Here is a 57,496-nt window from a genome sequence, read left to right as displayed (position 1 = left end):
GACCGAGGCGGAGTGATTGAGCCATGCCTTTTTCAAATGTTGGCGCCCCATCAAAAATACCACAAACTAACCGCTGCTGGCAGATGCTTATTATTAAGGCTTGCATTCATTTCTTTTCAAATTAAAATACAAAAGACAAGCTCGAGCGAGCCATTTAATATCTGCATGTGGTTTGCATCGTGACATTCCCGCACATGACTTTTTAACTGGCCGTGCAGTCTGATGCAACACAAAACATAATAGAATAATAACAATTGCAAAATGGAATCAAAGTCAAATTATTGTTGTCTACTTAAACGTTGTTGGACTGTGCTGGAGTTTTAATGCCAAACTGGATATGCATTAAGAAGCGAATATTAATGTTCTAATTCTAATCGTGTTGGTTTAGACAGAAGATTTAAAATGCATTACAAAAAAAAAATGTTAATGGTTCGATTAGGCATTATTTCTGCAACATAAATACAATATGTTATTACTGTTACTAACTAGACAGTATTGGTAATAAACAGTATGAATATAATACTTGGTAAAGTATTATTATTATTATTATTATTATTATTATTATTATTATTATTATTATTATATGTTTGTTTTTGACTTTTAGGTGTAGCATTACCCGAGCCAGTCTGTCTGTGGTTTAACAGGGGGACTTTATTTGAATTCAGGCATCCTTTGCAGAAACAAACGGCTGTGGTTTTAAATGCGTGCCAACAGCAGCTGTGCAGAAAATAAAGTTTGCAGACAAAATTCACGGTGTCCACAGAGACAGGAAGCGAGGCATAGAGTCTGCTGTTCTATCACCGTTAACACCGCGGGCAAGCAACGCTGCTTCTTTCATAATTCTCTATAGGGTGCGAACCACTAGGGCGTTTATAATATTCAACCAAATACATTGTTCTTTGAAAAAAAAAAACACACAAGCTGTATTTATGTAATTTGATTACATTACATTTAGACTTTAGAGGTTAAAAATATATATTTTCTTACTCATAGACGTCGCATTCTACAAACAGTACACCTTTATCATTCAGTTCATCGAACATGAAAGCGTTTTTAGACTGTGATTTATATAATAAAAATGTAATTATTCCAAATGCATTCTTCTATACATTAACGTGTGACGGTATTTACGGCCGCTAGGTGGCGCCTTCAGTTTTTTCGCACACCTCTTTCGTCGCCAGATGACGTGTTGATTTCCCGGCATTCTGTCGTTGTCAGGTCCTTCCTGTGTGTCCGCCATTAGAGAGAGCAGGTAAGACCACAGTGTCCTGAGAAAGATGGTCATGAAATCGGACCAAAATCCTGAACATCTTTCCCTTTCAGCTCAAGTAAATGACACGGGTTGAAAGTACGAACCCCGGGTTTCTATGAGAGAGTTATATTGTTCAGATACGACGCTGGATAAAGAAAATAGATAGACATTAACAGGAGGTGGAAACTATCGCGGGTTGCAAAGAAAACAAACACATTTCGTGAAATAATTTAGTTAGCAGCGCAATGAATAGCTTATTGCATGCTGCACACTCGGAGTCAACTAGATACGCTATTGTTTTAGGGTTAAATACTGGTTTGAACCGCAGACGTGTTAAAATGTTTCAGTGTTGCGTGTTACATGTCGCATGTGTTTGTGTTAAATATGTCTATACCGGTGTGTTATGTGAGGTGAGAGAGCCCTCGTGTTTCTACTTCATGGCTGGACGTGCATGCATTCATTTAAATCCTCTAACGTCTCCTGTCCCACAATGTTTAGGTCGTTTCTATTCAGACATCCCGCAAGATGATTTCGAATCGCTTCCTTAGACTGGAGTGTTTCTGTTAAAATCTTATCCATAGCCAGTAATCTTTTTGCAGCTCATGCAAAACTCACTTGACTGGTCCAGCGTCATTAATCAGCATAGATGCTTTTTAACATGCGCGAAACTAAAATTGTATTTTGCCTTTAGTTCCAAAGGATTGCACGTTGAAGACTATTTGGGGACGTGAGCTTGTTTTTAATAGAGCAGAAGTTCAGACAAATACAAAAAAACCAAAACGTCAATGTGGTGTCAGATGTGTGTCCAGTTAGTCGTATAGCTTGCCAGATCAGCGCTGTGTTTGAAAAACCTTCATTATCATGTGCAGAAGTTGCCTTGCAAAGCTAGTGTTATATATTCAATGCTGTACTGCCACAGCCAGATGTGTTGGTATTGCAGTGAGGTGGAATAGGGAGCCCCCAATTGAATATCCATGCTGTTCTCTAGATCCACTTGTATCTGAAATGTTTGGTACCCACATGCTTACAACATGAGACAGCAGTGTGGAGTAGTGGTTAGGGCTCTGGACTCTTGACCGGAGTGTCGTGGGTTCAATCCCAGGTGGGGGACACTGCTGCTGTACCCTTGAGCAAGGTACTTTTACCTAGATTGCTCCAGTAAAAACCCAACTGTATAAATGGGTAATTGTATGTAGAAAATAATGTGATATCTTGTAACAATTGTAAGTCGCCCTGGATAAGGGCGTCTGCTAAGAAATAAATAATAATAACATGAGTGATGGTGCAGGTTGCCCTGCTTTGTATGCTGAAGTGTTTCTGCGTCTTGTTTTGTTTCAGACATGGCGATCAGGTATCCTATGGCCGTTGGCCTTAACAAAGGCCACCCTACCACCAAGAATGTGATGAAGCCCAGACAGAGCCGTAGAAGAGGGGTGAGAGCTGAGCACACTGCTGTGAAGCTGGATGAGGCTTCGAGTCCTCTCCTCTCTCATTGAAATAGGACAGAAGTTTAAATACGTGGCAGGGCATTCGTTTGCCGTTCTGAATGGGCAGATTCTGAATACCAGTATTGGAATGCCAAGCAGTTCAGAGTACGCTTGCGCAACTGGAATTGCTATTCAGGAATGTTCCCTTAAGTCATGATTTTTTTTAATTACATGTTTTTTTGAAATTTTAAAGCAGTTTGTGTCCACTCTTCATGAAGTTAAAGCAGTTGTCCTGCCAAAACTTTGAAAACAAAACATAGACGCATTATAAAATACACATAGATAGGAAACTTAACCTGGTACAATATAAGATGAACAAAACCCAGCTTACAAATAAGTAAACTATTTTCCAATATTGCTTGGTGTAGAGGGCTGGGGCTCTGGTTTGATGGTTGAATGTAGGAAAAGGGGGGATACAAGATCACCAACTCGTTTTGCATTTTGGCTCACAACTTGCTCTAGGATTGTGATGCTGCACGCTCCAGTGTGTTTGTATTTTCCTAGCCTGGATATCTGGGAGTGCAGTTTGTTTGGTGTGTTAATGACTGTCCTGTTCTATCTGCAGCGCCTGACCAAGCACACCAAGTTCGTTCGGGACATGATCCGCGAGGTGTGTGGCTTCGCCCCCTACGAGAGACGCGCCATGGAGCTGCTGAAGGTCTCCAAGGATAAGCGAGCCCTCAAGTTCATCAAGAAAAGGGTATGTATATCCTCTTGTATTAAAAAAAAAAAAACCCTTTGTGTAGAACATGCCTTCCTCTCGAAGTGCACTGGCCTGCTGTATCTAGTTTCTTTCAGGGTATTTAATTTACAAAAGCTTTGTTCACTGTAGCTCAATCTATGCAATACTGATTTCCGAGAAGCGCTGCGTTACACAGTGTTAAGAAAACATCAAAGAACTGCTTTGAAACAGTCACCCATTTATTGCAACTCTTTCTGGGCTGCAGTGTTCTCGTGCCTTAATTTAAACTGGTCCTGACCCGGTCTCTTAACCTCTTTTTAGGTCGGAACTCACATCCGTGCCAAGAGAAAGAGGGAGGAGCTCAGCAACGTCCTGGCTGCCATGAGAAAGGCTGCCGCCAAGAAGGATTAGCCTCTGTAACGTTGATATCAGAAATAAAAATATTTGTAAAAACCATACGTTGTAGGCTGCCTCTTAATTTTATTGAAATCATTTTATGCTACATTAGGGTGAGTTTGGTAATAGCCGTCTGTCCTGGAGGATATTAGAAGATGCATTTGAGCCAGAAAAGGTTTGTCTTTGAAAATCTACATTGTCCGCTTTCGCAGACACCAATAGCATCGGTCTTGGCCTAGTTAATGTTACCTCAGGTAAGGTAGCAGTCCCAAGACGAGTGCTTATCTGGGTCTGTGAAACCAGCCTTGTATGTTACTGTACATATTCAATGCTGTTTACTCTTGAAGCGTCAAATAAATAAGGAACACGTCTGCTAAATAGAAGTTCTTTATCATGTAACCTGATTTTTGTGTAAAGTGGTTGCAGATTGAACTGGCGGTAACCCCAGTTTGATATTGGATCAAGTTTAGCTTGAGCTTGTGTGGTATGCAAGGTTATTCAGGTGGAGGAGTGCAGTACTGCATTCATGTATTGTGATCTGTATTTTGATATAAATGACTTGATTTATTTATACTTCAGATTTATATCTTATATGTTCTACCACAAGTAAAGCTAGGGAGATCACATTGGGTTTACAAATGTTCCTGGGGATGCGATACTCAAATCTGTATCAAGCTTTGTAACCTGTGTTAAAGAAACACATTCACCTTGTGGCTGGATATGGTCTGAAGATCAATCAAGTCTTAAAAGAAAAGCCAACACATTCATATGTTAAATATTTTAATAGATGGATAATAAGCATTATTAAAAGGAAACAATGTGAGACAACGGTTTTGTACAAAAGTGAATAACTTTAAACACAGAAGTGAATCATAAGGTCGGGGCTGCTTAGCAGCAATAGTCAACGACCCTTGTATTCTCCAGCAACTCCGTCCTTTTCCTCAGAATCCGGAGATCTGTTATCTTCTCCAGTCAGCTGCTGCTTTTTTTTTTTATTTCCCAGTTGCAGCCGTTAGCTTTGGGGCATCGCTCCAGTTCATTTAGTGTTTGTTTTTCCATTTACTTAGAATGCGGGTCTAGAAGTGACCTGAGGCAGTCTGCTTGTCATTTCAACCCTGGGGAGTATAAGGGGGACCCTTTTGGTGGGAGCGCATGATAACACAGAACAAGTGCCATTTATTTTGTAAGATCCATTTACTGCAGGGTCTCCAACCCTGGTCCTGGAGAGCCCCAATCCTGCAGGTTTTACAGATGTCATCAATGGCTAAACATCTGGACTAATTAAACCAATAATTGGCGCTCAGTTGAAACAAAAAGCCAGAAGACCCTGTAGCTCTCCAGGATGAGGGTTGGAGACCCCTGACCTAGACCACAGGCACTTCCTTGACTAATTTGGATTTGTGATCGCGGTCTATATGGAAAACCATTACTAACTGAACGCCAATGATCCCCCAACGCAAAACCGCTCAACCTGTCACTGGTCACTGTTTGGGGAAGACGATGTTGAAGGTCTCACTGTAGTGCTCCACGAAGTGTACCTCCAGGCCCTCCGTGATGAAGGCAGGCAGGTCCGAGAAATCCTTCTGGTTCTCTGCTGGCAGGAGGATGCAGGTCACTCCTGCTCGCCTGGCCTGCGGAGACAGAAAAAGGAAAAGAGAAATTTGAACGGAAGGGCAGACGGGTACTAAGACCATCGCTTTCATTCAGTAATCCAGCAGTAAGAGCAAGTTAAACTTAGTCGTAAGACTTGTATCCTGCGTTTTAATAGAAGCGTAATGACTCCCAGCTTCCAAAGATCTGAACAGTTGGACGCCTTAATTCATTGTTATATATACAAATTGAACCGACCACCATGTCTGTATTCTATGAGAATTATGAATTTTTGATCTCTGTCCAGTCCAGCTGTCTTGAATTTTGGCATGTGTGCATCCAGGAGTTGGCTGTTGGTTTGGTAAGCGGCTCACTCACCGCGATGGTTTTCTCCTTGATGCCCCCGACAGGGAGGATCTTCCCTGTCAAGGACACCTCTCCTGTCATGGCCACGTTTTGCCGGGCCGGCGTGTTCATAGCCAGGGAGAGCAGAGCGGTGACGATGGTGCAGCCTGCGCTGGGGCCGTCCTTCGGGGTAGCGCCCTGGAGAAACGAGAACAGCAGCAGACACTTTAAGAGCAGGACAGCTTACGAACCTTCTCTGTACAACACCTTTCATTATCCCTTGAAAGACGCAGTGACGAATCAGAAAAAAAATCACGAAACACAGCATCCGCTACCCACAGTGACAACCAGGCTCTATACTGCCGTACCTGACCAGAAGCACTATGCATTCTACCATAAATATGATTTTGGGAAGTCTGCCTTATGATCTGCATGCTGTGGTGCAAATCATTCCAGTCTAGGGGTCTCGTAATGGACCCCCCAAGCCCTCCGATCCCCCACGCATCGCTCCCCTTGCCTCTGGCACGTGCAGGTGTATGTGGGAGGACACCAGGACGTCGTTGTCGGGCTGCTCCTGCATGAGGAACGCCCTGGCGAAGGTGAAGGCGATCTTGGCGCTCTCTTTCATCACGTCCCCCAGCTGGCCCGTCAGCTCCAGGGAGCCCTCTTTCGCCCCTTCCGGGTCCTTCCTGTTCCTTGGCCTGCGCAGCGAGGTCTCGATGAACAGCGTTGAGCCGCCTGTTCAAAACAAAGAGGGAGGGGAGGGGTATCAGCTGTACTGCTCTGCTGCCTCTTAACAGTCAGATCCTCACAATAAGGTAAAGCCAGTCCTGCCCGACTGTCCTGTGCCTCATATAAAGTGATCTCCTATTACTGGTGATCTTTTACTGCATGTCCTCCCGTCTCAAAGCATGTAAACCTGCCCTGAGTGAACAGTTACAGCATCTAAATCAGGAGGCCCACTCGCTAATCCTGCTGTAAAGATCAAGGAATACTTCTCACTTCCAGTTCAGGCATGTGCTTCATTGAATCTACTGCACGTCCGGTCTCACAGTACTTCATCTACATTGTACCGATTCAATCTGTAGCGAAAGGCACTGCAGGATCGGAGTTGCCTACCCCAGCTATAAAATCAGGGACGGAAATAAGACTCCTATTGCATAGCATTTTCACCTTCCCAGCTTTTACTAGGAGCTTGATTAGCCACAGCATATTGATAACAAGCTCAGGTGTGTCTTCTCATAGTAAAACCAGGAATGGATCAAACTGCTATACAATGGGAGTCTTATTTCCATCCCTTTTAAACAGTACGGCAGTGATCACGAGCCCCAGTGGTGAAGCCCTAACACAGAAGCACGCTGCTCTCTTACCCATGGCAGTCCAGGCTAAGCCCATGACCACCCCCGGGGGAGTGATGTCATACATCCTGTCCACAGTGAAGATGGGCTTCCCCACGAAGTCCGCCAGGTTGTCGGCCGTCACCTGCACAGAGGAGGCTTCCCCTTTCACAATGCGGTAGGCAGACTTCCGGAACACCTGCGATCAACGAGACATCGTATCTCTGTCAGCAACCCGAACGAGAAACTCAATACTGGGGGAACTAGGAAGCCCTCCTTTATGAATTACATATGAGCGGTCATTGAGCCCAGGTCAGGGCTGCTGCCTCACCTTCTCCACTTGTTTCTGCAGGTTCCTGACCCCGCTCTCCCGGCAGTACTGCTTGATCAGGACAGCGAGAGCCTCCGGGGTGATGCTCGTCTTCTCCTCGTCCAGGCCGCACAGCGTCCTCAACTGAGGGACCAGGTACCGCTGGACAGACACACAAAAGCACAGGGGCGGAGCTCAGAGGACATCATTGAAATGCACAGAGCTTCAGAGCGGTCAAACCACACCATTGAAATGCACAGAGCTTCAGAACGCTCAAACCACACCATTGAAATGCACAGAGCTTCAGAACGCTCAAACCACACCATTGAAATGCACAGAGCTTCAGAATGCTCAAACCACACCATTGAAATGCACAGAGCTTCAGAACGCTCAAACCGCACAATTGAAATGCACAGAGCTTCAGAGCGCTCAAACCACATCATTGAAATGCACAGAGCTTCAGAACATTCAACCACACCATTGAAATGCAAAGAGCTTCAGAACATTCAACCACACCATTGAAATGCACAGAGCTTCAGAACATTCAACCACACCATTGAAATGCACAGAGCTTCAGAACATTCAACCACACCATTGAAATGCAAAGAGCTTCAGAACATTCAACCACACCATTGAAATGCACAGAGCTTCAGAACATTCAACCACACCATTGAAATGCACAGAGCTTCAGAGCGCTCAAACCGCACAATTGAAATGCACAGAGCTTCAGAACGCTCAAACCACACCATTGAAATGCACAGAGCTTCAGAACCTAAAAGAAAGGGCGTTTCCACTGCGGAAGTCTGAATACTTCGGGTTCATTTACAGAGGTTTGTGCGCTACAGTTTCTAATCATTGAAAGCGTGTCTCGCAGGACAGTTACCTCTGCGATGGCCAGTTTCTCCTGAGCCACGTATCCCGAAACGTTGATCATCTCCATCCGGTCCCTCAGGGGCTCGGGAATGGTGTCAGTCACATTGGCAGTGCAGATAAACAGCACCTGAGAACCAACGGTTCTTATTATTAAAAAGGAAATGATAGAGGGAAAGCTTTGGCTAAATCTTTTTAATCATGGAAAATTACAAAGCGGTATGTAATTCAATATGTTGACAGTATTTCAGCAGGTTTAATTCGACTTTATGAAGCAAAATTAGTTAATTCTATAGGGTGATGCACAACTTTTGGCCAGCGTACAGATTGTGTTGGAACATGTTTGAAATCCGCCACTTGGACGGACACACTGACCTTGGATAAATCCACAGGCACATCCAGGTAATGATCCAGGAAGTTGGAGTTCTGTTCGGGATCCAGCAGCTCCAGAAGGGCCGAGGAGGGGTCGCCTTGGTAACCCCGGCCCATTTTATCAACCTGCCGATGGAAACAGGGTGAAGGAAAGGAACGCTTTCAAGTCTCTGTTAAAGAGCCCCTTTAATAAACACAGCGTCTCTCCTCTGGCTGAATACAGTACCTCGTCGATCAGGACTAAGGGGTTCTCAGTCTTGGTCTTCTTGAGGCACTGAATTATTTTCCCTGGCATGGCTCCCACATAGGTTCGCCTGTAATTACAAAAACGCATTTATCAGCCACATTGGGGGATATATTGCAGGAGTGGGGACAGGAAAGGCTGGTTTCACACAGCATACAATCTAGTGTAAGGTAGACCAAGATTAAGTGGTCTGTGAAACCAGCCAGACGTGTTGTGTTAATCTGCAATGCGAGAACAGAACTTGGATATGTCGGGATCGCTGCAACACAAACCCCAGGCCCACACGCAAGTCTTTAATGGTGTATAATTAGACAGGCACGTAGCCACGCCCTACCGGTGTCCTTTAATCTCGGCCACGTCCGTCATGCCGCCCACGCTGAAGCGGAAATACTCCCGGTTCAGGGCCCTGGCGATGGACCTGGCGATGCTGGTTTTGCCGACTCCAGGAGGGCCGTAGAAACACAAGATCTTCCCCTGGGTGGACCCCCGCAGCTGGCTCACCGCTATGAATTCCTGAGGAGCAGGGAGACGAACATTCAGAGTAACAGGACAGCGTTGGGAGGGTTCACTGTCAGCGGACCCCCTTAAAAAGGGTTGAAGACTTGTCCTAAATTATCACCACAAAAAAAAAAAAAAAAACGGCTGCTCGAGTTCAGAAATAGTTTTTGTATAAACTGGAAACCAGATGCTGCTTTAAATCAGAAACAATTCTTTCCCTTTAAAAAGTATCTGTGCATGAATGTGCAAAGACATCGCAGATTTGGATTTCTCACTTAAGGTCTATTATTACATATCGATGGTCGCCTACCAGGATGCGTTTTTTGACTTCCTCCATCCCATAATGATCCTCCTCCAGGACTTCGTGCGCCCGCGTCAGCTCCAGGTTCTCCTCGCTGTACTTCCCCCAGGGCATCGAGGTCAGCCAGTCCAAGTAGTTCCGGGTCACGCTGTGAAAGGAGGACGTGTCAATTGAAAGCCTCTTCAAACCACTACGTTTTTTTTTTTATCAATGTCTTGATCTTAAAATTCTAGGTGATGCTAAACTTTTGACCATAGCTGGTTTATATTTGCATGGATCTGAAGGAACCAGGCCTGGCAATGGGGCCGCGCTGACGGGTGCGCAGCGCTGGCTGGCAGGGGGCTCACCTGAACTCGGAGGAGTGGTTGTCCAGCAGGCTCAGCTTGTTGAGCTCCTCTTCGATCACCTCCATGATGTGCCGGGGCACCACGCGCTCCTTCAGCCTCTCGCGGAACTTCTCCTCGATGGCGTCCTTGTCCTCCTTCTCCAGACCCAGCTCCTTCTTGATGATCTTCAGCTGCTCCTGCAGGAGGTACTTCCTGTGCGTCAGCTTGATCTTCTCCTCCACCTGAGGGCACCGCAAGCACTCGGAGGGTCAGCTCATTTTACACGATTAAAATGTTTTATTAAAGCAGAAAATAAATAGCGTGTGCCCCCCCCCCCCCCCCCCAGAGTTATCATGCAGCTAAATGTTCCTCAATATCGAAATGCTTACCAGCAAATGCTAAATTGTATTTAGTTTTGTTATGTCCGCCTTTTAAAGAGACAGTGAATTATCAGGACAAATAAAAACAGAAACGGATGTAAAAATAATCCGATCTTTGATGCAGCGTGTTCAAATCATGTACTTTTTTTTGATGGAAAGCATAACTGGATGTGAAACGAAAAGAACAAGTCAAAATTGATTTATGACCAATCGATGAGTTCATAAAAAATATCCAAACAACCCCGATTACGTTGAAAAAGATACTGCAGGAACACGTACATTTCAATCCCTACTGCCTGCTCAGTAACACTGTGAACGGAGTGTGTACCAGTGGTTAAAGAAGGCTGTGTGGTCCAGTGGTTAAAGAAAAGGGCTTGTAACCAGAAGGTCTCCGGTTCAAATCCCACCTCAGCCACTGACTCATTGTGTGACCCTGAGCAAGTCACTTAACCTCCTTGTGCTCCGTCTTTCGGGTGAGACGTAATTGTAAGTGACTCTGCAGCTGATGCATAGTTCACACACCCGAGTCTCTGTAAGTCGCCTTGGATAAAGGCGTCTGCTAAATAAACAAATAATAATACCTACCTCCCTGCCCAGGCGCTGCTGAAGCTTGCTCAGCTCAAACTCCTTCTTCAGCAGAGACAAAGCCTTGTACAGCCTCTTAGGAATCTGGAGGGGGTGGAGAGAAAAGTGAGGATCACGTACACCAAGTGGACCAGCAACTGGAGTGAGAGTTTTATAGCGCTAGTTTGAATTATAAGCTCATGATTTCGACAGATGTATTATATCAAGCTTTGGTAAGAGAATATATATGGACTGATCTATCCACCCCCTGAAGGAGTCACATACCATCGCCTCCCAGTAGAGAAAGTGTAGTTTAATACATGTTAGTTTGTGCTTTGGAATCAAATACATGTAATCTGGTTCAGTTTCAATTGTCTATACTTTACTGATAATGATAATTGTAAGAGACTGAACCACAACCCTACAGGAGAAACGGAATCGAGTCAAGAGCAGACTTCATCAATCTGGCTCCCCCCCCCCAGCCTCTACTCACATTGGTTTCTTCCAGCACATCCTGTAACTCGTGGGACTCTGCTCCTGTCAAGGCGGCCCCCATGTCGCTCAGATAGATGGGGTTGTCCACAACTCTGTGGCCAGCCTGCATCATCTGAAGCACTGATTCTCTGAGGACAGAAAACACAGGTTTAGATCTCTCCAGGCCAGCACTGTGCAGGACTTCAAGGGTACAGAGCTTGGAAATGACAGCTGAAATGCAATTCAGAAAGGAGGGATTCCTAGTTCAGTTACTCCCATGTTGAGTAGTAAAAGCACAATTACCTGTAGAGCGGATTTAAAGCAATGATGTCACGGATAGTCTTGACTATTTCTGCAGTCAGCGCCTTTTGGATGGGGAAATAAAAAAATACACACATTAATATTGCTCTTTTTTTTTTATTTTACAGTCATGAAAGGCCCTCCATTAAAGTTGCTGTTCTGTTACCTTGACCTCTTCGGTGACCTGGAAGTCCTCATGTACCACGTTCTCCACCTCCACCATCAGCACCTCCGAAGCGTTGGGGGGGACAGCGAGGGGCTCGATGAGCAGCTCCACCTGCTGGACACGCTCCTCCATGCCCTCCCCAGCCAGGGCTTCCTTCTTGGGGCGTTTGGGCTTCCTGCGCGCCTTCTGCTTGCCCTCCTCTGCTTCCTGCTCCGGCTCCTCAGACTCCACCTCCAGCTGCTTATTGATCTGAATCCTGGAGAGAGAGAGGGAGCTCGCATCAGCTTTCCGTGATCATTTCCGTTGTCATGAAGCCCCGTCTGCAACCTTTTATTTATTACTCGCTTACCTTCATCCAAAACTTACACACACACCCTAGGCAGAAGACATACTGTGTATAACCAAAATCTGCCGTACCTGCGATGTCCCATCACGATCATGCGCAGCTTGTCCCCCAGGTCCTGCATTTCGTGGATCTGCACGAACGTTCCTGTGCGATAAACGTCCTCCAGGCTTTCCACCACGTCCGATTCGTTACTGACCCAGGCAGAAAGAAAACAAGCAAGCGAGTCATTCTGGAGCCCTCGTTCTGAACATGTGGTGCTCAGGGTAACCCCGTGCGCTCCCAAACCGTGTGCAGCACAACAACACGACATGTGATGATCTATGTGGAGCCTGTGCCCTTACCTGTCATCTTTCCTCAGGAACACTCCAGCGTAGGGCTGAGCGAGGCGCACCTTCCTTCTCAGAAGCTCCATCAGCTGCTTGTTCTTCACCTGACATCAGAAGAGTAAGAAAAAACAAAATCAGAACAGAACATCAGCTGATTTTACAGCGCAGGTTCCGTTGCCTTGTACTGCAGGGAAAGCAGCTTCACCCATTCCAGGTTTTAACACCAGCTTCATTAGCCACAGTGTGTATAGGTAACAAGCGCAGGTGTGTCTCAAACTCTGAGTAACACCAGGACTGAAACAAAGCAACCAGCCTCAGATCAAACTGCCAGACCACACCGCTGCCAGCCAGGCCTGGAAAATCAACACATTTTGAATTAGGAACAAACGAGTTGAACTGAATGCTCAGTGCAGTGAGACGACCCTTTTAAAACGAGCAGGATTTGTCTGGTTTTCCTCCAAAGCCTGCTGGGAGCCCACAGTCTGTGTGTGTGTGTGTGTGTGTGTGTGTGTGTGTGTGTGTGTGTGTGTGTGTGTGTGTGTGTGTGTGTGTGTGTGTGTGTGTGCAATTGTTCAGACAAGGGGTTTAGAGATCTAATCCCATTCAGCTGATGTAGGCGCTGTAGGATTTGGTATTAAGACCAGCTTGTACTCCCTGTGAAATGGTTCATATCTCGCACAGTATCGTTTTCAACGCTGACAGTTCAGGCAATGTCCTCGTTTCCTTCCACCAGCCTTGAATGATGAAATCCACAGTAACACCAACAGTGCTGTTCAATGCAATGGGACTGACAGGCGAGGCTAACCTATCAGATAAGCATCAGCAGCTTCAACCAGATCCCACTGGCATGACGTCTGTACCATGCAGTACAGTACAATTATATTTGAACCAATCACAAGTGCTCTTCCTCAGTATGGCTTTTTTCTCTTCTAAACCGTACTCAGTTATCACTGGCAATGCACATTTTGCTTAATCTTCCTACATGACTTTGCAAAAACTGCGAGTGCGTTGTCAAAACTACTGCAATAAATAAATTTATCTTCTACATTAACATTTTAAGGAGGTATTTTTTTAAACATATGTCCCCTTATAAAAGCTTCCCATAGTAAAAGCACAGCAACGTGTAATAAAGCACAGAGAAAGCACGGTAAAGCATAGGAACGCATTGTAAAACTGAAAGGTATGGTAAAGCACTAAATCATGGCAAATGCAAAGTATAAATCTGAGAAAACGCATTCAAGTGTAAAAATACCCTGTAAGCTTCCAGGGTCGGAAGCGTGACGCATGACGGTTAAAGGTTATCGCTCACCCAGCACAGCCATGTCAAGTACAGACCTAGATCACGCGTCAGCTTTCAAACCCGATTGAAGTAAAGACGCAACTACCAGCTTTTTTTGTTTAAAGACATTTTGAGATACATTTTGTTGAATTTAAATGTACTGTTTCAAGATTAACATTATTACACAAGAGCAGAATGCGCCGAGCTTGTTCAAAATGCAACAGAACGCAATCTTTAGTTGGGTCCAGTATTGTTCAATGTAACATGTTTGTATAAAACGTATGAATGGTTTGCATGAGTAACTTATATAAAAAAAAGTAATGAACTAACTTGCCTCAATTATTTTGATGAACCTCGGGAAAACGGGATTCCTGGTGACAGCGATGAGCGGTACGTTCGGGAACACCTCCGGCACCAACATAGTGGTGAGGGCTGTCATTGACTGAGCCGCCCCTTCGCCTCCGTCTCCCCCCTCCTCCCCTCCGCTCGATCCGCCGCTCTCCGCACCATCGTCCCCGGAGAAAGCACCGCCTCCGCTGTTTCTGTTCCCAAAATCCCGCAGGCACCTCCTCTGATTGCAGTGAACGAGATCCGCAGGAGAAACCATGAAATCCCCTTTACACACGCTGGCTACTCGCCCCCATTGGCGCAGATGCGACGTGCGCCCCACAGCTGTCATTGCAATACCCGAGGTGCTATTGCATAAGGATGCGGCACAGAGGGTCCCGCTTACAGAATACACGCGTTTCGAGACCGCCGCCTTGGCGCTGTTCAGCTCTCCCGCTGGCAGCGGCGTGGCGGCCCAATGCTTGTTTTTCAGCAGGTGGGCTCCGTTTCGGCAGCTGCTCCCGCAGGAGCGCCACATTCTCATGCAAGCTGCCATGTTGACTCTCTTCTCGCTTGCTGGAATCTTCCGGTAGTGTTTGAGTGCGTCACTGCGCAGGCCCCGCCCCCGCGCGTTCTGGCCCCGCCTTTTAAAGAGGAGGCGTTTTAAACGTTTTATTAAATTGAGACGGAATAGTCGCGCCACGCAGTCACACAATCACGAGAAACAGTCTCGCCAAATAAACTGCAACACATATTTACAGTTATTATGATTAATGTCAACTCTGATGGGTGTTACAAGATAAGACATGGACCTGGGAAGATTAGTTGACATTGGAGTAACCTTGAAGTGAATAAAAACACAAATTCCTTGTATTTAATAATAATAATAATAATAATAATAATAATCCCAATACTATTAATCCAGGTCATTGATATACTCCCATTACTAAATTAAATTAAATTTAATTTAATTTAATTTAATTTAATTTAATTTAATTTAATTTAATTTAATTACATGAAATGTATGCATTGCGATTCGCCTTCAACGGTAGCAAACGCCCGAGCTCGTAACGCGGTATAATTTTGTCCAGAAGAGGGAACCGTCGACTGCGGCACATAGAAAGAAAACACTGATGTTGTCGTCAGTTACCTCGCTGTGAACTCTGTTAAGGATTCTTTTAAAAATATATTTATTTATTTTATTTTTAAAACAGAGATAATATATAAATAATACAGTTTGTCGTGATAGTAGTTAAAATGGCGAATATGGGTTTCGTACTAGGCCTTATTTTTATTTTGTGTCTCTGTGGACCAGTAACTGTTTCTGCGTGCAGGTAACGATTTTTGTAGGATATTTTTTAAAAACGGCACATTAATCCATACCCTTCAACCGTACCGATTTGTCCGGTACCGTACCGGCTGTCTGTCTTTGGTACCGGATCCTCGCAGCTTGATCGTGTGAACCGGATTCTGAAATCCACTCTGTCCCGAGTACGCTGACAGCGACTCTGCTTTGCTGTGATATTATAACATTTCACAAACATACGTGTTTTAAAACAATGCTCTTCTATGAAATATAACCTGCAATAATAATAATAATAATAATAATAATAATAATAATAATAATAATAATAATAATAATAATAATAATATGTACACTCTTTTTACAGCAGACATTGGCTTGCCTACACACTGCAGGATCACTTTGACGGACCATCAATGAACATGGTGATTCGTTTTTTTAAAATAATTTGTCATGAAACAATACTGCCTCACATGTTAATGAAATGCATATGAATGGGGGTGCAATGTTTGCAGTGGACCGCCTATAATAACTTATCCTTGTAAATGATGTACAGCATCTCCCAAAACGTAGAACATTTAAAAAAAAAAAATCAGAGCTCAAATATCATACAATCTGATGTGTGAGGCAGATCCTGTATTAAGACCACATGGTAAATGTCTGTGCGATAGCTCAGGCTACACGCACTGACTTGTGCATCTTTCTGTGTTAACACAGGTGCCCCTGAAGTTTTCGGAGAGCAGAACAGTCATTGTTGAAAATGATTGCATCAGCAGTGTGGCGTTGTACATGGGGTAGGCTGTAGCATACTGTGGGGTCTAGCAGAGTGATCCAGCCAGTACCTGTAAGCATCTGATTGGAAAATGACCAAAGCGTTGCCTGTTGAAAACAGCTTTGCACTCAGACCCTAGTTTCTCCGTTGCCAGTAGTTAAAAGCTGCATGTGTTTGCAACCCAGTCCCTGCATAACTCCAATGCCCAAGCCTTCTTCACTCAATCATGCACAAGGGAGACAACAGTGTCTAGCTGTTGCAAAGTCTTTGATTTTGCTCAAAGAGCTGATTACAATGCTGTGGCACTTTTCTGTTCCAATCCGTAGTGCTGCGCAATGCAGGTTTAACGTTCTCTTCATGTGCCAGTCGCATGTTCCAAACTCTGAATCGAAATGTTCTTTTACAGAAGCAAGCTTTTCCTAACAGCACATGGGTTTGAGGGATCTCACTGTCCCATGTATTTTCCTGTCGACTATGAGGTAAGTGCTGTGAGTCAAAGTCTGATCGTTTCACGCTCTAAATACTGAGAGCGTTTCATTTGGACTCAAGATTAGGAAAGCCTAACCTGATCTTCGGTACAGACCCTTAGATCATCACTGTCTGTCTTACAGGGTCTGCTTGCTCATGTGACATCTGCACAGTTTGTGCTGCAGCACGTTGTGATGGCCATCAATGGCCGGGTTTATCTGTACAATACAGAAGACTTCACCTGGAGAGCAGCTAAAGGTACAGCAAATGGGAGGGGGAAACCAAACTGCCTCTAAAGCTGGGTTCAATTCAATGCAACGTGAATGCATATGTCTTGCTGTTTTAGGTGTGGAGTCCATGGTGACAGAGATCGCTTCATATCAGTGCTGTTTCAGTGAGGACCCTTCTTGTATGGTAGGGATCAGTGACTGCAGATAAGCCTTTATTTTTCAAAATAGCAAGGATCCAAATTATGCAAGATATGGATCTGGAACCGAAATAGACACAATTGAGCACATATCATAGAGTTCTGGAAATTCTACTGGAGACGATGGGCTGGGACTGGTCATTGTCAGATTGTTCTTGAATGTGTCAGTGCGTTCCCAGTTTCCCCTTGGAATAAGGAATTGGTACATATCCAACAAGTTTACTAGTGCTAATTAAGTGTGCATTTAAACAATACTCAGAGACATCAGCTTTAGTTAGGAAGATAGTATACATTAGAAGCTCTGATCCTTCAGGTGTACTGTGAGTTGAAAATGTTTCATTTTGTAATGCTGTGTTGGTAGGCAGTGAGTTCCACGGTTCTTGCATACAACCGAGGAGATCCTGTCTCCAGCACGAGAATATTCTTCTCTTCTGATGGGGGCTACACCTTTACAAAGTTCACATTGCCTTCACATTTAAAGGTAAGCTGCATTCTGCACACTGTCCTTGTTTGTGTTTAGTTTGTAAGGTGTACAGCTGTGGCCAGATGTTTTGCATCACCAAGAATTTTAAGATTGAGATAAAAAAAAAAATCTATTAAAAAAAACCCTTATAACTCAATGTAGATCTAATATGGGCCAGCGTGCCTTTGTATATCAAGCATCTCATCTAAAAACAGCCTCTTCACAATACCTTTTAAATCACTCATAAATATTATTTTAAATCTGACCAGGGTTGCAAATCCTGTAAATACTGACTGACCAGGCTCATGTCAGTTGAAATTGTTCTATTTTTGTCCTTTTGTTTCGTATCACTGTTTTTATGATTGTTTTCGGTGTTTTTGTCCTGTTTGAATGATTTGTCTCTCTTTTTTTTTGCTGTTGATTTTATAAAGTAATTTCTTGCTGCTTTCTCCTGCCAGGACCCCCTTATAAACACCTCATCCTGGGTAAATAAAGAGATTTGGTAAAATGTGGTCATTTGAACATGATTTTGGGAGACATGAATACACTTGTGTTTCTTTGTCGTACAGGGAGATGTTGGAGGAGTCTTTAACATGCCAACGTTATCAACTTTATCTGTGCTGCTCAAAAATTCTGATGATATGGTGAGTTCCACCACAATATTATCAATTCATAGTAGTGGCCAATCAGGCAGGTATAGCACCACAGAAAGAAATTGAGACACAAAGGTATTCGGATTACACATATGGTTTAGTGAGGAATCTCACTGCTGCCACCATGTGGTGGGAGTTGTGTATAGCGCCACACAACAGGTTTAAAATTGGTTTTGTATCCAAATGGTCGGTTTCCTCCTTGTTACACTTGAGTCGCTCTCAAATGTATTGTAAGAAGAAACCATTGGAACCACAGTTCAAGTCCTTGTGTTCCTGAAGGGGTTAAGCTAAAGTTTCCAGCTAACGTAGGAATGAAAGGTCAATAAGAACCAGAACATGTGATTATACATTGGGACCTTACTTCATGTAATAATTCATTGCTAATTATCAAGGCACAGTAAAAAAATTAATTAAAAAAATAGCGACCCTGTTATTTTACCGCTGGTCTGTTTTCTGTTTTCTTAGGCATACTTCAGCTACTGGACATCGGATTTGAATTTGACTTCCAAAGTGTTCCCTCTGAAGGAGTCCTTGGCTGTGCTGTCAGTGATCCAGCCGGCAGGGATGAAAGGGAGTCTGGTGATCTGGACAGAGCACTCACTGCTCTTCTCTCCAAACGACGGTGAGCCCCCACTCCATCACAGATCAGAGCTTCATGAACCCCCTTCAGGGACGTGAGGAATCGAGCGCTTGCTGTTCAAACAGGCTTCTTCTTAAAATGCATTTGAGAGGGACTCGAGTGTCACGAGGTGGAAACTGACCATTTGGATCACCTGATCAGTGCATTTTAAACCCTGTTTCGTGCAACATTAAGAAAGTTAGCCTCCTTTGTATTTGTGAGTCGCACATGCCCCTTGTACCTCAAAGGGGTAACTGCATGAATAGAGGCTTATTCCCAACAAGCAGTGTTACACCCTGGGGTCTATCTAAACAGTGGCACATATAAATACAGCCATTGTATTTAAAATATTACCAAGCCTGGCTTTTAATGACTTTTAAATACTCACAAGACTTGCACACACTGTTACAATTGTTGGGTGTCACTAACACCCCTTTAATGATTCAAACAGCAGTATTCAGATCTGATTGGATCATTTCAAATCCCACCGCTGCCACCACGTGGAAGAGGTCAACCATTACAGGCTTTCAGGATTCGAACCCACAGCCAGAGAGGCTAGGGATCAGTCCCTTTATTTTTACAGCAGTGTTTATGATTGCGTGTTTGAAGTTTGTCTCTTGCTGAACAATTTATCTTTTGCTTTTTTTTTTCAGGGCAAGTCACACGGCCCATTGCTGTGATTGGGAATAACGAATTCCCAGGGCCTGCTGTCACCCTCCATGGTATTGCCACAAGTATGTCCACGTATGGCTTCACTAGCAGAGCTCTAGGGCACTTTGATTAGAACGCTGTGTGAGCGCTCAGCTGGGCAGTGCACTCAGCAAATCAAACCAGGGCATTGAACCTTTTCAAGCTGACAATTCTTTATTTAATTTTTATTTTTTTTGCTTCACTAAAGCAGGCAGCAGTGAGATTGCTGTACTAACCAGTGATAAGCGTCTCTTCTATGGGAGGCTCAGCATGGAACCTGTCATCGTTGAGGTAAGGGCACAAGAGCTGATGCAAGAGGAACAAGCTGTGAACACTGAGGTTTAGATATACAGTATGCATATTAGACCCTCATATTGATGTGATACAACCATCTGAAAGTTCTCCATATCAGATGGACATGATGTAACATTAAAATTAGATAGACTGTTTAATTAACTATATATTATAAAACACATATTTTCTCAAAGCCTCTCATTGGGTGGATAGCAGACAGTATACAATGTTATATATGTATATGTGTCTGTACATACATAGAAATCTGTATAAATCAAAACCGTCCTCTTTTCCTAGTTTAAAACCATAAGTGACATTTCTTCTGGGATGGGAATGAAGTTCAACACATTTGGAGAGCTGGTCGTGATCCTTCCTGTTGAAGATCCAGCTGCAGGCTGTGTGGATTTCCTTCACTGCCTCGTCATCATTCAGCAGGCGCTCATGAGCGTCACGCCTCCTCTAGCCACCTGTCCGGTGAGTGCTGCAGAGAGGGCTCCCGGGACAAGAGAAACAGAAGAGTGTGCATTCTGATTGATTTCAATGAGAATAACGCGGGACTCACGAAGAGAAACGCACACACACAGCGGTCTTTTCTTCTGTGCAGTCCGTTATAAAAAACGGATTGTGATCCATCTGCAGTGTAACTGTGCGGTTTACCATGTATTTTCCCACACCTCTATATTACGCTTGTGTTTCTGGTAATTCTAGGTAGCATTCCTGTCTGTGCTGGTTCTGCTGATTCAATTCCAAACTCTCTTTGACATATGCAGATATCGTTTTACTTCCAGGTGGAGCTGATGTCCAGTGAATTTGATCAGCGTGTGTATTACATTGACATGAGCCAGTCTTTGCAACTGTCTGCAGTTTACGTACCCAAGGCGTCTGCTGAGATATTTCCTTTGGTGAGTGGCTGACAACACATGACGTCTGATGCAAGCCATCTGACGAGACAAAGACATTTCTGAAGGCTGCATCACATCAATGTCAGGCTCCACTGTGTGTTATTCATAGGTGACTGTGACAGACCCACATTTACTGGCTTTCCAAGCTGTTTCATACATCGACGGCTTAACTTCCGAGGGAGACAAGAAATACAAGCTGGTAAGAGTGTCACGTTCCTACTGTTTAGAGAAGAGGGGGGCTGTTAAGCTAGTGGAAGAGCCTCCCTCTGTTCTGTTGCTGTTAAACTGCGAAGCTGCACACTTCCTTGAGCCAGAAGAAAAGTGTGTGCGTGTGACTAAAATCTGATTTCAAGAAGTTAAAATACAAATCAACAACTACACCTTGAGGTACAGCGTATTCTTCCAATGCCTTTAGAAGTACTTTTGTTTTTTTTTTTGCAGAATATTGTATTGCTTCAGCAGCTGATTACAGAGATGGCTGATCCAACTTTTTCTCACAGGTAATGAACACTTTGAGCATTTCCAGTCTAATATAATGAGAGATGAGAATGCAGTATGTTTAAGGATACGGAGGACTGATCCCTTTGTAACCTAAATGTGCCAGAGATTCTCTTTACATTAGAACTAAGAACTCATTTTATTTTTTCAGCGTGCAACTTCTCAAACTCCGTAGAGTTCACACGCAGACTGTTTTACAGTTTAAAAAAAAAAAACCTAATAAAAAAATGTGCGACCGAAGGGGATGTACAAGCCTCTATACTATTAAGTAGCGCTGGTCTCTTGTAGGAGTATTTACTCTGCTCCCCCTCTCTCTCTCTGTTTAGTTTACTGAAGGGGGGCATTTCCACCCTCACGGTCGACGTGCTGGATAAAGGCCTTACCTGCAAGGACATGCATCCGCTGGTAAGCAGAGAGACACCCAGGCTTTAGCACACAGTGTTAGGGATGTCACATAGAAACGCTAGTAATACACCAAAGAGGCTCTGTAGCTACAGTCTGATACGTCAATGCACAATGACCTCCCTCTGTGATGCACAGTGATGGAAACAGTGGTGGAGGTAGACCTGTTGCCACACAGATCGATTGAAAAGACCTTGATTTCTCTGAAAGCCCTTCCTTTGTTACAGGTATTAGGATCCCATCTGAGATTTGTATTGTTCCTGTGCTCCACACTGCAGATAGGAAGCAGGGTGGACCCTATTGAGATGCTGGCTCTCCTTTAACTTTATAAACAGCTCAACGGTCACAGTGTCTTAAGGGTTAATGTTCTTTTATTCCTGTCACTTCAGAACGCATTTATCAATGTTGGATGTCCGCCAAACAAACACATCAAAGTTTTAAGGTACACTTTGTTTGATTTTTTCTTTTCCTTTCCCTTAATAAATTAACATAAAACAGGCTAAAAACCAATAGAAAACTACTATCTTGTTTAAAACGATCCGAGTGTGTGTTATTTTAATAGATATCATAATGCTTTTACTACGAAGAGACCAGAAATATCCTGATGGCTTCTTTTTCCCTTTTTCTCCCATTACACAAATCAGGAATGTGACAGTCTGCTCCAAGGGACAGTTTAATCAGGAAACACTTCAGAACAACTTCACCTACACCATTTCCAAGTGGGTACCTGTACTGAAAGAAAATGAAATAAACGCTCACGTCGACCCAGCACAGACTGTGGGGTCAGTTCAGCAGATCCACACAGTGGCTTCTCTGAACAGCATCACTGGCCTTGTTTTGTTCAGAACTGTTCTCTTTTGAAAGTACATTTTGATTTGTATGCAAATGATGCCATTGCTCTTTGTCGTTACGCAGGAAGACCTATGACCCCCAGTATCTGTATCGTCAGGATTCAGCTGCAGAAGACCTCCGTGTGCTCTACAGCTTTGTTGATCTACAGTGCCCCCTGCTGGTTTATGTCGATAATCCTTGGCTGCCGCTTTTAGAACTGTAAGGCCCTTTTCCATTATCTCCACGTCCTCCATTCTGTAGGCTCCCGATCAATTTCCATTACAGGCGTTGTGCCGTAAAAACGAACTGCCTCACTGCAGCACAGATAACATTTAGCAGTATCAAAGATGGAGAGGTAATGGGGAGTGCTGAGTGCCTTTACAGATTCTGTCCTGTCCTCCGTCGGCGAGGTGAGGCTAAAAGCTCTCAAACCACGAATCCAGACGAAGCCCGGTTCTTTTGCATTGCGGTTAAGACGCTCTCTTGCGGTGCGCGGGGTTGGCGGTGCGCGTCCCGCCTCTGCTGTGTTACAGAGACCACCGGCTAGTTTAATGTGCCCCCCAATCGTCACAGCCTTATTTTCAAGAAGACCTGTGCGTTTCACACTCGGATGGGGAACAGGGGGAGCTCACAGCTGTCTTTTCTTTCAGGTGGGAAGGCAAGACGTTTGTAGAATTTGTCCCAGTGGACTTTGTGATGTTCGAAGTCCACGGGATGTACAATTATGTGTACCAGCAGTCTGCGCGCAGTGCCGGGTGCGTGTCCCAGCCTCAGACCTGGAGATCAATGCTGAAAACCCAGTCTCGGCCCAACCCTCACACTGCCTGGAACAGAAAGGTAACAAAGAGGCTGCCGTCAGATCCTTTCAACAGCGCAGTACAAGAACACACCAGCAGCTTCCACTGCCCGACTCTGTTTCATTGAAACACTTTCTTTGTGTGAAAACCAAAGCGATGCCAGTCTGTAGCATCTATACAGCAATCAAAGAGCTGCCACCTAAACAGGCTCCACGTTGTCACTTCCACTGTGATCCGCCAGGCCTGGCCATCGCTGCTGCATGTGAAACCCGCAAGGTGTTATTTCATTTCGGTTCAGGGCTCGGGTTTCACAGCAGGGTGTTTGTTTGGTTCCAGAACTACGTGAGCTGTAAAGATCCGTCCGGGCCTCCTCTGACATCACCGGAGCTGGAATACGAGGTTCTGAAAGCCGGTTCTGGGAACATGGTCATGTTTCCCAGCTATAACGGGTTCTATATCTTCAAAGCCATTGTGGTGGATCCCACATACAGGTACAAATTATATATATGTTTGGATGTGATTTATCAAGGTGTGTTTTTGCACCATATATTGTGAATGGATATTGTAACCAGTGACAAACATTAAGATTTGAGTCCTTTAATTAACCTGGTTGGCTGCTGCTGTTGTGGATTTTGCAGTTATAATGAATTATTTCTATGTATTTAACCAGGAGAGTTACCCTTTGAGACCGAGGCCTCATTAACCAGGGGGTCCTGGAACACAGTAAAAAAGACAACTGCAATGTATAAAAATATCACAATGTACAAACAGCACAATAAAAACATGTGTGGTTCAAACTTAATCAGCAGCTTACAGAGATCTAAGGATAGTATAAATAAGTCATATCTATTTGTTTATCTGGACTGAGGGAGAAGCATTGGCAGGAGGTTCTAAGCAATTCCCCGATACGATCTTTAAAATCAGAGAAGGAGAGATTATCAGATTCCATCTTCGTGCTGTGATGGAAACAGTCCCTCGTCTTCTAGAGTTGATGTGTAAAAGATAATTCTCCCGGAGGCGTTCGAACCCTTGGACCAGCCAAATGAACAGAATCCAGAGAGTGTAAGCAATAGCCAATGCTTGTCCCTTCCACCAGAGCACTCAGATAGAAGTCTGGGATCTGTGCTAGTGCGCCTCCTTTGTCTCCCGCAGTTTCTGTGAGCTGTCCGTCACCTTCAGCGTGTACGTGTACGGTGCCTTCCCGGAAGCGAAGTTTGACTCGCCGCTGACCCTGGTCGTATTCCTGGTCATTTTCGCAGGGATAATGCTGGTCGGGTTCTACCTGCCGTGGTTCCTGCTAAAAAGACCCAACCCTTAACGTACAAAGACGAGCCTCTGCTCTGCTGTGCTGACCTGCCGGGAGCTCTTACACGACAAAGCATACAAGGCAATGGATGAGCAACTCCGGTTCTACAATGATGTGAAATAACAGCAACTACAGTTCAGATTTCTATAACGCTTTTCATCACAAGGATCCCAAAGAGCTTCACGCACGCACGCAGGCACGCACACGCACACGCACATGCACACACACACACGCACGCACACGCACACACACCATTAAACCATTCAATTTAAAACAGCCCGATACAAAATGTAATCAAACAGACATTAAAAAAAAAAGATAAAAAATGTGGTTTAATTGTAAAAGATAAAAAGCTAGTTTGTAAAAATAGAACCAGTAAAAACAGTCTATTAAAAAAAAAACATGACTAGAATTGAATTAATAATAAGCTTTGGGATGTGGATGTGAAGGGGTTTAATTTCACAATGAAGAACGTGGTTGGAACAAAGACGTGGCCTGGAAGCCCATTCCATTCCAGATATGAAAGGGTTAGAAACAGTAAGCAGCAGCATGGTGTGTGGAATATCCCTGGCTTCTGGTTCTGCACATCCACCACCCTGAGGAGAGACGCCAAGCCAGACCACTCGGACTGTAGAGTTTCTGAGGTTTGCTCTTTCATGTGTCCTTAATGACAGCGTACACAGCTGTATCTGATGGCAGCTTTGTTTTCAATTAAACTTGACCTGTTTCCTGTAAAAAAAAAAAAAACATGTGCTTTTGTTTCTATGCTCTCTGCTGCTCTAAAATACAACAATGTGAACTTAAAAAGAAAAAAGGGATTGGAAGAATAAACTTTTATTTTCACATGGGCTCATAAGGTATAACATTTCCAATCTCTCTCTCTCTCTCTCTCTCTCTCTCTCTCTCCTTTACCTACAAACCTCCTGACACCACCTTGATAAGGTAAAAGGAAACATTCTCTTAGATACACTTTGAATAGAAACAGTGTCACAGTAACATGCAATGAATACCTTACTCTCCACAGTTACACACACGTGATACACACTGCCCACTTGAACCAATGTACCTTTTGCGCCATTCTAATTATTAAGTTGTGAAACTGGAGGCGGGTTTTATAATGCACTGTTTTTGAGTAAATACACAAAGCTGCAGCATTTGTGATGTCTTTTTTTGCTACCATTGGGACTATTTGGCTGTTTCTAAAGCAAACTGATGCACTAGTTTGTGCGTCTTTTTAAACACGCCACTGTTATGAACTGCAGAATTCCGGGCGGAGCGGCTGTGCATCTCTGCAGGCAAATAAATAGGTGGAAGATGCATGAACTGTAACAACATGATTCTGTAATGCAAAGCTAATCAATCTGGCTAGTTCTTTAAGGTACATGCAGTGCTACCACGTAAGACGTGTCACCACTGCATGTAATTTAAAGAAATATATATACACGGCACATTTTACAGCAATTAAGAGGTTGATTCGTTGTTGATTGATAATTGATGCAATCATTCAATTAATCTCGTATTTTCCTTTATGACGTCAAAACAAGTGCTGTGTAAGATTTGAAAACTCATCATTGCACACCGAATAGACTAATGTGGAGAGAGACAAATATATATTTACCTTGGTAAGTTATTGCATTTATAAGCAGCAGTCGATGTTTTCTCAAGTTTGTCTCATTTATTATGCGGGACTTTTAATGTGTAGTTTGTGCAATGCGCCTGTTTTTAACTGAATGTATTTTGTTCGTTCTGTGGTGAAGGTCCTGCCGCGTGAAGTTGAGGTGAATCGGGTTTGAAATAGGGTTGGAGTTTGTTTTGCCTGCATAAGCAATGGAGCTGGAATGCGTGATTGGGATTATTAACGATGCTGTGTGTAAATAGACATCGTCTTGATCTGCAACATTATTCATACCCGTGTTTTTAATAATAATAAAATCGCAAGCGCATCTTTAATTTCGTATATTCATGAATTAAGCTTGCAGAAAAACATGCTTATGTGTTATATGGAAACTGTGTTTTTATTCTAGTCTAATTTATTTTGATAGCAGGATTTTCAATAAAGCATTTTAGTAATGTAATTGCTGTTTCACTCCAGTGCGACGAATTACATAAGCACATAATTGGTGTTGGTGTCGATGTCTGTGTCTATTCGTGCGTGCGTGCGTGCGTGCGTGCGTGTGCGTGATATACAGCGCACAATAATCATTTCAAAACCTAGTGACCAAATACTGTGTTGTAATTGTAGGAAAATGCCCATGAAGTTTGCAAGAGAGGTCAGTATGGAGTAATATATTTGGTACTATATAATAATAATAATATTAATAAACTCCTCTTCACAACTTTGTTCCAGTTGTTCGCTGTGCTGTCCTGGGCTTTGGCAGCCCTCATGTCCTCCCCTGATTCCTCGGCGCTTTCTGCTCTGGGGTCCCTGCCCTTCAGCTCTCTCCTCCAGGCCCGAGCGCCCACTGACTCCCCGGCACTGCGGGCATGCAGACTATCGGCAGAGGACAGCTTCTGTGAGGGGTGAGCGGTGGGTGATTTGATATCTCTAGTTAGGACTGTATAATGTGTAGTATTATTATTATTATTATTATTATTATTATTATAAATGTAGGTGTTAGTGGAGTTATGGGGTTTAAAAAAACAAGTTAAACTTAAGTAAATGTGATCCCCCACCAAAAACTATAGAAGTTGCGATGAGAGGAGAATTTCTATAAGTATAAACCAACTGGGTTGCTGGAGTAGAGTGGGACAGTGTCCTCAGTAGATGCCAAGGGATTGTATTTTTACTGTAGAGTCGATTTGACAGTTTACGTAGGTAACTTTGTGCCTGGTGCGTGTGGGTCATGGCAGCATGTCTGACTCCTTGGGCAGGAGTTCCTGTGAGCTCAATGAGACGTTCGAAGAGGATTCTTCCGAGGGCAGGGAGTGGAGGCCCCCGGACTCGGAGCTGATCAGGAGGATCCACACCCAGGTGGAGAGCTACCTGTCGGACGAGAGCCTGGCCGAAGACGCCTTCCTCCTGAAACACGTGCGGAGGAACAGGATGGGCTACGTCAGCATCAAGCTGCTCACCTCCTTCAAGAAGGTACGAGGAATGAAGCACAAATATAGTAGAACCTCCTTTAGCCAAACTGCCCTGTTCAAACGTTTTCCATGAGCCTGCAGCAGTTTGAGTAAGAGGTTTTGCACTAGACCTACAGTACATCCTCACAGAACCCCGTTCTTGAGAACAGTTTGGGCCAGTGGAAAAAATTTACATTGACGGCTGTGGTGCCCAATGCTGCTGTTCTCTCTAAAATGTAATCTGCTGCAATTGTTGCATATGTGGCGTAATTCCTTTCTGAAATCTAGGAAGCTTTGAGAAGTGTGCTGCATTGTGCTCGCTCTCCCTTTTGCAGGTACGATACTTAACTAGAGACTGGCAGACCACTTTGCACGCTCTCCGCTTCTCCGAGGCCCTGGTGGTCAACGAAGAAGGGACGAAGGTTCGGCGGAGGAAGCCAGTCTCGGAGTCTCTCATCGGCATCCCCCCCAGCAGGCTGCTGCTGGCCTGGAACCTGCCAGGCGAGCCCCAGGCTCCGGGGAGCTCGCCAGACCCAGGCCAGCGCAACTTGATGGAGACGGCGATGGGAGTCTTCGGGGCTCACGGCACCATCAGCTCCCTGCGCATCCTCCGGCCTGGCAAAGAACTGCCTTCTGAGCTCAAGAGGCACGCCTTCAAGTACCCGGAGCTGAGCAGCAAGGTCTGTGCCCTGGTGGAGTACGAGTTCCTCGATGGATCCCGGAAGGCTTATGAAGGGCTGAGGGCCCAGCAGTGCGTGGCCGGTGGGGAAGGCATAAAGGTGGTCCTCCTGGGAGGCCGGGGCATCAGGAAGAAGAACTACGTCCTGGACCCCGAGGAGTCTGAAGATCTGGACGAGACCAGCGAGAGCAAGCCCCCCAAGAAGCCCACCCGCAAGTCCAAGCGCTTCCCCTATGCCCTGGAGGACTCCTCGCTCTACAGCTCCTCCGAGTCAGATTTTGCCCCTGCCTCGCCCGTCCCAGTCCGCAGGGTCGCCCGCCCCCAGGCTCTCTACGGCAGCCCCCTCGCGAGCCCCAGGGTGGCACCTGCCTTCCGGCCAAACTCCTTCAGCAGCCCCCTGGCCGCCGACTCTCTTGGCAGCCCCGTTCTCCCGCGCAAGCTGTTCCCCAGCGGGCACTGCCCCTCCCCCCTGGCTGCTCCCGAGCTCAGCAGCCCCTCATTAGTGTCCGGATCGAGTCCTGAAGGCTCCCGGAGGTCGGTGGACGTCTCCTCGGACAGCGGGATCCTGATGGGCAGCCCCTGGGTTCAGCGGCGTAAAATGGCAGCTGCCCAAGCCTTCGTTTCGGAGAAGGTGGTTCTGGTGTCCAGCCTGGGGAAGAAAGCTGTGGAGTCGACTGTGCCGTCCTCGGCGCTGATCCGCCAGCCACGTGGCCCTGACGGCACCAAAGGCTTCTTTAACTGCATCGGCCGGGGAAAACTGATGCTGAGACATTAAGGCTGTGTTTATACTAAAAAGGAATCCAGTTTGTCCACGAGTCGAACTCCAATTTACACATTTCAAGTTGCAGGATATTTTTTCCCCCACAAACATGGGGGTGGAAAAATTATGTTTGCACTAAGGTCCAAAGTTGTCAGGTTATCTTCATATAAATCTGTTTTAATAAAATTATTTATAGCTGCATGGGATTAATTATAGTGGTCACTATATAAATTGGTGTTCCTCCTGTAGAGGTTTGACTGCAATCTATGAAAGCTCATTATTGTTTGGGTAGCACTTGCTAAGGGACTTGTTTTCCTGGACTAGGATCGCATAGGAGGAGTGGTGATGTTTCTTTATCGTTTTTTTGTTTTTTTTCTCCCCAATACATTTTTATCCAAAATGTTTAGTACTTGTTCTAGCCAATGCTGTTAGTGTTGTGTGTCTGTCCTGGTTTGAAAAAATATACCTCTGTTCTAAATTGGAATACATATGCCCACAAGAGCAAAGTGTTTTTTGTAGTAAATTGTGTTGTGCATTTTTGTAACTTTGACTTGCTACATGCTTCATGATGAAATAAATAAAGATGTATTTGTAATATTTTTGTGTACTCTGGATATAATGTAGCAAGAACAGAAAACTAGAATGGTTTACTAGCTTTGCTTTAAGATCAGTGGTTTGAGTCTGAGTGAATTAAGGCTATGCAAGAGATGGTACAGGAACAGTTAAACCCCAGTCCTGCTTTTTGTAATGCATTAACCCTGTAAGGTACCCCAGGAATGGAGCGGTTGTTCAAATGGTTTCTTCTTAAAATACATTTTGAGAGTGACTCAAGAATCACGAGGCGTAAACGGACAATTTGGATGACCAGATCCAACCTGTCAGTAAACCTCGTTTTGTGCACCTCATTGCAAGAATAAGAAAGTTGGCATCATTTTTTTTTTCTGTGCAAATCTGCAATGTCTTTGTTGCTGCGATGTTGTAGGGCACAGATACTAAAGCTTTTATTCTTAAAGGGAAAGAATCGTTTCTGATTTAAAGGCAGCATCTGGTTTCCAGTTCCACAAACTATTTCTGAACTTGGGTAAAGTAATTTAAAGGATTAAAAAAGCAGAGAGAGATCATATGTATTTTATTGAAGCCAATATTTGGATACACTTACACATTATAACCCCCCCCCCCCCCAAACAGGCAAGATTATTAAAGCATCAGGTTTGTTTATTGTCATGTTAAAATATGTATCTTGGTCCAATAGGCCAGCCCTGGTATGTGCGATGATGGAACACAACATGGTCCAGGCTACTAATGTGGAACACAATGCATGTTCAAAATCTGCAGTTGCTGAAAAATATTTGGTGTTTTATCTTATTCTACGAAACATTCAAGACGAGAAAACTATCTATTGCATCCTATACGTGTTTACTGAAACAAGCTTGTCACTTAAAAGAACCTACTTTCAGCAAGAGCATTTCTACAATATCCCAGAAGTGCCTTCCTAAGTATAATACACCTCTACCACCGAACACCTTGTGCATTGCTTCATTCTGCTGTCTAACACATGGACTGCAGTCTGAGGTACTGTCGGCTACCAGTCTACACTCTTGCATGGTTTCCAACTACAGTCCAGTTACTAAGGCAATGCCTGGTACATTTAAAGGCATCTACATACATGATTAAAGCTCAAGCAAGTGAACCGTTTGCATTCAGACCTGTATGTGTAATATTTCTTGCTTCCTTGGTCGGTATAGGCCACCTTAAATATACAATACAAAAATACTCCTTTATAGATGGTTAATGCGTGAAGTGTTTCTTGAAATTACAAAAGAACACTGCCGTACTACATTGATTACATCTGATATATGCGGTTTATAATGGATAAGTGCGGAGCGTTTAGTAGACTGAAGATAAGAGTGTGCCCCTGCTGTTCAAGTCCATTCTCACAAACACTCTCGCTGGGGTCTAAACGAGAAGGGGTTACTTCAATGCAATACCGGTGCATGAGGAGTAGTGATGCAAAGCAATGTGACTGCTTTCAGTAAAATTACATTTTTAAAGACCATCTTTCGTTATGTTTGCAGCAGAGCATGCAGAATGTACGAGGTGCCGCCCTCTGACAATGAGACAAGATGTTCATTCAAAATGAAATCGTAACATTCGATGTGCAAATCATTCACAGCTTAAACAACAATCCTAGAATCTAGCAGTGTTGCTCTGAAGAGCGGAATGGACAGGTTTTTGGTGACCGTGAACGGAATCAAAAATGGTGACCCAGGTTTCAAACATTAAAGGTGCAATTTAAGGCTACCAGAAGGGCAGGAATTAGAAAGGGACCCCAGATATCGAAGCGAGACCCCTCGGGTTAACGCGGGTTACCCTTTTGCTTCTCTATTTGAGAAACGGAATCACTAAACCTGAAGCAACATACTAAAAGACAGACTAAAGTCAAAAGGTACAAGTTGCATAGTTTCTGCTTCACTGAAGCAACTAGACAATCTGTGCTGAACACAGGTTCTCAAATCTGCCCCTCATGCACCCCGAACCGTGATCTGTTATTAAAACCAGAACATTATACAAAATGTTATGTAGATCTCTTGTAGTACCGTTTTGAGTTTACTGTTTCTGCAGTTTCTTTTTAATTTAGTCATAAAAGATCATACAGTAATCTCTAGTTACAGACGGGAAAGCTGATAAATATTAAATATTTGGTACTGGGGTCCCTGAAGGTTAAGAGTTGAAAACCAGTGCTTTAGGAAGGCAATGTGCTTTTTGTTTTTTATGAAGCACATAAACACATTGAACGCTAGACACAAGTGAACTTGTTGTATGTATGTATGTACTAAACTGACATTACCTTCATAATCAGCACCAAAGTAAGAGGTGTTTGAGCTGAGAGTTGCACAACAGCAGGCTTTAGTTCTGTTTTGTCAAAATGCTAAATATTGGAATAGTGGTCAATGGTACCCAATATGCAAGAAGATTTAGTGCACACACACACATATATATATATATATATATATATATATATATATATATATATATATATATATCCCCAATAACTGCTGTTAACATAAATATTATACAAAATAATAGTACCCTTTAAATTATATATATATATATATATAAGAATTTTCAAAAATGGTGCACATTGGTGCAAGTTTCCCCCCAAAGTAGTATATTTATAAATGACCCAGAAAAAAAAGAAGTTAAAACAAAAATATAGATTTAACTATTTAAAAAAAAATAACCACATAGTTTACTTTACCCAATCCCTATAACCAAACAAGTGCTTTTAAGACCTAGATCTGAAGTTTACCAATTTAAAAGATAAAAAAGAAAACTGCTTTCAATGATCAGTTATAACAGCCTGTGGTATGGGTAAAGATATGCAGGGCCAGCTTCACATAAACAAAGTGAAAAAAAAAAACAATGGTATTGCTGTAACGGCACAGATTTCTGCAGCCACATTGCTACAGAATGCACCACAATTGAAAAGTCCCCTTTAAGTGGAACAAACAAAGCTTTTAAAAAAAATGTATTAAAATATAGATATTTATATTTATATACAGTAATTGCAACTTTCTTTGTGTGCTAGAACTAGATACAAAAAAAAAAAACCTGAAAGACAGAATCATACAGCAGACTTCTTTTTTTGTTTTCTTTTGAGATGTTGGTCTAGCTGCGTGCAGCTGGCAGTTTTCTCCCGCGCACGGGCCGCAGCCCATTGCAAGCACACTGTTGCCCGCTGTGTGTGCCTTGGACTGCACTTATGGGCCACAGACCAGGGCCATTCAGGAGTCTTACCTTTTGGCCCTAAGTGGCTGTTCAAGAGAAGCTGTTGGAATGTACCAAAGCCCCTACAGCTCTGGCCAAAGGTTCTGCATCACCCCTCTAGAATGAACGAATTTTGCTTCATCAAGCCGAATGAAACCTGCTGAGTCATGTTGCACTTACATATTCTTAACGAAAAAAAAAAGTGACATTTCAAAGTCTAGAAATACTGTACTACTATTATGGCTTCCGGTAGACTTTTGCAATATAATTGTATAGTTTATTTGATTACATGATAAATAAAAGATCTAAATTATGTTCCTATAGTTGGTTTTTTTTTTTTTTTTTTTTTTTTTTTTCCAATTACGTCCTAGAATTCAAGGTGATGCAAATCCTTTGACTACAGCTATACATGACCGGTGGTAGCAGCTGCTCACTTGCCTGCTCAACTCTATACAGTTGTCCCAAACATGGTTCCATCCAGGTCCTGCTCGTCAATGTCATCCTCGCTGAGTGAGAAATCCTTGTGGTTCACAAGTCTGTTGGAGCTACAGTTTGAATGAGCCAGCTCATCCGCAATAGACATGCTCATCACTGTGTCCCCTCCCCCAGCCACTGAGCCCAGCCGCTCAGCCTCCGCGATGTAGGAGAGCATGCTGTCCAGCAGGGGGCGGCTCTTGCAGATGTTGTTCAGTATCTGGCTCCTGTGTCTCAGCTGCAAGATCAAACCGTCTTTCTCTTTGATGATGCACTGGAACTTCTGAATAGTCTCCTCTGAGCTGCACAGCTTTTCATGCAAGAAAGTGATTTCCCTTGGAAACAAAAATAAAGAAATTCTTATTGAGTAATAGATTTTGTGGTTATGGATTTTGGCACTAGGTTGGCTTCATTTTGATTTTGGACAATTGAAAAATCTTTACAAACTGTAAATGCATTCTCTTTGCATCTCAATCTACTGCATGTCGATTCGCGATCAGAACAGACCCATCAAATGAGAAGTCACCCGCATGTGAATGAATCACGTGTTCGTGCTAGCGCTGCTCTGCTATTAAACGGTTGCTCGCGTCCTTCCCAGTGTAATTGGATTCAGAGCTTAATTTAATACTCGCTCATTTGCATATCTTTCACCCCGCTTAAAAAAATGCTTTACTTTATCATGTTAAATCTGCTGGCTCTTTGCCAAAATTTAAGATGAAGCGTTTTTTCTTCTGTTAGTTGTCAATGTTTTGATTACCAGTTCTACTGATTCTGTAGCTGTAAGTAGTTTCATAACCCACGCAGCAATCAGAATTGGGGGCAGCAGTGTGGAGTAGTTGTTAGGGCTCTGGACTCTTGACCAGAGGGTCGTGGGTTCAATCCCCAGTGGGGGACACTGCTGTTGTACCCTTGAGCAAGGTACTTTACCTAGATTGCTCCAGTAAAAAACCCAACTGTATAAATGGGTAATTGTATGTAAAAATAATGTGATATCTTGTAACAATTGTAAGTAGCCCTGGATAAGAGCGTCTGCTAAGAAATAAATAATAATAAAATAATAATAAGAATAATACCAAGGAGATATATGTTCATATTGTTTCATCTGTTAATAACACTAACAAGCTTAATTATTTCTGATGTCAGGTCATCAAGGACTATGAACAGCTGGTTAACAACCAGGTCAAAAGTGCCCGGCACCTTTCTCTAGCACAGAGCGGGATTACACCAGTGTGTCTACCTGTCCTTGGCCTCTGTGATTTCCTGAGTGGCGGCCCGCAGCTGCTCATCTTTTCGGATCAGACTCTCCGCCTGTTCCCGCACCGTGTTCTCCGCCGCCGCCAGCCGCCGCTCCAGCTCTGACACACGCCGGTGCACCGCGGCGAGGTGCGCGTTAGCCTCTTTGATTTGGACCGGTGAGGGTACGGACATGTCAGCAGCCCCAGCGGACTATCCCAGAATATGAGACCTGCTTCCTCCGGTTCCTTCTTGCACGGTCCGGCTTCTCGTTCCAGTTCTTTAGTCACAGTTTTCCCGTCATACTGAAATGTCTTGTTTTGACTGAGACAGGGTCACCTGCTTGGACTGAATTACGAGTCTCAAGTCAGGGACTATACTGACCGTGCGAGTGAATACGGTCGGTAACTTCAGTGTACACGAGGTACCGCATCATATAACATATCGCTTTGTTTGTACGGCTAAAAAAATGTACGCGCCTTTTTTTTAAATAATTAAGATCCCGTTTTTAATGTTTATTTATTTCAACCTGCTGTTGTCAAACCCTAGTGACTGGTCAGCATTACATTATGTCCAAGTTAAATGAGCCCAAATTAACACTGTAACAGCCTCGTAATTGATTATCCGTTGTCTTTTTTTAAACTGGCTGCCTCACTTTCTGCGAATTATTACAAGATAAGGGTTAATGGTTAACTTTTAACGATTGTAAACTTGCTCTCAAGTTGCTAACCTGTAGCTGTAAACACAGAGCGAAACACCGGAACCGGAAGCTGCCGTTGCTGTGTGACTGTGTTGTGGTAGCGAGGTGCCACTGCGCCTGCGCAAAAAAATAAAATAAAACTCGCCACAGCTGAGTTAACACGCATGCGGGTGTCATTAAACCTTTTATTTGCGTCGTCTGACGTGCACAATGACACAGGTTTTGGGGAGGGGAGGGCAGGAGGGGTTGCATTAGATTTCAGATCATGTAAACGAACTGGACTGCAAACAACGTCACCTGATGCACCGCAGAAGTGCATTAATATAGAGAAAGGACACCCGATTATTGTGACATTGTGACAGAGGGGAAGCATTTGATGTTTTTTTTTTTGTGATGGATGTTAGATGTTGGATTAGACTTGTGATTCTAATTGTATTGTGGCTGGCTCTGATTACAAAACGGGTTTAGGGGTTAAATCTCAGCTACTCGGATATGTTTATTTATTTAAAACCTCTTTAGAGATACCAGAACACCCAGTTTCAGTTCTTCCTAAAGTTTATTCCAAGACCATGGAGCAAGAATTCGGAATGAAGTTTTTTTTTTTAAACATTCCGTTCTAACGTTAGGAACTGTTGAATTACAGCCTGAGATCTTAGACTGTAAGTACCGGTGATGCATTATAAACACCTTATTTCTCCCCTAATCTTTTTCTGGAACTTTCAAGACAAACACGATACTGTACGTCTCAAAAACGTCAAAGTCTGTAACACTGTGCGCACACTGTACTACTGCACATGCGCAATCATTGGGCTTGTTTATTGGACTCTTCTAATTTCTGTACAAATTCACATATATTTTAATATACATACAAACACACATGCATATTTAGAACCAAACTAAAGTTACGAAAATGATGACGTCATTGCTCGAACAGCCCTCTAGTGGCAAATGTTCCGCGTTTACACTCCTGTGTGTTTGCTCTCAGGACATGTGTTAATAAAGTTTTTGAAGAGCCCGCAGGATCTCGCGGTATCTCGCGGTAAGTGGTGCCCCGTAGCGGTGCCCTTGCAGTTTTCGGTTCCAAGATGGGTTACTGGGATCTGGAGGATGGGAAGGACTGCATAGAGAAGACATGGATCACCACAAAGCTGGCGACAGCCGTGGGTGAGTGAGGCTCACCCATCTTGAAAACGATCGCAAGCGTTGGGATTGCAGCAGTGCCAGAGTAGAAACGGGGCCCGTGTTGTGCTTCTGACTGCACGCCACAGCGGGCAAAGGCAGGTTGTTCATAATAATAGCGGCTGTGTTACTTTGGTACCGGACCCTCGCAAGCTTGATAGCGTGAACAGACTTTTGAAATCCACTCTGTCCCGAGCAGGCTGACCGTGACTGCGTTGTTGTGACATTATAACCCGAATAACTGGTTTTCAACAGATACAAACACGCTTACCAGTACTTAGTCAGGGATGACAGTAAGACTTCTTACGAGCTTGTTTAGCCGCAGTGTAAGGTAACAAGAGTCTTCTTATTGAACTCGCAGTAAATGGAGCAAACTGCCATGCAATGGGGGTCTTATTTCCACCCCTGTGTGTTATTTATTCGTGTTGTTTTGTCTCTGCTTAGGGCTGGTTGGCTCGGCCTTTCACATTGCAGCGTTCCAGCCCGACTCTGCCATTCAGGCTGTGCAGAGAACAGCCACAGGCACCATCGCTATGGGTGAGTGTCATCCCTTCCTTCCCTGAAGACCCTTTTCTCCTTTCCTCTTCCCTGACACGGCACCTCGTCTTTGGTGCACATACAGGAATGGTAACTGCTGAAAAGGGCTTTGATCTGTTGCCGGCTTCACTGTGTGCCTAATTGGGGATGAGGGAGTACAATGTCTAATGTGTCTTATTAAGCCATTTGAAACTGCAATGCAAGGGGGTTAGTTCCATTTTCTTGTTTTAGGAATGACATCATTTTTCAAGTTCAGCTTCTACCTGTAGAATAGTCTTTCTATGGTTTTCCTTTATTTGTGTGGGTGGGTATATCTAGGTACGTCTGTGTGATCGCACTTCAGTGCTGACCGGGACTAGAATGTGCCTTTGTGTCCATTCAAATCCAGCGACGTGCCGCTGAAATTCAGGACGGAGCAGCGCTTCGGTATTCAAACGATACTGCGCGCTCCTGAATAAAAACCGAACGAACGAAAGGGAATGCCGTGCCTGAACCGTGCTGTGCAATTTCTCCTGCAGCGTCTCTGGGGGCGATCTTCGGGATCACCACCTGCTTGAGCGCGCAGGCTCGCGAGACGCCCGATGACCCCTTGAATTATTTCGTCGGTGGCTGTGCGTCTGGGATCTTTCTTGGAGTCCGGAGTAAGTAAATCAGTCGGGTTCGCCTTTCTCCTCCCATCCAAACTCTGTCCAGCTCTTGACTTTCGTCTCTGCTTTGGACAGAAAACTGGGTGTTATGGTTGGAGATTGAAGCTAGGTAAACACACTACAGCTTGTTAATGTAAGGAAACACGATAATGAGATAGTTATTAAGCAATGATATCAGTTACCAGTTTGTGGAAGAAGCATCGGACATGACGTGTTTATGGAGGATCTTGATGCTTCTCAAATGCACCTCCAAGTGCCTGTCAGTTTTACTGAGACTCTTAGGCAATAAAACATTCTTTCCCTGCTAGCAGCCAGATAAGCGCATGCTTTGCACAGCTGCACTCAGTCATAGTTTTATAGTCTTTTCATTAACTCTGCATTAATCTCTATAAAACTTTGAATGTATTTCTTGTGTCTGCAGCTCACAGCTACATGACTGGCACCACAGCCTGCCTGGGACTGGGTGCACTAGCAGCCCTTACCAAGGTTGGGAAGAAGGAAGGCTGGAGGATATCGGGAGCGCCCAGGCTTTAAACTCTCACACTGACCTACACAATCCTCGCATAACCTTGTACATTGCTAAAATATCTCTTGTTAAATAAAGTTTAAAATAAAAAATCTATTAAAGGTAATACAGTAATAATCTGTAATTATTATTATTAGTTTATTTGGAAGACGCCTTTATCCAAGGCGACTTGCAGGTGCTGCAGGGCAAGACAAGGTTACAGTGCAAAAACAACATTTAAATACAGTGTAGTTTACAGTAAGTGCAAATACTGCTAGAACACAATATGAGATAACAACTTCTGATTAAGACAGTTTGTATCTACGCTAGTGCAAGGATTATACAGCAAACCTTTAGGGGATGATTTAAACTAGGAATGGATTTAAATTTAAATATATTCCCTGAGGAGTCTGTGTATCCTCCTTTTAAATGCTTTTAAACATTATTATCAAAACAACGCACCACTAAAATTGTACTTTTATTTTTTGACCAGAAGAGGGCAGTACTGCCGCACTGTGAACCAGCTTGCTATTGCGTCTTATAAATTATTCTCTCTGGATAGCCCAGTGGAAATGCAACATCTAATTTCCAATAAGATCAACCCAGTGCACAGAGAAAACCTCACATTGTATTGGGCTCAGTATTCAGTAAGTCATTAAGAATGAATGACACATTGCTGAAATCTTCATAGCGCGGATGTTGAAAGCACACTGGGATTACTGCATCATTCTTTAGTAGTTGTTGGTAACAGAAAAGACGCTAAAAAGAAAAACACTAAATACCTCAGCCCCGTTTTATCTCTAAAATAATCTTGCTTGTGTTTTCCACTAGCGGGGAGGTTAATTATGTTTTTTTTTTTTTAAATAAATAATATGATTGAAGGAGGCGCCTTCTTTCGAGTGTAAAATGAACACTTATTTTCCTTCTTCCTCTAACAATAACAATTTAGAATGTCAAATTACGTTCGCAGCAATTCCCCACTCAGCTCAAGAGAACTGAAGGTTCAGTGGGCGTCCTCCGATCTCATGACCAGGGCCGATTGTCTCTTTTACACCCAGGACTCGGGAGCGGATGTCAGCAAGCTCCTGGCCTCTCCAGCCCTCCGGGTGTCTGCTTCCGCCCACCAGGCACCTGGCCAGTAGGATCCGCTGTAGCGCGATGAGGAGAAACAGATCCTGCCGTTTTTGCCTCCCTAATCTGCGGGAGCGCCAGAGCAGGCTATTAAATAATCAAAACTCAGAATCGTGGGTCAGTTCCACAGCAAATAAACTTAAAGCTGAATCAGAAAATATGGGTTACTTTCCAAAAACAAATGGGTTGCATATGTGTCTCATGTTGGATCTTAATGTAATGCAGTTCTTGGAAGGAATCGGCAAGATAAACAGTTGTAATAATCAACAGTGCTGTAGTTAAGCAGTTGGTTACAAACTTGTGTTGAGTGGCATAAAACAATGGTTGTGCATGATAAGATTTTCAGAAGGAGATGTGGGGTACAGCAAGGTCTTAAATGCCATAGTGGTCAGTTCATTTTTAATTGTATTAAGGTACAGGGGTTGCATTATAGAAACTAAACCATGTGACTGCATTTCCATGAGTTCCTTATTTTTAAGTCATGAGACATATTGCAACACAAATACTGAACAAACTCCAGAACCTGTATGTCATGGTTTTTCAAGACGTAGACTTCATATATAAATTCGCTTGACCTTGACTGTTACGGTAGACAGTTGGGATGGGCAACTTTTTGTTAATCTATTGGGCTCCATTGCCTGTTGCTTAACGTGGCTCTAGTTCAGTGGCCTGCGCCCGTGGGCCAATCAGTGCTGTGTCTGTGGTGGCTCATGACAATCTGCAATGCTGACGTAGTAGCAGAGGAACCAAAGCCTCTTCGTCGACTGTCCTGTGCTCTTAATCTCTGCTTTTGTGCCATTTGAGAAATCAGCGTTTGAATGTCTTTTATTTAAAGGACAGTTATGAGGCTCTTGACCTTAGGAGAAAAGCGCAAATGTGCCCAGGGCCAAAACACTGCGCTCACCAGTGCTCTGGATAAACTTGTGATTTCTGGATGGATGGAGGGAGGGAGGGAGGAGGAGGAATGATGGAATCTGGCACATCTGCCAACTGGCAGGGCCTCTGCAAGTTATTATTGGGGAGGGAAAAAAACAATTAAGAGGGATTTCCATTATTTGGAGAGAGTCGTAAACGTTGATCCCAGTGCAATTAAAGGATTTGCAGAACTCGGTCTGCACTTGGGTCCTGTCTGCTCTTTGAATTCTTTTCAAAACAATATCTTAGAGACAAGACCCAGAACAATGAATCTAGTTGGGTATGTGATCCGGAGCTTACACACCAGACTGGGAACGGGAAATGAAATGTCACTTACCATCCTGGAAGCTGCTGCTGCTGCAATAATAATACATGAATACGCCTGCTTCAGGAGCCCAAGGCTTCATTTCATCTGCAGGACAGTTCACAATGGCTTCTGGGTGACTGAATAACATGTGCAATTGGATGGTTAAAAGTACAGAATGAAAATTATGCACATTCCAGTTAAGAAATTCACCACCGCACTGCACTGTTAGCCAAGATCTAATTGTTTGTATATTGCTGCAGCGAAGAAAGATAACCATATATCTATCAGGCAAACAGCCTGCAATGCATTGCAAATCTTCATTCCAAAACCTATTACACAACATGCGTGTCTGCCAGAGCTACAGGAAAAGTGACTCGCAGTGTTTTATATTCCAATGGAATGGGTTGTATTGCTTGTCATGGGAGCCCCTAGCACAAACCAGGGCTGGTGTACGTTACACTGAACAAGCCTGTACAGTAATAGTGAAAATGATGTACACAGTACAGTAGGTGTTGGGAAACGCACCCTTTTCTTCAAACCACAGATTGCCCAATCTGATAAGGAGTAGTAAGGACTCATCACATACCTGGTGATGCTTGAGAATCCATTTTTCAATTATAAAAAATAAATAAAACTAGTGTCGTTCTACCGATAGCTCTTCTGTAGCTGCCTTTGTGCCACCCTTGCCTCGTACGAACCATCGCATAGCCATGCACTGCCTTGCCGTTGAAGATCATTTTGGAAGGAAAGACAGACATGGCTTCAATGCCCTTGTAATCTATTGAAGTAGTTTTTGCATGTCATGCTTTATTTTATAGCACTACTAAAGAGAAGTAAAGTCAAAGGAATATACAATACGTCTAGATTAAAGAGTAAGTAGATTCAGATTGCATGTTTGAGATTGCTGTAGTTTGGCTGGAAATACACTGCTGTACACTAGATGGTGCTGCTGCTTCTTACTAATCCAAAGACACTAGCTTATATTACATATGCCCATGACAGGCAACAAGAGCCGGAGAGCAGCTCCTGAGCTCCTTAACACAGACTTATCACAAGAATACACGCCGTCTGAGCAATCGCAGCAGGGACCTTGTGAAAGTTTCCTCTAGTAAAAGCCTAGCAAAGTGTCACAAAGCATAGTGAAAACATGGCAAACCAAAGTAAAATGTGGTAAATGCATAGCATAACAATGGGAAAAGCATGGGAAAACTGCAGAAATGTCATGCAAAAGTACAGTGATAAACTTTTACAAGGGTGACCCACCGAGAATGATTGCAAACATCAAGAAAAGATAACAGTAAATATGTATAACGTAATGACAAAATATACTACAAAATAAAGATGCTGCAAACACTGAAATCGACATAAAAAACTGCGCTTTCAGTGTTTTCAGACTCCCTGAAATACAAACAAATCCAACCTGCGCCCTTCACAAACTCAACGGACTCCTCAGAGAATTCTATGCCGCAGTGAGAAAGTCAGAGGACAGTTCTCTGCCAAAAAAAAAAATTAATAACTGCTATGGAATTCAAAAACAGGGCTTTCTTTAGAGTCATAAAACTCATAGTGGGAAACTAAAGGCCCCTCGGGAAGAACTATAGTTACGCCCAGGGCTTCGGGCAATATAGTCCTCTATTAGTAACTAGTTCTTCCCTCGGGGGCCATAGTTTCTCACATTACACCTCCTCTCCAGTCCATATTTGCTATATATATATATATATATTCACAAATTTCAAATTTCCCTTGACAAAGTATGTTAAACATACCGAAACACTGGTATTTTTAACAAGTTCATGTCTCCACAGTTTTAAGAAAAGCAAGTAAGTATTCACAGGGTGTAGTTTGGAGTGGGGTGTGGGGCTGATGATGGGTGAAAGAGTTACTGTACATCCTTTATCAAGCTGGAATTTCCATCCTGTGAGTCACTGGTGACTCATGAGGTAGGGAAGGGGAGCCATGGAGCTCTGTGGATCATGCGGTAGACTTGCCTTGACATGCACTTCCATACTGCAAGGGGTATAGCCAGCGCCTTGACATGTACTTCCATACTGCAGGGGGTATAGCCAGTGCCTTGACATGCACTTCCATACTGCAAGGGGTATAGCCAGTGCCTTGACATGCACTTCCATACTACAAGGGGTATAGCCAGCGCCTTGACATGCACTTCCATACTGCAGGGGGTATAGCCAGCGCCTTGACATGCACTTCCATACTACAAGGGGTATAGCCAGCGCCTTGACATGCACTTCCATACTGCAAGGGGGTATAGCCAGTGCCTTGACATGCACTTCCATACTGCAAGGGGTATAGCCAGTGCCTTGACATGCACTTCCATACTGCAAGGGGTATAGCCAGTGCCTTGACATGCACTTCCATACTGCAAGGGGTATAGCCAGTGCCTTGACATGCACTTCCATACTGCAAGGGGTATAGCCAGTGCCTTGACATGCACTTCCATACTGCAAGGGGTATAGCCAGCGCCTTGACATGCACTTCCATACTGCAAGGGGTATAGCCAGTGCCTTGACATGCACTTCCATACTGCAAGGGGTATAGCCAGTGCCTTGACATGCACTTCCATACTACAAGGGGTATAGCCAGTGCCTTGACATGCACTTCCATACTGCAAGGGGTATAGCCAGTGCCTTGACATGCACTTCCATACTGCAAGGGGTATAGCCAGTGCCTTGACATGCACTTCCATACTGCAAGGGGGTATAGCCAGTGCCTTGACATGCACTTCCATACTACAAGGGGTATAGCCAGTGCCTTGACATGCACTTCCATACTGCAAGGGGTATAGCCAGTGCCTTGACATGCACTTCCATACTGCAAGGGGGTATAGCCAGTGCCTTGACATGCACTTCCATACTGCAAGGGGTATAGCCAGTGCCTTGACATGCACTTCCATACTGCAAGGGGGTATAGCCAGTGCCTTGACATGCACTTCCATACTGCAAGGGGGTATAGCCAGTGCCTTGACATGCACTTCCATACTGCAAGGGGTATAGCCAGTGCCGTGACATGCACTTCCATACTGCAAGGGGGTATAGCCAGTGCCTTGACATGCACTTCCATACTGCAAGGGGTATAGCCAGTGCCTTGACATGCACTTCCATACTGCAAGGGGGTATAGCCAGTGCCTTGACATGCACTTCCATACTGCAAGGGGGTATAGCCAGTGCCTTGACATGCACTTCCATACTGCAAGGGGTATAGCCAGTGCCGTGACATGCACTTCCATACTGCAAGGGGTATAGCCAGTGCCTTGACATGCACTTCCATACTGCAAGGGGTATAGCCAGTGCCTTGACATGCACTTCCACACTGCAAGGGGTATAGCCAGTGCCTTGACATGCACTTCCATACTGCAAGGGGTATAGCCAGTGCCTTGACATGCACTTCCATACTGCAGGGGGTATAGCCAGTGCCTTGACATGCACTTCCATACTGCAAGGGGTATAGCCAGTGCCTTGACATGCACTTCCATACTGCAGGGGGTATAGCCAGTGCCTTGACATGCACTTCCATACTGCGTATAGCCAGTGGGAAGAATGATGCTGTTTCCCTCTTTCCCACTGTACAGCTCAGGAGCAGCTGCATTTAAATTTGTATGCCTCATATGTTTTAATTTTCCAATTATTTATTTTAATCAGGGTAGTGATATACATTTTTAACATTGGTTCTTTTATTCCAGTCTTGTTTTCCGACCCGCTGGCAGGAGGAGCTGGTGCTCCAGGCTGGTTTCTGATTAGCATGGTTCCCATTTGCTCTAAACAAAGTGTTCATACTTCACACGGACGCACACAGATGCAGGTTTGTCCTCTGATGAACACTGGGGGAACATCAACACTTTGACAAGCACCTATTGTACAGAGAAATAATATTGCAATCTGTCCCCTGGGGCACTGGAGAGCAGTTTCACAACACGGGAGTGACTTTAAGATTAAAATGAAGTTTAAGTTAAAGGTTTTGGTATAAAACTGTGATTTAATGTTTGGATATATACATAAAAGGCAACTCTTGGCAGAGTGGGAGGTCATGAGCAGAGCTATTGGTTCCAAAACACAAGGAACGCTGTGTTTACCTTAAATTATAAAAGTGGAGATCAAACTCTTGATAAGGAGAGCGCGATCCATGAGGGGATTTTACAGCGGAATGGAAAGCCAGCGAAAATTTTTTTTTTTTCCTTCAGAAGGAGACATCCGCTTTGCCCTGGGAGTGGGTAACAACGTGTGATGAAACAGGAAATGAAATCATAGACACACCCAGATACCGTGGAGCCTCTTAACATGCAGTATATAAATGACATTGTGCCTTTTCTAAACTCCCAGCATATAGAAGTGGCCAGTTTCATGTGTGTTATGGGTGTCTTGGCTCGACGGGGTGAAAATCGAAGATAAATAGTTTCTTGTGCATTTCAAACTCCTATCAGATGTGTAGCAACCCAGGGTTTCTCTTTCAGGCAGGAGTGTAGTCGAGGGTAACCGTGGATACCCACATCTCATTTGGAAAATAGGCCGTTCACCTCTTCTCATTTAAGGAATAGAATGCACTCAGATCTGCAGAGCAAGCATCATCGCTCCTGACAGGGAGGGATCCAAAAAGGTTCCAAAAATATCTGAATGAATTTTCACTAAGCAGAGCAAATCGAGATTGTTTCAAATGTGTTGCTTGATCTATTATTATTATTATTATTATTATTATTATTATTATTATTATTATTATTATTATTATTATTATTATTATTATTATTATCATCATCATTTAGCAGATGCTTTTATCCCAAGTGACTTACAGAGACTAGGGGGTGAACTATGCATCACCACTGCTTCCAATAGGACCTCGGTTTTACTCATCCGAAGGACGGAGCACAAAGAGTTTAAGTGACTTGCTCAGGGTCACACACAGTGAGTCAGGGGCTGAGCTGGGGTTGAACCTCCTGGTAACAAGCCCCTTTTTTAAACTAATGACCACCAAGCCTCTATTCACACGGTGACATTTAAAAAAAAAAATAGAAAGCATTGTTTGATAAGTTGTCGGATGGTTAACGATCTCCAGATTCTATATGGAGACTGAAGTGTGACATTCCTCTCTGTGTGAGTATTCATGAAGACGCAGTGTTGAGATCAGAGTGTGGGGGATTTACTGTAGTGTAACAATAAGAAGGATCAGACAGAATCCACCAGGGTCAGGATGAAATTAAAGAAATCAATGCGAGAAAGGGATTCATTATCTGCTTATTCCTTCAGCCTCCCTCCCTTAATGGAATTATGAATTAATTCAGGTAATGAGTGAGGAAGTGTGGACTCAGGTTTCATCCTCTAATGGGTCTGAGAGTGCAGCATCGTGCGTTCCTCCCAGCCCCTATCACCCGAGCACGCCTGCTTAAAGTGAATTACCAAGTCATTTAGAGAGGCATCTCCATTCTAAAACCCCGCGGGACACATTCTGTGGGGACTGTAATGAGAAATCAAAGGACCTCAATGATTTTGCACAAGCTGCGTGCCTTCGCTCCCAGTCTCCTCGATTGCAATGCACGGACACCTCTTCGATTAGAGTCCATCTTCACCAGGACGCCAAGGTTAAGGATAATCTGCTGTTATTACCTCGTCTCGTTCTCTACCCTTGAAGAAGGACAGCAATCGGACGGAGGTTTATCTAACTTGTGCTCAATTTACGGTGCTGGCCCTGAGGTGCAATAATCTACATGGGTGTGGAAGTATAACATTCAAAATAGTGATCTTTTAGTGTCCCTGGATGATCAGGTGGCACCTCTAATGATCACAGCTATTGGTGTGGTCCTACAGTGGTTAACATTTTCATTAGTGGACAATGATATTTAAATTGTATAATCTAATGCATACTGGTAATCCATTGTGATCCCATGGGATTTCTGTACCAGCCAGTGCGCTGCTGTGTCAGCACCTCTATGTGTTTCCAATCCACTGTGTTGCCATTGCCTGGTAATGCTGAAGTCTGATCCTGCTTCTGCTTGGGTTTCTTCCAGGTGCTACAGTAGTAATGTAACAGGATCCCGGTGGTTTTCAACAAAGCTTTCCGTCAGGCCCAGAGCAATTAGAATGAAAGTGTAGGAAGGAACCAAATGGAGAGGTTCTGATGTGACGATCCCTGGAATGCTGTCCGTTCAGCTGCAGAATTCTCATTTTGGATTGCAGGATTCTGGAACAGGTGAGTTCTCGCTTGATTCAGTCTTGATTGAGTTGTTCTCAGTGGCTTCTGGTAAACATCAAGGGGTTGGTTCCATTCCAGGCAGCAGATGCAGGGGCGGCTGGCCAATGATCTGTCTGGAAGGAAGGCAGTAGGTTACTTCAATGGAGGACACGGCTGCTTTATAATCATCTGCCACACAGCGCAGTCCTCGCGGGGGGACAGTGAGAACGAGGAGGATCGGCTTTTCATAAATATAAGCAGCCGCAAAGCTCGCTTGAGATGAACAGCAGATTCAGGATTCAGCAGTGCGGCAGGATTGGTCAATATGCAACATGCAATATGATATATGCAAACAAGCGAAGCTGAACGAGCATTTGTGGCTGTTTTTAGTTTATTCACCTCGCCCAGACCGGCCTGCTGTACCTGGGGAGAGGCAGAGGAAACGAGGCAAAAGACAAATCGGTGTCTCTTTCTTTAACCTAGCAGTATCATGTTTTAAAAATGTAAATACATGTTTCCTGTGCTCACTATTAAGACCTGTGTAAGCGGTGGGATTGCATACCCTATAAGACTCATGGAATACTGCAGGTGCAGTTGAAGAGCAGCCTCAAATGACATTTTAATCACAGTAGAGCGTGTTTAAGGTTATTTAGGTAATGGTGGGGTCCGGATCTGATGAGCTCTGTGATTGGGAGAGGCAATAAACAAATCATCCTGCTACATTAAAATACCATTAGTTCCTAACCTTAGCAGCGATGCACCGGGGAGATTCGGGTTCCAGCATCCACGGATGAAGAGCACAGATTTAAACGCTGAGCGTGGATTCCAGGGAGCTGAGATTCCACATGGAATTGAGACTCTTTGCATGCTCTTAATGAGCGCAGTCTTGTAAGCAGCATCCCCCCACTCCTCTCTATTCTAATGTGTCAGACAATGCAATACAGTTAATGGGGCATGCTGTCTGTTCCTGTTAAATGGGAACAAATGTATAAGGTGTGAGATCAAGAGGAATTAAGCCTTGTTTAAACATCCCTACCGTCGTTCATTAGAGCCCATCTGGGACTGGCTGTGCTGGAAGGGATTAATCAGCAGAGTGGAATGTGAATATTAATGCGGCTATGTTGAGGTAAAACTGTTTGACAGCTTTGAATGTGCATTAATGGGATAAGGGAAACTGGAGCTTATTTAGACTTGAATTTATTAATACACTAAATATTCTGCATGCATTATTCAGTATTATTAATTACAGTCTAGGGATTCCACTGATTGATGTTCAACTTTTAAGTTTGTAATTACATATTTGAATACTGTATCTCGCATCGTGGCACCTCTAGTGGCTGAACCAAAAATGTGCTACATGGCAGATGAAACAATACAGACTGTTGGTCTTTAGTCCTCCTGGGGCAGTAGGTGTGTTACAGCAGTGAGGTGACATTTCTATTTCAAACTGAAAATAATGCCAGCATGAAGTACACAGTAAATGTTCCAATTATTCCCAATTATTGTTGGATGTTACAGCGAAACAGACATTGCAAGAACTTCCAGCACGATATTCACTGTCACTGCAACTGACTGCGAGATAATGAGAGTCAGTGGATCTATTCTGGGTCACCCCAGGGCAACAGAGCAGGAAAATGTTTGCACTGACAATGACATTTTGCTAACTGAAGATGAGTAAAGCAGGCTTCTGGTAGTGGCTGTGCCTTTATCAATGCCCGCAGATGAGTTGTTGGCTGTATTGATTCGCTTCTTAGAAGGATTTGGCAAACAGGATTAGGAGAATCTTCCAATCCTGATAGACAGAGATAGGGGGTGAAGCCTGGGTTCGATCAATGAAGGTTAATCACTCTGCTGACAGAACAATAGTTTAACAGTTCACACAGATTGCAAGGCTCTAAGGGAATGAGCTTAAACTGCAGATCCATAGGATCCTGTCATCAGGAAGGAAGCTCAGTGTTTGAAACTCCCAGATATAAGCTTGGTGGGACCCATGCAAAATTCCATGTGATATTCCACTGTGAGCTGGAGGCTACACTTACTGCATATCTTGAAATAAAGTATGATTGATGAATCATCACACAAGTAGATATAATTGCTTAGATTTACAAAAGGATTCATTCAGGGCTGCTTTCATTTGATCATTCTTTCCAAATTCAAAACACGCATGCCAAGGAAATGTTTAATCAATGCATTTAATCTATACCCAATCTCTATAGCATTATTTTACTGATGCAAAGGAATGCATTTATTGTTATACAAAAAAGAAGAAAAAAAAACCTGCATTCACATTACAAATAATTGAACATGAAGCCCCTTTAAGTTTAACCTTTGCTGTGGTTAAATGGATGCTTCTGGGGGTAAAAGCAATCCAATTGAAGCCCAGCCTGATTACGGTCTATGCATGCCAGCAGTGATTACATTGACTTGGAAGGGTTTCTTTTATCCTGATTGCAGCATCACCTTAATGACAGGATCATCTGCTAAGTGTCTCTCGCGGCTCTAGTCATTGCTGTGTCCGATATGTTGTGTCGCCTCATTCATGCCAAAGTGATGCTCCTCATAAGTGCCTGGTATTAATAGCACTGGCAGCCACTCTGTCTATAATTAATAGCAATGTGCTCAGTATTATCTTAGCACTGATTGAGATATATATATATATATATATATATATATATATATATATATATATATATATATATATATATATATATACAGTATATCCATGAATACAGTGACAGTGTGTCTACTTAAGCTCAACACTCTTCGGAAGGGGCCGTTCAGCACACCATGATTTCTCAATGAGCACTGTGCTGTTTCAATGATTTTGAAAAGCTTATGTATGTTACTTATGTTTAAGTAAACTTTGATCTTACTGCTGGTGCACGATTACTGTCCTTATACAAGCTTACCATAGTATTTCTGCAGTGTATTTTTGCAGTTTTCCCATGGTTATACTATGCGTTTAGCATGGTTTGCCATGTTTATTAATACGCTTTACCATGCCTCGCTATTGTCCAATGGTTTCCAATGCTTTAGACTGCCTTCACTATGCTTTATAACGCTTTGCTGTGCTTATACTAGGGACACTTTTACAAGGGTAGTCTCAAGAGCATGGCTGTCAGCAAGAACACATTCCCAGCATGCACCTGAGATCAGCAACATCGGACATTGGGAATGGTCCTTAGAAATGTACTTGATGGCTTTAGTTCTAGCTGATCCATAAACTACAGCTGGGAATTGGACTTGTGACTGAGTGCTGGGGTCTCTCTGAGTTTTTTGGTTATCCGGTATGTACCAGCATGTGTAAGCCGCACTCACACACTAATACATTCATTAAGTGAAATAAAAGACTGAAATCATAACTAACCCATTCAGCGTTGCCAGGTTATCAGTACCAATCCTTACAACAAGAACATGTGCAATTTGTTTTAAAGCAGCGAGGGAGTTCCCTGAGCAGCGCGTCTGTGATTTAGAAAGCTTGTCAGGGAATGTTGATACCCACTGAGGGAGCCTCTGAAACACACTTTTTAATCTAAATCTGATATTCAATACGAAACGCTGTCCGCTTGCCTCTTTAAAACACAGCTCAAGCCCACTCTAGGGGCCAGTGAATACCTGACAGAAATGATGAGGCAGCTCTTGGTTTGCTGTGCAGTTTTCTCAGAGAACAATAAGCAATGCCTTTAAACTCACTGCAAAAAAATGTAAAGAATCAACACTGAGTGGGATTACAAACCCAGACCCTTGGAAACGTTTCCTGTAGTAAAGTTGCAAGATTGTTTTGCAGTTTACCAAGTTTGTTACATTTTGCATAACTGTGCTTTGGCTTTTTTTTTTTTTTACCAGCAATTCCTACTGTATACCATCAAGTTAGTAGCTTGTTAGCTAGTCAAGTTTGCAGTAAAACCTTAAATGGATCAAACTGCTATACAACTGGTGCATACTTCTCAAGCTTCCCATTGCTTACACAGTGCTGTGGAACCCTACCTCCGTAGCACCCTAGGAAACCAAGCCTCCTAGTTTGCTGGTGCATGTGCTGTAACGGTGTGTTTCGTAGGCTGACATTTCCAGTAATGGTAGTTTAATGTCACAGGGTCAGGTAGCTGGGATCCCCTGATGTGAGGAGCACTGAGGTCAAATCCGAAGCGTCTGTGTCCAATTAGAGGGTCGGGAGGAGGGTGGGCTGTAACCCCTGACACCTTCCTCTCTCAGCGAGGAGCACCAGTCCCTGTATTTCTACTCACAATGGAAAACAGGGGCCCCCTTTGGACTCCCAGAGCCTCATAGATTGTATCGTTCATTTTTGACTTTCCCTTTTGGGCAAATGTTGACACACGTTACCCGAAGGGTCTCTAATTACTGTGTATTTACATTGTAGTTTCTTAGTAAATGCATGTGTACTGACACCTCATTACAATGTTATTATGCATAGTTTACAATATACTGTACATGTGTACATTTTTTGCATGATATAACCCTAACCCTAACCCTTTTCTGATACAATTGTGTACTTGCATATAGTGTGCAAAACGATCTACCCATTAAGTATATTGTAACTATGCATAATACTATTGTAATGATGTGGAAGCACAAATGCATTTACTATGTAACTACAATGTAAGTACACAGTAATCAGAGACACTTCATGTAAAGTGTTACCATGTTGAAATAGCAGACTTCCAGCTGCTCTAGTGTCTGGTTTTCTTTGGAGATCACGCTCTTGCTGAGCTCCTGAGCTGTGATGCGCTGCCAGGTGGAACGGCTTCAGGCAATGCGTTTAATGGCGTCAATGCCTCTGCATTGTTATTCTAATATGATCGTTAGTACGGTGTCTTTCAATTCAAAATGAGCGTGAGTAGTGATTTTCTGGAAGGAAAAAAAAACCCCTCTGCCTTTAATCCTGTTTTATAGCTGGCAATTTTTTCTTTTTAAATTGCATTTTTTTTAAAAGCATTTGCACCGTTTATTTGGGAGGCTTGACAACAGAACCTAGTTAATAAAGTATGATCACAAAATGTAGGATACCAACTGTGCTAACTGCTTATAATAAATACTTCTTTAACTAAAGCTCCTGGAATCGGAAATCAAATTGAAATCAGCCTGCAGGGATTGTGAAAGTACGTTAACAAGTGAGGAGGCCAGCATCCCCCCACCTGACTCACTACAGACAGGCCAACTGCAGCTGAAATTAATGAACAGAAGCATGGAGCAAGAAATATGTGAGTATCAGTCAGCAATTTCAAAAAACACAGGGAGCAGATCAATGCTAACAGCCTTGCAGCAGCCAGATAGACACAGCAGCAGTATGTCATCCTGGTTCAATAGATCAGGCTTTCTTTCAATTTAGTTTTCCAAAGAAACTTCAGTAATGAGCTGTTCTTTTCTAAGACATGACATGGTGCTGTATTCAATGCGGTCCAAACTGTATTAAACACAAACTATATAGATGAAACACTTGCCTATAGTTACCAACCTGACGCTGCAAGTATGTTGTAATGTATAAACATTAGCTGTCTCTAATTACTGCACATTAACACAGTAGTTAGTAAATGCATGTGTACTTACACGCAGAGACAATGTTATTATGCATAGTTACAATGTACTTCTTAATGGGTAAATCTTTTTGCATATATGTAAGTACACAATTGTTTCAGGGGGGTAGGTTAGGGTTATATCATGCAAAAAGATTCCCCACCCCCCCACCCCCTCTCCTTGGTTGTGTTTTGAAATGAACTGCGTAAGGGAAAGTTAAAATAGCCAAATCGATACAGAATGCAGTCCTGGAAAACACTAGCAAGTCTTTTTTTTCCTGCCAAGTCATTAAAAACATTTTGTCTTTTATATTGGTGTTGGGTTACTACTGTGTGTTATTTATACCAAACACTGTTGAAGATAGAGGCTCCCAGCCTTAACAGGGCGAGGGAATCTCGCAGAGAGGCAACTGTTGCAACAGGAGCAGGTTATTTTGTGGCATGCTTGTGTGGCTCAGTCAGGTTTGCCAAGCTGTTCCTCTCCATTGTTAATCACCCATCACTTTAAACACTCAGTCATAACTGTGCAGTGCTAAAACGAAGGGGAACTTCCAGGAAACAGCAACACGGATAAAAGGATCTCATCGATTAGCTTCCCATAGCATTCGAGTTGAATTCAGGTGCCAAAAGTTATTTTCATCACTGTGTTTTTTTGTTGAATTGTGCACACCTCGCCCCCCCTGCCACCTTCAGGGTTGTACTGGGGGGAGTCTTGTTGCATTTCCTCCCTCTCTCCTGCATTGAGACCATGGAGGAACAGCACAGGAGGGGGCAGGTCAATGCAGGGGTGAAGGAGCGGAGCATGTGTTTGGATTCAGCTCAATAAAACCTTATTGGAGTGCCGTTATAATGTTACCTTGAGGAAAGCCTTGCAAAGCCATTAGCAGACCACAGCCTTACCAGCAACGGATTGGGAATGAAATGCCGCCCACATGTCAGTCACACTACAGTGGATTACCAGCGGTAATTATCTTTTATCTCTATGGGTCAGTTCTAGCAGGAAATAAATGCTAATTCAGTTAACTTATGCAAAGAAGAAGGTCTGTGCTCAGAGAAACATGTTGATTGCAGCATGAAAATCTCCCAGTGAATGCTCAGAGCACTACACCATTTGTCTAAGCAGCAGTCATTAGTTAAGTAGAAATAGTTCAGTTGGTTGAATGATGCTTGCAGCAACACCAGCACTGTAAATACTTTCACACCCATTTGTTTGATGGCCCACCCTCCTGTCTCAGAGTTCACGGGCCCCACACAAGGCTGTCACAACCCCAACACTGTGTCTCAGTACTCTGACAGCTCCAGTGGCTGTGGGTGGGAGGCATCAGGCTCCTTAAACAGACAGGGTTCAAGGATCCTGAGGCTAATCAAGGGGAAACATCGGGAATGTTGTTTTGACAGTTCCTGAAAAGTGGTATTCGGAAATCTTAAGGTTCAGCGAAAAGCTCTTTCCCTTTGTAACAAACGCATAGCCTGCTGGCCCTGCATACCAGTGCACAGTGCTAGAGCCTGATCATAATGTATCCCTGCCATTCCTATGTGACAAAACATATAAGGATTGCATTTGATTTCAATCTGTTTAAATGCTGTAGTCCCTGTAAGAATGTGGAAACTCTCTGTTGCCTTGTCAAGCTTGATAGCTCCCGGCAGTCAGCGTTTGGGTTATTGTAAATATTGCGTGACAAACACAATGCAGAATGAAAACAGGCTGTGCTGTTACTGCAGCAGAAATTGGGTAGAACAAATAATACAGCCATGGGTTTTATATGCATGGTGATGAAATAGAGCTAGGTATACTGTCTATGGCATTGCTAATGGTTCAAACTTCTAACTAACCAATGAAAGGGACCTCATACATGACATAGTACCACATACAGAAAATATCTTGTGTAATATGTGCATTTTCACATACAACACTAAGATAGGCCTATTACATTATTATTATTATTATTATTATTATTATTATTATTATTATTATTGATTATTGAAGGTGACTTACAGGTGTTACAGGACAGTACAGTATTACAATGCAAGATCCATATTGAAATACAGTATAGTTTACAGAAAGTGCAGATAATACTACAATACGAACTAGGATGCAACAAGCAAGGATCACAGCGAGTTATATCTACAATGACATATGAATAGTGCAATAATGCAAGGATGGCTCATGCACTATCTGTCACTTCATCTCGGGACAGTATTTCCCGACGTGTCTAGGTCACAGCAGTTCTAAGCTTGTTTCGTTAAGGCTATCCAAACATTGGTCTGACAGGTCGGCCCCCCATTCCTTCACCTCAGTGTTTCCAGATCAGCAAGCTTTACAGCTTTTCGCTTCCTCACTCCCGCCCCCCACCGCGCTTCTCCTCGTTCTGTGTATTTTTGCAGGAGGCTGATGGTGGAGATTATTAGCCTGGCTTTACATCTGCTGCTGTCACAGCCTTTAATATCTCTGACCTCAAGGGCAGGCTCAAGGTTGGACCCCAGGACTGGTGTTAAATGAACTAAGGAGAGCCATGTGGCTTCCCCGTGGCATTGAGGCTCTGATGTCAGTTATCAACGTTAGGCTTACTGTAGATTAGTCATAGCTAGAGGCAGTCCAATTCTGCAGAGTGTTCTACAGAGAATCTTATGTGTCTAGTATTAATCGTGGCTTATAGAAATGTCGATTAAGTAAGCATCATTGTATCGAACAATTTATGGGTTAAGTGCTTCCAATTTAATATATCAAGCATTTAAAATGTTTAGAAACTATCAAACAAATACATCACGTCACACGAGACTTCTTATTGAGCCACCTTTTCAAAGCCTCAGCTCCAGTCTTTAATTAACTCCTACTTTGTGAAGGAGACAAAACATCTGTGAATTTAACAAAACTAGAACCGCACAACTAAGCTATATATTTCAGGTCACTTTAGCAGTGTGTTTATGATAATGATGATGCTGATGTAGCTGCAGAATATGGCCATTCTGTGGAAGAATGTGAATTCCGCGGGAGACTGGAAATTCTGCGATTTCCGAGGAATTCCGTTATCCTCAGATTATCAGAGCGAATCACAGACAGCACTCCCGGTTTTATGGGTGTCTGAGGTGGGAAAAGAAAGGAATTTTGTATGAGAAGACAGACATGTGGAATCCATACCACTGGGATAAACATTTTTATTGGACCAGCATAGATTCAAGTTAAGGTAAAACTATAAAAAGTCAAGAAGCCACTGGCCAAAATGTTTTGTCTGCTGGACTTTATTACAGTTTGACCTAAGAATTATTTTTGATGACAGTTTAAAATGAAGGAACCCTGTTTGTGTCCATTGGTAGAATGAAAGCAGAATGGGAAGGGTTTGTATATTCTGGCATACCAGTAGTATCACAATGTTCTGAATCAATATACACACCATTTACATTATCTTGGTACCAACATGTTATAACATTAACACTGTGCTGCCATTGCTGCCCATTCCGAATCAGGAGGATGATGGTTAGCTGCACAGCCAGTGATAATGTCAAGTATGTAGGAATCTCTTTAGAAGGGACAGGATGAGATTCGATTCCCAGATGTTCAGTGGTGGAGGTAGAGAAGGCAGAAACGAACCAACCAGAAAGCATGCATTAGAAACAGACGTGCAGCCTTTAGGGCAAGATACTAAACACATGACCTCACAAGCAGGTTTCCTACCACACAAAACCCATGCTTGCATACTACCCTATCAAAACACCATAGTATACTACTGCATAAAATACTATTACCTATATTGCACAGCTCGTATATAACACGCAGCTATCAGGTATGAATGATTCAAAGAGGAACTGCTTTTGACTCAAGCCGCAATGTGCTGCATACAGTAATGTAAAAGACCCCCGCCCCCCTCACCCCCGCTGCTCAATAGAAATTTAGACAACTGATCTCTTGAGATTTCCTTCCCATTATTATAAATTAGTGAAAGTGTCTGATTTACTGTATCATGTGTGCAAGGTAGAGAGACTACATTACAATTGATTTATTTTTCCATGATGTGATTGTCTAGTATTCTTCAGTGGCAATTTAGTGGCACTCCAAAGGAAGCGCAATGCTTCAGGCATTCAGTTTGGCTTACTTGAAGTGATTGTAGTTCTGTATACCGCCTGTTACATCGTTTGCACTTCCGATGGCTTCATAGGTCTCAGGTGCGCAGTTTTGAAAGGAACACATATTTTAAAAACAGGATTTCTGGTACTGCAATTAGCTTAAAGAAAGTTCTCAGTTTCCATGTCTTATTCTCAGGAAATCTTTTCCAAGGTCTCAGTAATGTCTTCTGGATCAAAGCAGATTACTGGCTGAAATGTCAGTCAATGGTTGATTAATGATGACACACTTGGTATTTTCTCAATTCTCTCAATAGAAACAGATGCCTGTCAGTTTGTTGGAACTCCCATCTGATGGCAATATGGAGCCGACACGGATGATTAGCTGTTTATGTAAACACATGTGCATGAGGGTGCATGTGCGTGCATGAGGGTGCGTGTGCGTGCATGAGGGTGCGTGTTTGTGCATGAGGGTGCGTGTGCGTGCATGAGGGTGCGTGTGCGTGCATGAGGGTGCGTGTGCGTGCATGAGGGTGCGTGTGTGTGCATGAGGGTGCGTGTGTGTGCATGAGGGTGCGTGTGTGTGCATGAGGGTGCATGTGCGTGCATGAGGGTGCGTGTTTGTGCATGAGGGTGCGTGTGCATGCATGAGGGTGCGTGTGCATGCATGAGGGTGCATGTGCGTGCATGAGGGTGCATGTGTGTGCATGAGGGTGCGTGTGCGTGCATGAGGGTGCGTGTGCGTGCATGAGGGTGCGTGTGCGTGCATGAGGGTGCGTGTGCGTGCATGAAGGTGCGTGTGCGTGCATGAGGGTGCGTGTGCGTGCATGAGGGTGCGTGTGCGTGCATGAGGGTGCGTGTGCGTGCATGTCTGTGCGTCTGTGCATATGGGCTGTGAGGAGCCAATAAATTTGGTGACATTTTTAGTGTCAGCGATGATAGCAAACAGAAAACATCTGTAACGAACATGAAAACAAGCATGACTGTTCAAATTGAGTCTGCTTCTAAATCCCACTCCAGATGCTAATGTTTCTTTTAATATTGAACATTTTATGTTTGAAAAAAAAAATGCTTGGACAGTGTTTTTCAAGTATGTCTTCCAAGCTAATCTATGTCATGTCCCTCTAACCCAATCGTTTGTTTGCGTGCAAACGAGGGAATGGACGGGTTAGCATTCTGATTATGTGTGAAGATGTTCAAAAGCGAGCTGTCTCCATTGAACATGTAGACATCTCCC

General features: G+C 43.5%; 7 protein-coding genes across 10 annotated transcripts; 5 read left to right on the top strand and 2 right to left on the bottom strand.

Annotated features, from left to right (window-relative positions):
- The first annotated feature begins 1,127 nt into the window (after positions 1-1,127).
- Positions 1,128-3,877, top strand: LOC131721855 (large ribosomal subunit protein eL36). 2 transcript variants are annotated; one of them, XM_059014943.1, is made up of 4 exons: positions 1,128-1,252; positions 2,591-2,685; positions 3,305-3,439; positions 3,743-3,877. In XM_059014943.1, the coding sequence occupies exons 2-4, from the start codon at positions 2,593-2,595 to the stop codon at positions 3,830-3,832; spliced, it is 318 nt and encodes a 105-aa protein (XP_058870926.1). In that variant the 5' UTR covers positions 1,128-1,252; positions 2,591-2,592; the 3' UTR covers positions 3,833-3,877. The 2 variants fall into 2 exon arrangements, with proteins under 2 accessions (XP_058870926.1, XP_058870927.1); XM_059014944.1 differs by lacking the exon at positions 1,128-1,252 and adding an exon at positions 1,305-1,328.
- Positions 3,878-4,580: 703 nt separating this feature from the next.
- LOC131721854 (lon protease homolog, mitochondrial-like) lies at positions 4,581-14,761 on the bottom strand. The gene is made up of 18 exons (XM_059014942.1): positions 14,180-14,761; positions 12,582-12,670; positions 12,312-12,431; positions 11,895-12,150; positions 11,732-11,793; positions 11,448-11,577; positions 10,976-11,059; positions 10,032-10,252; positions 9,694-9,832; positions 9,220-9,398; positions 8,868-8,955; positions 8,645-8,767; positions 8,283-8,399; positions 7,421-7,561; positions 7,123-7,288; positions 6,270-6,490; positions 5,786-5,950; positions 4,581-5,448 (listed from the first exon to the last, which is right to left on the bottom strand). Exons 1-18 carry the CDS (start codon positions 14,726-14,728, stop codon positions 5,299-5,301), a joined length of 3,000 nt encoding a protein of 999 aa, XP_058870925.1. The 5' UTR covers positions 14,729-14,761; the 3' UTR covers positions 4,581-5,298.
- A 2,148-nt stretch (positions 14,762-16,909) lies between these two features.
- Positions 16,910-19,912, top strand: LOC131721834 (cation channel sperm-associated auxiliary subunit delta-like). The gene is made up of 7 exons (XM_059014826.1): positions 16,910-16,973; positions 17,062-17,129; positions 17,504-17,623; positions 18,175-18,249; positions 18,724-18,880; positions 19,531-19,611; positions 19,776-19,912. The coding sequence occupies exons 1-7, from the start codon at positions 16,910-16,912 to the stop codon at positions 19,910-19,912; spliced, it is 702 nt and encodes a 233-aa protein (XP_058870809.1).
- A 276-nt stretch (positions 19,913-20,188) lies between these two features.
- On the top strand, positions 20,189-25,322 carry LOC131721833 (cation channel sperm-associated auxiliary subunit delta-like). Its single transcript, XM_059014825.1, has 11 exons — positions 20,189-20,335; positions 20,650-20,763; positions 20,873-20,962; positions 21,205-21,263; positions 21,588-21,666; positions 22,053-22,105; positions 22,308-22,382; positions 22,579-22,713; positions 23,145-23,331; positions 23,628-23,782; positions 24,444-25,322. Exons 1-11 carry the CDS (start codon positions 20,189-20,191, stop codon positions 24,607-24,609), a joined length of 1,260 nt encoding a protein of 419 aa, XP_058870808.1. The 3' UTR covers positions 24,610-25,322.
- A 784-nt stretch (positions 25,323-26,106) lies between these two features.
- On the top strand, positions 26,107-29,696 carry LOC117401247 (la-related protein 6). Of its 3 annotated transcripts, none has more exons than XM_059014913.1 (4): positions 26,107-26,219; positions 26,945-27,117; positions 27,469-27,682; positions 27,996-29,696. In XM_059014913.1, exons 2-4 carry the CDS (start codon positions 26,981-26,983, stop codon positions 29,112-29,114), a joined length of 1,470 nt encoding a protein of 489 aa, XP_058870896.1. In that variant the 5' UTR covers positions 26,107-26,219; positions 26,945-26,980; the 3' UTR covers positions 29,115-29,696. The 3 variants fall into 3 exon arrangements, with proteins under 3 accessions (XP_058870896.1, XP_058870895.1, XP_058870894.1); XM_059014912.1 differs by having other exon boundaries at positions 26,945-27,124; XM_059014911.1 differs by lacking the exon at positions 26,107-26,219 and adding an exon at positions 26,254-26,375.
- An 864-nt stretch (positions 29,697-30,560) lies between these two features.
- Positions 30,561-35,415, bottom strand: LOC117401271 (vimentin-type intermediate filament-associated coiled-coil protein). Its single transcript, XM_034001834.3, has 2 exons — positions 34,579-35,415; positions 30,561-33,676 (listed from the first exon to the last, which is right to left on the bottom strand). The coding sequence occupies exons 1-2, from the start codon at positions 34,767-34,769 to the stop codon at positions 33,316-33,318; spliced, it is 552 nt and encodes a 183-aa protein (XP_033857725.2). The 5' UTR covers positions 34,770-35,415; the 3' UTR covers positions 30,561-33,315.
- An 865-nt stretch (positions 35,416-36,280) lies between these two features.
- Positions 36,281-38,269, top strand: LOC117966185 (NADH dehydrogenase [ubiquinone] 1 alpha subcomplex subunit 11-like). Its single transcript, XM_059014915.1, has 4 exons — positions 36,281-36,438; positions 36,898-36,990; positions 37,509-37,631; positions 38,059-38,269. Exons 1-4 carry the CDS (start codon positions 36,360-36,362, stop codon positions 38,169-38,171), a joined length of 408 nt encoding a protein of 135 aa, XP_058870898.1. The 5' UTR covers positions 36,281-36,359; the 3' UTR covers positions 38,172-38,269.
- Positions 38,270-57,496: the final 19,227 nt, after the last annotated feature.

Source organism: Acipenser ruthenus, chromosome 49, assembly GCF_902713425.1.
Source record: "Acipenser ruthenus chromosome 49, fAciRut3.2 maternal haplotype, whole genome shotgun sequence".
In the NCBI taxonomy this organism is placed as follows: domain Eukaryota; kingdom Metazoa; phylum Chordata; class Actinopteri; order Acipenseriformes; family Acipenseridae; genus Acipenser; species Acipenser ruthenus.
This window is presented reverse-complemented; position numbering and strand designations above follow the sequence as displayed.

What these genes read in the sequence shown, in the direction of transcription:
- LOC131721855 (XM_059014943.1), top strand. Translation starts at nt 2,593, where the DNA reads ATGGCGATCAGGTATCCTATGGCCGTTGGCCTTAACAAAGGCCACCCT. An exon ending in GACAGAGCCGTAGAAGAGGG is followed by an intron (nt 2,686 to 3,304) that starts GTGAGAGCTGAG and finishes TTCTATCTGCAG; the next exon opens with CGCCTGACCAAGCACACCAA. An exon ending in TCAAGTTCATCAAGAAAAGG is followed by an intron (nt 3,440 to 3,742) that starts GTATGTATATCC and finishes ACCTCTTTTTAG; the next exon opens with GTCGGAACTCACATCCGTGC.
- LOC131721854 (XM_059014942.1), bottom strand. Translation starts at nt 14,728, where the DNA reads ATGGCAGCTTGCATGAGAATGTGGCGCTCCTGCGGGAGCAGCTGCCGA. An exon ending in TTCCTGAGGAAAGATGACAG is followed by an intron (nt 12,432 to 12,581) that starts GTAAGGGCACAG and finishes TGCCTGGGTCAG; the next exon opens with TAACGAATCGGACGTGGTGG. An exon ending in TCAAGGAGAAAACCATCGCG is followed by an intron (nt 5,449 to 5,785) that starts GTGAGTGAGCCG and finishes CTGTCTCCGCAG; the next exon opens with GCCAGGCGAGCAGGAGTGAC.
- LOC131721834 (XM_059014826.1), top strand. Translation starts at nt 16,910, where the DNA reads ATGGCCATCAATGGCCGGGTTTATCTGTACAATACAGAAGACTTCACC. An exon ending in CACCTGGAGAGCAGCTAAAG is followed by an intron (nt 16,974 to 17,061) that starts GTACAGCAAATG and finishes TTGCTGTTTTAG; the next exon opens with GTGTGGAGTCCATGGTGACA. An exon ending in CATTGCCTTCACATTTAAAG is followed by an intron (nt 17,624 to 18,174) that starts GTAAGCTGCATT and finishes TTTGTCGTACAG; the next exon opens with GGAGATGTTGGAGGAGTCTT.
- LOC131721833 (XM_059014825.1), top strand. Translation starts at nt 20,189, where the DNA reads ATGGGAATGAAGTTCAACACATTTGGAGAGCTGGTCGTGATCCTTCCT. An exon ending in CTCCTCTAGCCACCTGTCCG is followed by an intron (nt 20,336 to 20,649) that starts GTGAGTGCTGCA and finishes TTTTACTTCCAG; the next exon opens with GTGGAGCTGATGTCCAGTGA. An exon ending in CTGCTGAGATATTTCCTTTG is followed by an intron (nt 20,764 to 20,872) that starts GTGAGTGGCTGA and finishes TGTTATTCATAG; the next exon opens with GTGACTGTGACAGACCCACA.
- LOC117401247 (XM_059014911.1), top strand. Translation starts at nt 26,328, where the DNA reads ATGTATTTTGTTCGTTCTGTGGTGAAGGTCCTGCCGCGTGAAGTTGAG. An exon ending in TCCTGCCGCGTGAAGTTGAG is followed by an intron (nt 26,376 to 26,944) that starts GTGAATCGGGTT and finishes ACTTTGTTCCAG; the next exon opens with TTGTTCGCTGTGCTGTCCTG. An exon ending in TGCTCACCTCCTTCAAGAAG is followed by an intron (nt 27,683 to 27,995) that starts GTACGAGGAATG and finishes TCCCTTTTGCAG; the next exon opens with GTACGATACTTAACTAGAGA.
- LOC117401271 (XM_034001834.3), bottom strand. Translation starts at nt 34,769, where the DNA reads ATGTCCGTACCCTCACCGGTCCAAATCAAAGAGGCTAACGCGCACCTC. An exon ending in ATCACAGAGGCCAAGGACAG is followed by an intron (nt 33,677 to 34,578) that starts GTAGACACACTG and finishes TTTGTTTCCAAG; the next exon opens with GGAAATCACTTTCTTGCATG.
- LOC117966185 (XM_059014915.1), top strand. Translation starts at nt 36,360, where the DNA reads ATGGGTTACTGGGATCTGGAGGATGGGAAGGACTGCATAGAGAAGACA. An exon ending in CACAGGCACCATCGCTATGG is followed by an intron (nt 36,991 to 37,508) that starts GTGAGTGTCATC and finishes TTTCTCCTGCAG; the next exon opens with CGTCTCTGGGGGCGATCTTC. An exon ending in GATCTTTCTTGGAGTCCGGA is followed by an intron (nt 37,632 to 38,058) that starts GTAAGTAAATCA and finishes TTGTGTCTGCAG; the next exon opens with CTCACAGCTACATGACTGGC.